Source organism: Hydra vulgaris, chromosome 08 (assembly GCF_038396675.1).
Source record: "Hydra vulgaris chromosome 08, alternate assembly HydraT2T_AEP".
Lineage (NCBI taxonomy): Eukaryota > Metazoa > Cnidaria > Hydrozoa > Anthoathecata > Hydridae > Hydra > Hydra vulgaris.
In genome coordinates, this window is record NC_088927.1 from 30115522 (window position 1) to 30187610 (window position 72089).

Consider the following 72089-nt stretch of genomic DNA (forward strand, 5'->3'; position numbering starts at 1 on the left):
GTGTTATTAGGATATTTAAACACACTAAATATTACTTTTTATTTTATTTCGCTGAGGTAAGTTGGCTTTGTGAGAAAAAAAGAATAATTGAAAGTTTTTGAAGTTCCAAGTTTATCTTTTAATTATTAGATCTTCATAATTGTTTATATTAATTATTATTTTTACTTATTATTTTTAATTATTATTTTTGTTTTGTTTTCTGTTTTTTTTTTTTTGTATTCATGAATTTCAAAGTTTTGTCATTAAATTTTAAAATTGTCTGGATTTTATTCTGCATTTTTTTTGTATACTTGTATTGTAACTTTATTAAATATTTTTATGAAGGATAAATTTTTTACTTAATTACATATTTTACTTGTAACTTATTTTCAAGTTATTATTAAGTTAATAAACAAGTTTATTATTGATTACAACAGTTTTATTATTGAAAGAACTCCAGGAATGTAAAAACTGATACTACTCTGAATAAAATGTATAAACAGCTACAAAAAAGTATTTTAGGAATTATAATTAGTATATTCAAATGGCTATTTGAATATGTTACATTATATAAGTAATAAACTAAAGTGTTCACAAATTTACTATTTTTACAGATTTAAATGTTTTATATTAACTATTGTTCATAAAAATGTTGGTGTATATCTTAAAAAACTGTGTTTCTCTCATTTACACTCATTAACATCTATTTCAGGGATTATTTTTTTCTGGATAACTCCGGAATTCTGGATATTTTATTCAACTTTTAGTTTTTCCGGGTATCCAAGACATTTTCCATACATATATGTTTAGGTGTATATTTTTGTAATATATTTGTTTTTTCACTCATCACTCATACAAAAATTAAGAAAAAAAATGAAAACAACTGAAAAGCAAAATCAAGTGGAAAATAGAGGAAAATATATTCTGGGTTTTTTCCGGATATTTTACCAAAGATATTTTCCAGATTTTTATAATATGACCTGGATGATCTAATCCATATATATGTTGCATGTTCAAAAGCAAAAACAATTTGTAGTTTGTTTTTCAAAGTTAATAAACATCTGATAAAAGGTATCAGATATACTTTGTATGAGGTTATAGTAATCTGATACAAGGTATCAGATTACTATAACCTCATGTTAGATGATATAAAAGTAAAAATAATAATTAATATAAACAATTATGAAGATCTAATAATTAAAAGATAAACTTGGAACTTCAAAAACTTTCAATTATTCTTTTTTTCTCACAAAGCCAACTTACCTCAGCGAAATAAAATAAAAAGTAATATTTAGTGTGTTTAAATATCCTAATAACACAGTAATGTAGAATAAATGTAAACTTACTTCATAAAATGATCTGAATGCATTTCTCGGTTAAACACGGACAACACTGATGTGTAGCCAGTCACACATTGCAAGTTAAGATACTTGAAAACGTTTTTTCATACTGTTATATATATATATATATATATATATATATATATATTTATATATATATATATATATATATATATTTATTTATACTTACTAATAAATATTATTTTTATTAATTATATTTTATCAACTATAAAATTAAAATTTTTTTTTTTTAAAGCCAAGTAACAAATAAATAAAAACTTGTATAACATTTACATTTTAACATTTAAGACAAAGTCTTAAAAATAGTTTATTTGTTTTTTAATCAAATAATAGAAAATATTTTTTAAAAATGACTGCCAGTTTTCCGAAAATTAGTCAAAAAGTCATATAAAAACATCAGACATAAAATCATACATTTCTTTTACTTTATTTATAAAAAAAATTCCGCAAATGGTCCTTAGTGTGTTAGATTTATATTTAATTAGAGATTTTAAAATTAATTCATTATTTTGGGTTTTAAGACTTTTTGAAAACCAAAAATGTCAATTTTTTACAAGAAAAAAAAAATCTCAGGATATATTTATTAACTTTCAAAATCTCTTGTTAAAAAGAAAGATTTAATGCAAGTATCAATTTCAAATGTAAAACTGTGTGTATAGAAGAGGTAACATAGTGGTTTATTGAACATCTTTTTGTAGACTTATTTATTAAAAATAAAGTGTTAAGTAACCAGAATATATGTATTTTTACACATCCCTTGTATTATTTTAATCATAATATTATTATGATTAAAATAATACGAGGAATATGTAAAAATACATTTACTGTTCCATGAACAAAAAATATAACTCATATTTCAACATATTAACACATTAAAACATTCAACTTTTGACTAATTAAGCCATGATTCTTGGTTACTTAACTGCATATTTTAGTGTAGACTGAACCAAACGTAAAAATACTACAGTCTAAACGACATTTAGTTTTAATAGTCGTGTGAACAATTCGCGCTGAAAGATTTTTGTCCAAAAATTAACGCCGTGATTTTGAGGTGTCATGTTGATATTTTATTCCGTTAAGATTTTACTGCACAGTTAATTTTTACCGTTAAAAATTTACTGCGCAGTAAAATTACTACGTTAAAAATTTTTTTTTTTTTTTTTAATTTTTTTTAAGGTGCCCCAAGAAGTCCTAACGGTCTTGTCACAGAGCACCGCGGAAGTGCATTTAAGTTCACGCCTCCTTCCTTACCGTGACGCGAAATATGTCCAAAGCTCGTTTCGAACCTGGATCTCCTGCTTGTAAAGCAAGCGCTCTAACCACTGCGCCACGGCCGCACTATTACTGCGGTTGTTATTTTTTTACTGTCGTCAGGTAAAGAAGTAATGTTAAAGTTTGTGGGAGGGCCGGGTAAAAATGTACATGTTTTATTTAATTAAGGGTATTTCAATTTATCTTCCTATGAAACTTTTATTATTTAATGCATACATTTAATGATAGTTTACTTGATATTTTACAATTTCAATTTTGCTTGTTTTTTCTATCTTAAAATCTTAGAAAGAATATTAAATAATGCAATTTTCAACCATTTATCTTTAAATGATATACTGCATCAAAATCGAAACGGATTTAAAAAAAAATAGTTCAACCAAACACGCTATACTACAAATTACCCGCAATATTTCAGAATCTTTTGAAAAATCGCAATATACGTTAGGCGTTTTCATTGATCTATCAAAAGCCTTTGATACGATTGACCACATAATTCTATTTAAAAAAATTAAGTTTTATAGTATTAAAGGAAATATTTTAATGATACTTAAAAGTTATTTAAGCAACCGTAAACAGTTTGTTTACAGTAATACAAATGTTCGTTCCAATTTACTAGATATAACATGTGGGGTCCCTCAGGGCTCTATACAAGGACCCCTCCTCTTTTTAATTTACATTAATGATCTCCCTGAAGCCTCGAATTTACTGATGGTTATGTTTGCTGATGATATTAATCTCTTTTTATCTCATAATAGCATAACGACATTATTTCAAAATATGAACTTTGAATTAACAAAAATTTCTAACTGATTAAAAAAAATAAGTTGTCATTCAAAATTGAAAAAACAAATTGGACACTTTTTCATCAAACTTCAAAAAGAAGTAATTGCATCCTGTCATACCTTTACTTTTTATTGACAGAGTTCAAATTAAAAGAGAAAAACTACTAACTTTTTAGGTATCTATATTGATGAAAACCTTAGTTGGAAATATCACATTGATTTATTGTCCAAAAAAATTGCTCGAAATATAGGAGTTATGTATAAAGCTAGAAATTTTTTAAATAAGCACAGTTTAACACAATTATATTTCTCTTTAATCCACTGCCATATAAATTATGCAAACATTGCCTGGGGTAATACCAACAAATCTAAACTGCAACCTCTTTATCGTCAGCAGAAGCATATTGCTCGTCTTATCAATTATAAAGATCGACTTGCTCATGCTAAACCACTTTTATTTCAAATGAAAATTCTTAATATTTATCAACTGAATATTTTTAATATACTTTTTTTTATGTATAAATGTAAAACTAAGGAATCTCCTGTTTCTTTTCACAACTTATATACCTTGAAAGAAACAAATAAATATAACTTAAGAAATGATAATCTAGTTCGGCAACCTTTTTCTCTAACTAATTTTGGAAAGTCTTGTAACGCATTTCGAGGAGCTTTTCTATGGAACAAAATAGTTTTGAAAAATTTTGATTTTTCCCATGAATGGAATTACATTTCATTCACAAAAACCTGAAAGAAATAATTTTATCTTTTGAAGACTTATCTTTATATTTTTAAAGTTTTATGAAAATACGAAACTTATTATATAATGTAATATACAATAATATCGGATTCATTATTTATGTGTTTGTGAAATAAGTACTATTTTATACAAACTTTGTATTTATATATAAGAATCAGTTATAATTTCTTTACAAATTTATTTATATATTCTTACGAAATTTATGTTTTTCGCATATCATTTCTTTGACATTTTTGTTTTATTCTTTAATTAATGTTATTTTAATGCAATTAATATTCGCGAGCGGTTCTCGATGATGAGACCTAAAGGTCTTCTGCGAGTCTCCGCGTTCTATTTATTATGTTTTTTATTTTTATACTTAGATATTTTATTATATTTGTTATTGTATAACGATTTTTTAACGGTTACTGTATAACAATTTTTTTTAATCTTAACTATCTTACTGTATAAATTTATATAATATTTAAAAAAAGAACAAAAAATTCTAAAAAAAAAAAAACTTTCCAGGCTAAATTTTGACTCACTTTTTTATGTAAAGTTATGCTTTTTTTTTTTAAAGTTATGCATTCTTAGCATTAGAAGATTTTACATTTAGGAACATATATCAAATAAGTTTACCAATAATTGAAGGACATAAATTATTGACGTATATATCTGACGAATGGGTCCAAATATACTTCCAATAGGACTGTAAATACTTTTAAAGTAACACAAAATACAATTGAAACCAACAACATTTTATTTCAGTACAAATTTTCTCACTTTAAAGTTTTTAGTGACAAAACAACATTAAAATGATTATTGTTTTTATTTTCTAAAAGAATAGTATGAGATGTTAGTTGGTTTAGTGGAAACTGTATATTTTAGCCGTGTTTTTGTCTTGTGAATAACAACACCACTATATCAATTCCATTAAGATTTGTAGTACCAAGAATCTCTACATCTGTAGCCTATATATCATCTGCGGCCATACCACTTTTGGTGAGATAACTTTCCACGTCAGCACCTAAATATCCTGATAAGAGACTGGAGCAAGGTTCTGTTGTCATGTGTTTCACAACCAGATCGCGAACACATATATGTTGACATTTAGAACCTAAAAGCAAAAACGAAATTGCTCGAAAAAAACAATTTCCATCAGTTTTGCATGCATGCATTTTCAAAAGTACATCATTTTCTTTTCCATCAATAAGATCTGGCGTAACAAGTATTTTGAGAGGAAGTTTATCCGCAACTTTCTGGCAAATATCTTTGGAGGGATGTTTTATTAGGTTGAGGTGGGGTTGAAATTCATCTTTATTACCACATTCTAAAGATAATTCATACATTTTTGAATTACTTTCCTTTTCAATAAACGGTTTAAGATGGTGTAGAGAATATTTTTTTTTTGCAATGTGTTATTCCCTTTACTGTTACTTAATAAACATGTAGAATTTGATAAAATATCAAGAATCTTATATGGACTCAGCTTCGAGAAAGTCATTTTTGCACCTTTTCTATCATCTCTTTTAAGATTTCTTAATTGTACTTTCTGACCAACACAATACTTTGCTGTTGCATGCTTTATGTCATAGATGTTGTTGCATGCTTTTTATCATAGTCAATTTTTTGTTTCTTTTGTAAACAAACAATATTGTTCATGGTTTTTTTCTTCAATTCTTCTTTTTATTTCTAAAGCTTTTTGTAAAACTTCTTTATCATATACAAGATTATATTCATCATCATTGAGTCTATCAATGATTTTACATCGATTAGAAGGCAGGGTTGTTGGTTATACATAAGCAAAAATCGCGAGTCTCCCATTAAATCATGCACTTTAACAAGTAGAACAAAAAAGATTCCATCTAAAACTGACACCCAATTTTGAATATTTTCATTTAAGATCTTAATGATTGCTGTCTTAATTGTTTGGTTCTGCCTCTCTACAAGGCCATTTACTTGTGGGTATTTAACCGAGATAACATGCTGCTGAGTACCTATCATGCCATGTAATGCAATCGATACAAAGTTTACAAACTCCAGACCTTGGTCATTGATTTGTACTTTAAAACAACCATGTCTGCATATAACCTTATACAGAAAGGATGCTACTGATACTGCTGTTATATTGCTTAGAGGTTCAGCTTCAGTCCATTTAGAAAATAATCAATAAGAACAATTACAAATTTGAATCCATTCGATTCAGGTAATTGAATTAAATCTACACCAACTTGCTTCAATACTTGTTGTTCCACTTTAACAGGTTTTAAAGCAGGAGAGACTTTAAGATTTCTGTTGGAGGTTTTCTGACATCGCTCACTTTGATTTGTATGCATTGCGATATCCCCCACTTTAAATGCCAAAAATCGCGAAGATATTTGCTTTCTAACAGTACTAATGCCAAGGCGACTGGCTAATGCAACAGCTTTCTCTAATGTTTCTCATGAACTTCTTTAACTATGTTTAGTTGCTCTTCTCGACCTATTACCACAATCACCTACGAGAAACAAAAGTTTGTTTGTAGACATTTAAATAAAAACAATAATTAGAACAAAAAAAATGTTTCAAATGTCTGTAATTGCAAAAATTTTACATTGCCTTTTAAAGCTTGCCTTTTTTCCTCTCTCGTTTACATCTTTAGGAGACTTTTTGTCATTCAAATATTTCCTGATATCCTAAAAGTTAATATTTTTGTACATTTTGAAAACGCCGAAAAAATAAACGCCAAAAACTGTTTATTAAAAAAGTAAAATAATAACGATAACAGTAAAATTCCAACGTTGAAATTTTACTGTGCAATAAAATTTTAACGGCAGTAAATTAAAAAACCTATAGCGGGCACCTTTTATGTTTCGAAATTTATTTAAAGTGCAAAATTCATGTGTAATTTCAGCTTATGGTTTTTAGACAACGAAAAGATTTTCCTTAGTTTTTGATTTCTTTACCTATACTCAGAACCATCCCGAAGAGATCTTGAAGGAGGTAAGGGTAGGGGTAGAGGGAGGGTTTGGGGGTGGATTTTGAATCTGCTTTGTGCCAACAAGCGACTAAAAAACCAACTAGTGACTAAAAAAAAAAAGGACCTCGTTTACTTCCATTTGCCAAACACACGGTTGGCAAATTTCTAAGAAATAAAGGATGCAGTTGTCTCATTATAAAGTTTAAAATTTGTTTAAAAATCACAAAACCCTCATGCTTTTTCAAGTGTTAATTATATTTTCAAATGTTAATTATATTATAAAATCAATGTTTTGACCGATATCTTGAACTACATTTATATTAAAAAGTTTTTTACAGGCTTTTTTTTTTACCCTACCAGAATTGCTATACATAAAATTGAGTGTGGTTGAAGGATATCATTTTTAAACATTGCTTGGAGTTCTCAGAAAATGGGTTTTAATAATTTTTATTTTTCCGACATCAGTTTTTTACAAAAGTAAAGTCAAAATAGTAAATGCCTATTTTTTCTATTACAAAAGTCTATTAATATGGTTTGATTACTTATTTTAAAATTATTTTTATTGACAACTTTGATTTATAAATATGTTTTAGAAGTTTTGTGTTTAAAGTTTTTGTTTTTAAAGTTTAAATAATATGTTATAAATATGTTTTTAAAATAAGACCGATAATTACAATACGTCACAGTTTTGAAAATTCTCAGAATTAGCCAATATCTACTATTTAAACTTTTATCGCGTATCGCTTTATTTACTTGATTGCATCACATGTTGACAAAGTTTCTTTACCCATCTCGTTTTTAAATAGTTTCTCAATATAAAAAAGTTTAAAGTTTAGTTACAGTGATAATATTTGTTTTAATTTCAGGGCTGCAAATTTTATTTTATAATAAATAACTTATACAACTATTATAATTGTAATGAAACAGTTATAAAAATTGTAGCAGCTAACAATTATTGAAAATAATTATTGGTTACTATTATTAAAAAAACGCAATTCTTTTTATAATTAAAAACTCTTCATACTAACAGTTTGAGATTCTGTGTAATAAAACTTTAAAGCTTTTTTTATGTTAAAACCTTAGACAAAAGGTTTTTACTTTTTTATATATCTTCATGTTTTTGTTTATTCCTAAAAATTTTACATTTCTCTCATTTATTGAGTAATTACTTTGTTGTATTTTAGATAATTTTAAAAACGTTGTCTTTTATTTAGTTTTGGAATATTGTTTTTTTCTAACAACCATTTTTTAATTTAAATCTTTTATGTATTGAAAAAATATTAAGTTTAACGATGTTCATTTCTTGTTTGTGTTTGTAGTGCCATTATCATGAATATTGTTAATAAAAAAGTTTTTTCTGACACTGAAGAAAGTCAATCTTTACTACCAAACTATATAAAGGTTCATGAAAAAAAAATTGGGTATGTATGTTTTTTCTTTTCATTTTTGTGTTTGAACACTTATCTTTAGATAAAACATGTATAATTTGTTTAGATCTAATATTGAATAAACCATTGTCAAGATATTAAATAAGGTATTTATCCAGGTATTATAAACAGTGATGAAAAGGCAAACCAAAAAGATTTAAAGATGTGTCTTTAAAATAACATTTAAAAACAATGAAAGCAGCTATTGATTTGATTGGAAATTATTAAAACTTAGTCAGAGAGCACTCAAAAGGTCTGTTGTTTTTCCTGAAGTCCTGAAGTTTTTTTTTTCAAATCTTTTATATCAAAACTTCAATAACCGACTTCTAAGTATCTCTGTTATCATTACTCCAATGCTAAAGTTGATCTCATAGAACCACTGGAAAATATACATTCTCCTTTACACTCATAACCATACCTGCTGCCAGGTGTCTAAACTTATGTATATTTTGCTTAAAGTTCCTCTAAAATTATATTTGAAACATGACATAAAGTTATATTTAAATCATAATTTTCTGAAATTCCAAAAAAATAATTATTTTCAAATAAGCTTTTTTTTTTTTTACAGTTTTGTAGCTTTAGAAAATCTAGATATTTTATTTTAGCTTTATTATTTATAATTAAATAAATATAAATTAATTCATAACTAGTTTATGTTTGTATTTATTTTTATTTTATAAAAATAATTGTCACTAAAATAATGATTTTTTGTGTCTCCTGCAAATAGTTTTAACATGCTAAAATCACAAAATGTTTAATTACAGAATATTTATCTTTCTGAAAAAAAAAAAATCACATTAAAAGAATCATATCCTACAAAATTTAGTTTAAATTTTAAAAAGATGATATTAAATTATGGATTTTTCATTCATAAAAATTTTTATATCTGAGTTTAATCGTATTTGGATTAAAGTTTACCAAGAATCTTGCTTTTTGTAAATTGTTGTTCAGTTTTTTTGACTTTCCTAATAATTCATTGAAGAAATTTGTTAATTTATTCAATTCCAGAACACAAAAAGCAGGATTCGACTGTTTTAAAGCAGGATTTGACTGTTGGACAAGCAACAATCGATTGAAGCGGCTGTCACAGTGTGCTTAAAAGCATGCTCACTGGCCGGTCCAATTACAGCAATAAATACTACTACTACTACTACTACTACTACTACTACTACTACTACTACTACTACTACTACTACTACTACTACTACTACTACTACTACTACTACTACTACTACTACTACTACTACTACTACTACTACTACTACTACTACTACTACTATTACTACTACTACAAATGGCTATACCAATTAAAAAATTTATAAATCTTTATCAATCAAATTAATAAATTACCAGATGTGTTTGGGTTCCATACTCAAGTCTCTTTTTTTTCAGAACAAACTGTCTGTTTTACAACAGAACATCCAGACATATGCACAGATCAAGTTTTAACTATATTTAGTATTTCTTTACTTTTTTAGGAAGTGTACATATTTTCTGCATGCTAAATATTTACCTACATCATATAAATTTTTTTTTAAATATTTTAAATTTTTTTTATAATTATGATATTTATAATTTTTTTAAAAACTTTAAAGATTTTTTTCTAAAGTTTTTTTAATTAAAAATTGCTATAATTAACTACAAAAATTAAATTTAGCTTTTGGATAACTGTACACACATGTTGAGTATTCAAGTTTTACTTTTTTAGGTAAGCTCTGTTACTTAAGTGATTTGTATCCAATTTAAGCATTTCTTCAAACAACAACAACAACAAGTATTTATCTGATTTTCTCACTTTTTAACTATTTCATTAGATAATATAATAGGCATTTTCTAATTCAGTGATTTATAACAGTAACAAAACCTAATTAAATAAACCTTATTTTATTAATAACAGTAGCAAAACCTAATTAAGTTTTGCAACATTCTATTATTATGCTACTTAAAGAAATTGCAAATGAAATGATAAAATGTAAGTCTTATCGAAAGTTATCGGAAATATTTTTAATGAAGCGTTGTAGAATAGCTTTTGTAAATTTTTTAATATTGTTTTATTTTACTATTTTTTTAAAATCAGTTTTTTAGAATCATTACAAGAAAGAAATTTTTCAGGAAAGAAAATTGTTGCTCAAAAATGTACAAAAGTTTATAATCTTTTTTTTCAAAAATGGATACCTCTTGATTTTAAACTAACCAGAGGAAGTTGATTTCCTGAAGAGTCAAAGATGTTAGTTCCGTGAAGGTTTTTTGGAAATTTAACCTAAAGCTTTATAATATATAAAAGTTTTTTGAGCATGAAGGAACATCCAATAAAAGGATGTTACTTAGCTGAAAGACAAGTCATACGAAATAGTAAATATGTTATAAAGAGTAAAGATGTTATTAATTGTAGCAAAGGCCTTGTCTACAATTTTCAGTACAGTTTTGAATTTTTTTAAATTATATCATTAAATTTTTGACAGTTTTGGACCTCTCCTTCCTTCCCTTATAATTAAGTCAAGCGCTTTACTGACCCCTCTCCTAAAATTATGCAAACTAATTTACCCATCCCCTTTTTAGTGAGATTTTAAATATGATAATATTTTAAATTTTGATAGCTGTTTTTAGTTAATAGTTTTTAGTCGATAGTTAATACATATTTTATAATTTTAATACACATTTTTAATTTTTATAATTTTATTTAATTTTTTGCAGTCCTATAGTTCCATTTAAATTTGCATAAATTAACAGTGACTAAACAAATAAGTAACCTCTGAGGAATTCTGATCCTCAATAAATATATAGTTTTAATATTACTATTTACAAACAGTTAGTGGAGTATTGTGGGTATCAAAATTTTTTACAAAAGTGGAGGTGTGGATTCAATTCATGTTTTATTTTTGTAACATTTTATGTTTTATTTTGAAGTTTATGTTTGAAGTGTATTACTTATTATTGTTATTTAATATCAATTATATTGCTTTTTATTTAATAATTTAATAATTATATTATTAAATTATTAGATAAATAAATATTAGTTTAATGATGATATAGCTGTAATACTTAGACAACCCTAAAGAGAAACAGATGCAACCTTTTAGCAATTGAATGGGTTGGACCTGCTCAAGGGCAGGTCCAGCAATATTTTCAGGGCAGTTCTAGACTATTTTCTAAAATAAAGAGGGCCTTATTAGAAATACTAGTCTAAGTATGAAAACAGTGTTCTATACTAGGATGAATAAGAAATTTATAGAGGTAGAGAATAGAATCAGGAGTAACAAAATGGCACAATTAAGAGAGATAACTTTAGCATTTGCAATGAATTATATTTATGGTTTCCATAAGAGGTGTAATGGTAATCCAAGAAGTAGTGAATGGTAATCCAAGATGACATGAAGTAGAGAAATTAGTAATAGTGTTGCCATTCATTAAAATGATAGTATCAATATTGCAATAACTATAAGAATTAAGCTGTTTTTGAGTTGAAATAACAAAAAAGAGATTTGTAGAGAATGGATTCCAGAATTAGGTAAAATGGTGAGCACAATGAAAAAAAAACAACCTTAGCACTAAACTAACTTTGTAATGGATTGTATATATGGTTTCTATATAAGGTCAGTAATTAATGATAATTTGCAACCGGTGGAAACTACAACTCGTTAGCTGGTTTTTGTTCAGTTTTCTTGAAACCGAAAATCTTTTTTTTTCCTAAAAAAAACCGGTCTTTAATTATACATTACTAAATAGATAAATAGTTTAAAGACTTCTTGACTTAACAAGCTAACAAGTATCTTGGAAAGCACAGACACCATGAAAATGTATATAGTTTTAATTAGCACTTTGATATTACATTTGGCTTTATTTATTTTAATTTTTTTTTTTACCAGTTCTTAATGGATTACATGCTGACAGAATCTTTCAACAATTTTTAAATTTTGAAATAATCAATGCAATCCAGAAAAGACAACCCAGCAAACATTGTTTTAGTGGATTTGCAGTGGACCTATATAGGAATTTTTTAGTGGTTTATTGGAGTTTTGATCATCATTTACTTAGTGGACCATTAGTGACAGTTGCTATAAATGGCAAGTCGATAACTTTCCAACATGTTAATAATGGTTAGATATCGCCTAGTCACTTTTGGCGTCTACAACTAATGGTCCACTAAGTAACCGATGAGCAAAACTTCAGTGGTTCGCTCAAAATGCCTATATAAGTCCACTGAAATTCCACAATAGAATGTTTGTTAGGAAGTAACACTAACTTGAAATTCTTTATCAACCTTTTGATATTTTCGTTTGTTGTTTCATTTTGTTTGTTGTTCAATTTTTCGTTATTATTTTTTAATTATTTTAATTTCAGACTTGTGCACCCCATGTTTGAAATAAAGTAGTATTACCAAATTTTGATTTTTCTTGTACTCTTCCTGTTTTTAAAACTAAATTAAAAAAATCCTCTTTATAGACAACATTCTAAAATTCTACTAAAAATATATGTAAAATATCTTTGTTACATCTTCAATATATCCATATATTTTTAATAAATACATTTACTTTTTAAGGTTCTGATCCCTATGATCTTCTTTTGGAAATCTACCTTTATATTGTTAGTACAAATTTTTAGAGTATTTACCGCTGAATTAAATATATTTTTAAAAGTCTTTTATGTATCACAACTAACTTTGTAAACTAGAAAAAAATTAAATTAATTAAACAATAAAAACAACTTTTTCGTCAGCAAATTTGTTTTTGTATTTTTGAATTTTATATCACTTTAAGTCTTATAAATTGTAGTTTATTTTTAGATTATTCTTTTGCAAACAGATCCCATGCATAGTTACAAACAGCATATTCATTTATGTATAGTATAAAAATTAAAAATAGGTTTTGAGTTGCCACAAAAAAAGAAGATTTGGAACAGAAAAAAAAAAGGCTTAAAAGTAAAAAAAGTCTAAGCTTCATTAGATTCTAACTAAATTAATAATGAATATAAAAAGATATGTAAGTTACTCTTCATTGATAAAATATTGAGCAGCCGTGGCGCAGTGGTTAGAGTTCTGGCTCAGAACCCAGAGGTGTGAGGTTTGAAGTTTTTCCAACCCAACAAGCGACATTAGTATGGAAGGAGGAGTGAACTTCCAGTTAAGTGCTCTCCTGCAGTGCTCTGTGATAAGACTGTTAGAAATTCTGGAAGCACCTAAATAACTACAAAAAAAAAATAAATATATAAAGTTAAAAAAAAAAAAATGTATAATAATTAATTTAATTATTTGCTATAATTAAAGGAACTAGGTTCCTGTGTAATGATTAGATATGTAACACATATCTAATCATGAGATATGTAACACATATCTAATCACAGTCCAGTGTTTTCTTATATTGTAGAAATAACACTGTTTCTTTCATTAAGTATTGGTAACACATTTGATACTCATCTACTGGAATAAAAGAATCTTCAATTATAGTCAAAGCAGAATCATTTGTCATTCTTACAAGAATGTACAGAACAGAAAGAAGGAACAGAAGAAGGAACAGAAAGCCATTTGCATCCAAAACATGATTAATTGCAGGACACTTTTTTTCATTTAAGTAATTCTTTGGTTGTTGGAAAATAAAATGCCTTTTGAAGCAAAAAAAATCCTAATTTTCTCATTCACTCCTTGAGTTGCAAAAAAAGCGTGTTTTTTGCCTTTGGTATTTTTTTGGGTCAAAAAATGTTTTTTTGGCGTTTTTTTGACGTTTTTTTGTTCTTTTTAGTGTTGTTTTACTTTTTTTTGGCATAAATTTTGGAAAAGTTTTCCTTTATTCTAGTATATTTTTAGTATATGACCGTTAAAAGCACCATTCCATGTATAAACATTAATTTAACATAAATTTTTAATAACAAAATTAAACTAGCTTTAAGTTAGTTATATATCTATACATTCTGTAAGGAAATGTTTATTTGCCATGTTGTACTAACAACTGTGATACTCTCATTATATGTAGAATCTATTTTTATCCTATAAGAAAGTTACCATTTTGATTTTAATTTTTAATTTACATTAGTAAATATATTAGTATATAATACTATGCAAATTTAATATCAGACTTCAAATGCTCAAAAATAATAAGCAATCTATCAAGATTATTTACTTACTTGAGCATTTGTATATTGTGTAGTAATTTAGTCTTACATTGTTATATTTGTCAAAAAAGTGTATATTGCTAGTAGGCCCTTATAAAAAAAAGCCCTATACTGAACTTAATTTCAAGTAAAATTTAAAATTTTTGAATTTTAATGATTTATGGAGTTTTCCAGACCACCTTCACCTGGTGATTCGTAATATATTTATAATTTATTTTTTTCTGCATTTTTTTTCTAATTACATGATTTATTTATCTAGACTATATATACAGTTGCGGGCAGTGAATTGTACACAGCAATAAATTTCTATTTTTTTATTTCTTTTAACCTGAATTTAAATAAGTTTTAATAATTTGTATTATTATATGAAATATATTGTAATATTTTCTCCTCTTCATTATGGATTAGTTATGAAATAAAAAATACAGAATATGTAACCATTGAATACAAAGACGAAGAGATAAAAAGTAACCAAAATTACTGCTGTGTACAATTCACTGCTCGCGACTGTATATCATATAGCACTATATCAAAACATTTCCAAAATTTTTTAACATGCTTTATTTTTTAAGTTCAATTTTTAGGCTGATCTCTAAAGTTAACTTTTATGAATAATCTTAGTTTAACTAAAGTTAAACTTAAATTATTCATAAAAGATCACCACAGGACATAAAAAAACTCAGTTCTGATTTTTTATCTTAAGGGAAGGGAAAGGGGGGAAGGAGTATTATTTATATATATATAATATGTATATATATATATATATATATATATATATATATATATATATATATATATATATATATATATATATATATATATATATATATATATATATGTGTATATAGATATATACATATATATATATACATATATATATATATATATATATATATATATATATATATATATATATATATATATATATCTATATATATATATATATATATATATATATATATATATATATATATATATGTATATATATATAGATCTATAGTTTGTTGTCTTTGGGAAGAGCGGAAGGAAAAAAGTGATTCTTACGCCAACACATACGTCACTTTTAATTACTTTTGACTTTTGTCCAACATTTGCGTGTTGGACGAAAGTAAAAACCATTAATTTAATTACAAATAAATTGTTTTTAAAAAAAACCACAAAAACGCAAATTTAATTGACCAGATGTTTTTAACAATACAAACAATGTTATTATTTTTATTTTTTTTAATAAAATGTTTTTATTTTTAATTTTTTTAATAAAATGTTTTTATTTTTATTTTTTTTTACTGTAAATCATGCGCGGAGTGTTGCTACATCAACTATCTTTTAGCCTAACTCGCAAGGGAGTGCTGCTACATCGACTGACAAATAGCCTGACTCGCAAGGAAGTGCTGCTACATCGACTGACAAATAGCCTGACCCGCAAGGGAGTGCTGCTACATCTACTATCTTTTAGCCTGACCTGCAAGGGAGTGTTGCTACATCGACTGAGGGTTTGGTTGGGGGCAGGCAGTCTATCAATTAATAAAAAAAAATAATTCCGGTCTTGCATTTTAATTTTTACTTTTTGTCAACAAAATATGGAAAAAACTTTCGGACAACATCTACGGGTTGTATATATATATATATATATATATATATATATATATATATATATATATATATATATATATATATATATATATATATATATATATATATATATATATATATTAGTGTGTCCCAAAAAAAAGAATTTTTTTATAAAAAATATTTTAAGGGGTCCCTCAAGACCCTCGAAAATTTAATGGTCCCTAATATTTTCAAAAAAAATTTTTTTTATAAATATGTCAACCTGGCACTCAAATGAAGCGAAATTATTTAAAAATTTCAAAAATAATAATGATTTCAAATATAGAATTGTTATTTTTGGTTTTATTACATGAAAAATTACTTTTTTTAACAAAAAACAAAAAAATGCATTTTTTATGTATTTTTATGACAATTTTGATAAATAAGTTTAAATTTTTCCAGATTAATTATTATTTTTATTAATTTTGCTTCATTTGAGTACGAGGTTAAAATACTTTTAAAAAACTTTTTATTTTGAAAATATTAGAGACCCATTAAATATTCAAGGGTCTTGAGGGACCCCTTAAAGTATTTTTTATTCAAAAAAATTTTAAATCTAGTGTTTTTGTATTAAATAGAACACATTAAGGGGGTATCTGAATATATTTTTCAAAAATGTTGTTTTTTAAAACACCTAATATATTTATATATATATATATATATATATATATATATATATATATATATATATATATATATATATATATATATATATATATATATATATATATATATATATATATATATAAATAAATAGTTTGTTGCATTTGGGAAGAGCAGAAGAAAAAAAATGATTCTTATGCCAACACATAAGTCACTTTTAATTACTTTTGACTTTCGTCCAACATTTGTGTGTTGTCAGGAAGTTAAAACCATTAATTTAATTACAAATTAATCGTTTTTAAAAAAAAACCACAAAAACGCAAATTTAATTGACCACAATGTTTTTAAAAACATTCTGAATGTTTTTAAAACATTCTGAATGTTTTTAAAACATTCTGAATGTTTTTAAAACATTCTGAATGTTTTTAAAACATTCTGAATGTTTTTAAAACATTCTGAATGTTTTTAAAACATTCTGAATGTTTTTAAAACATTCTGAATGTTTTTAAAACATTCTGAATGTTTTTAAAACATTCTGAATGTTTTTAAAACATTCTGAATGTTTTTAAAACATTCTGAATGTTTTTAACAATATAAACAATGTTTTTATTTTAATTTTTTTTAATAAAATGTTTTTTTTTTTAATTTTTTGAATAAAATATTTTTATTTTTGATTTTTTGAATAAAATATTTTTATTTTTATTTTTTTTACTGTAAATCATGTGTGGAGTGTTGCTACATTGACTATTTTATAGCCTGACTCGCAATGGAGTGCTGCTACATCTACTATTTTTTAGCCTGACCCGCAAGGGAGTGTTGCTACATCGACTGAGTGTTTGGTTAAGGCAGTCTATCAATTAATAAATAAAAAAATTCGGGTCTTTTAATTTTTACTTTTTGTCAACAAAATGTGGAAAAAAACTTTCTGACTACATATAAGAGTATATATATATATATATATATATATATATATATATATATATATATATATATATATATATACATATATATATATATATATATATATATATATATATATATATATATATATATATATATATATATATATATATGTATATATATATATATATATATATATATATATACATATATATATATATATATATATATATATATATATATATATATATATATATATATATATATATATATATATATATATATATATATATATATATATATAAAAAGCTTTAAACAAAGTTTGGCATGCTGTTCTTTATGAGCTTGTTTCAAATTGTGTATCTGGGAAAGTTTTTGAGATTATCAAATCATTTCTTTCTAATCGCTTTATTAAAGTTATCTTTATTTATAGGTCCTGTTTTGTTTCTTGATTAATGATCTTCCTAACAACCTTACATCTAAAGTAGCTCTTTTTGCTGATGACTCAACCTTTTACTCCTGTCTTGGCAAAAAGTCTTCTCTTTTTGATTGCTTAGAACAGACAGTTGATCTTGAATCTGATCTCACTTCTGTAACAGATTGGGGTTTACAAATTTTAACTTATAAATTTTAACGCCAACAAAACTCAGTTATTTACTGTAAACAACTACCACAATACTGTTGACATTCCTATATTAATAAATGGCAACCCTCTCACTGAGTCCTCTTTTTTACATCTTCTTGGATTATCGTTTACTACTGACCTTTCATGTAAATAAAATATACAATCGATTGTTAAATTAGCATCCCTTTATCATGATCATCATTTTCTTACCCCTCATTCCATTCTATACCTCTGCAAATCTCTTATTTGTCCCTGTATGGAATATTGTTGTCATATTTTGGCTGGTTCTTCTAATGATGTTTTTTTTCTTCTAGACAAGGTCCAAAAATGCATTGTAAACATAGTTGGAACAGCTCTATCTGCTAAGCTTGAGCCTCCCATTGCCGTAAAGTTGCATCTCTTTCTCTATTCTATGAATTCTATCATGGTTGCTGCTCAAAGGAGTTATCATCTCTAGTTCCATCAACAAAAGCTCATTCTCGCTTGACTTGCCATTCAGCTAAGTCTCACTCATTTACTGTATCTGTCCCTGCATGCTTTAAAAACTTTTATTTGTCTAGTTTTTTTATCCGCATTTTAACCCTTTGGAACACTCTTATCTTCTTGTTTTCTTGATTCATACAACCTACAACTCTCTAAGTCTGCTTTCAATCATTTTCTAGCTCTATTACTCTATTCTTTTTTTTCTTAGTAACTCTAAACTTAATAGTGGCTACTTGCAGTCTTGTTGGGAGTGAATCATGTAAATAAACAATGTTTATTGTGTCAATATATAACACTAAAACCAATAAAGATAAAATCATCGAAGATAAAATTATTTAAGAAGTATTTATACAGGACTGCTTCAACCCTGTTAACCTTTTAGCATACCAAAATAAAAATGATTTCAGAAAATTTCAGTATTGATTGTCCTATTTAAATCAAAAATTAATATAAGAACTAAGGTATTGCCATTAATGTTAAATTTAGTAGCTTAAATAATGAATTTTTGAATATTTTCCAAAAAAACCCAAAAAAACGGACCCCTGCATTTTTTTTTTCAAAAAAACAACCAGAAAAATCAAAAGAACAAGAACTCAAAAAAAGTGTCACATCTCTATTCACTCCCTGCAAAGTGTAATTAAATCTACAGATTCATCTGTGTTAAAGGTATCTTTTATTTCCATTTAGTTTTTTGAAAAGTGCATTTCCAACATCAGCAATAGTCTTATTATTTTGTGTATTAACTCTATATAAGAGGTAACCCATTAACTGGTTATCATTTAACTCTAAACATTCGTTTGCTACGAAGTTGTTTATATAGTTAACAAGTTTCTGTGTCCTTACATTTTTTTATCTTATCACACAGTTCTGTAAATGATTTTCTTTGTTTTGCAAAACAGTTTTTTTTTATGTTAGTCTCCTTTAAATAACATCTTTTTATGCTTGTGAAAATATAGATACATTCTCATTTTTCTTGAAATCTTTCAGGCGTTTATAAAGTTTCTAGGCTTTTTCACACACATTTTCAAACTCTTGTGAATTAGCTGGCAGTCCAATGTTTTTTAAAAAGTATTTCTTTAACGGCTGAATATGTTATTGAGTTGGGCTTTACAGCTTTGTCAGCTTCATGTGAAAAAACCTGTTCCAGTGATGTATTTTACATTTTTATTTTCTTTCATTACATTAATTTATTAGTTTACTTATGATGAAACACAAACAAAACAAAATCAAATAAATAAATAAAAATTAACATTTTTCACATTTGTAACTATAAATAAAATATTCATTTAAAAAAAGAAACAACTGTTTCACTGTTCAATAATTTAAGTCATGTAAATAAAAAAAGAAACTTGCCTCAGTTCCCTTCAGAATATTTAAAAGGAGAACTATTAAATATTTTTATAATATATGTTACAGTAGAGGCAAGTTAGCACTTTAGACAAAACCTGAGATTTAATCTGGTTTTTTGTTAAAAAAAACAACACAAATTTACAACAAAGTTACCCATTTTAAATTAATTTATTAAAAAGATATATTCCACATCAAATAAAAAAACAACTTTTCATAAGCTGTTTATTAATTCTCATTTTGTTAAAATCGTTTTAAATGAAAACCATCTGAATTTACTAAATATTTTAGATACATAAAAAATTTGAAAATTTACCAACTTCAAAATTACACATTGTAACTTAGAAGTTAGCGAGAAACAGTTTTTTTTCATTTATCCACAAATTTGTCTGGCTTTCTAAATAATTAATTTATATTTGCATTCTCAAAAAAAATTGTGTGTTATTAATCATTGGGCAAACACTCTTCTGTTAGAATTTAAATTTTGAAATTTGGATTCATCCATCCAAAGTACAGTTTTTTCTTCTAGTGTCCTATCTCTGTGAGTTTTAGACCAAACCTGTATGGTTTGGTCTAAAATCTGACAAAATTTGTTTTTCTCATGTTGTCTTGTTAATTTTGGGTTTTTAGTTCATCTCAGAGACTCAGGCTCAGAGATATCCTCAGAGACTGGTAGAGTACAGTGTCTTTTAACTGTTGAAACTGACACTTTACTTGGACAAATTTCATTTAATTTTGCTGAAATTTGGGGTTTTGGTGGGTAAGTATTGAACTGTTAAACACCGATTTTACTTTGAAATTACTTTTATAAATTGATTTTTAGCTACTGTTTTAATTTTGGGTCTTTAAGTACTATAAATTATTAAACACACTGTTATTAGGGGGATATCTTAACAGTCTGCTAGTCTAATAACCAGTTAATAATCAGTTGACTGAAAGATGCTTACTAATAACTTTGGAAACAGTTTTAATGATTTTATGTTTACACAGGTGCAGATGTATTTATAATAGTTTTATTGTACAGAATTAATATAGAAATATCATCATGAGAATGCAATTGCTATGGGTAGTAAACATTTAAATTTTGTTTGAGTTAAAACCAGACACTCCGAGTCAAAAAGCAGTTGCAGAAAAGAAACTACATTTAAGAACTATTTCCTGTTTTTAGCAATTAAAAGATGCAAAATAAAAAATTAAACTTTTTAATAATATAAACAATAATAAAATCATAAGTTAAATTCTTACAATTTTAAAAATGTCAAATAGAACCTTATAAAATTCAAACTACAAAGTTTCTAATTTTTTATAAATTTTTACATTATATATTTTCTTGTTGATACTTTATAAATGTCAAAATATTTAAAGAAGCTTTAGTTTCACTTAGAAAATTGGGATATTACTATGTTTTAACTGTGTTCATTTTTATTCTGTTGCTTTAATACTTGTCTGTAATTAAATTTAATATATAAATGAGAACATAAAAATGATATAATATAACATATAAATGATATAATGTAATTAAATCTTTTATTAAGTAATTATTACAGTAATTTTTTATAAAATGTTAATTTAAATATTTTTTGAATGTTGCATCATTTTGTAACGACATCGGTAAAATAAATTTTATAGGCGTTTGTACCTTTATAATTTAGGTGTCACCAAAATTGCAGGGATTGTTCAAATGTTTTTAAAGCATTTATTGGTTCAGCTATGATTGGTATGCCATTTGCTGTTAATCAAGCTGGAATAGCTGTGAGTTATTTTTTTTAATTTTCTTTTCTTTTTTTTTTTTTGCTTTTGTATTTTTTTTCTTCTAAGTAAAGGGGTTAGTAACTTTAGGAAGTTTATTGCTAAACTATTTAATATTTAATAATATGTAAATTATAATATAATAAAAAAATATTATTTAGGAAATTTGTATTATTAAATTAGTTGATTAACAAATTTGTTGGAAATAAATAAATAAATACAGAACAGTAAATAGAGAACAGTAAGCTTAGTATGAAAGTAGTTAAGTTAATAAAAAAGTAAAATGTTGTTATTTGTAACGTAACTAAATAACAGGACTTGCATAAAACTTAAATGAGTTTTTTTTTTAAAACTTTGTTTCCAACAAGGCTGCATGCATTCATTATTAGAGTTGGAAGTCACTGGAAGAGAAAAGATGAAGCTTATAGAGCGTTAACTTGCTCTATAAGCTTCATCTTTTCTGACAGATGACTTAAAAGTTAGCAAGTTATATAAACCAGAAAAGCAAGATGAAGCGAATTCCAAAGAACTAATGTTCGAGGAAAAAAAGTAGACAAATTAGAGTTTTTGAAGCACTTAAGAATAGTCATAGAAACAGGATGAGGCTTAATTGAATGACGAGTAACTTGAGAATGAACTTTAGTAGATGGCACAAAAGACACTAGCTCTTTAGAGCAGTGCCCATTATAGTATTTGTAGAAAAGAGAAAGAGAAGCAACATTTCGACAATGTGATAATGGTTTGAGGTTGGCTGCAAGAGCAGGTCCGACTATGTTTACAATGTGTTTTTGCACTTGTCTAAAAGGGAAAGGGCATCTTTAGAAGATCTGCCCCAGATATGGCAACAGGATTCCATAAAAGATGGATTTGAGATTTATAGAGATAAAGAATTGAATTCGGAGTAAGAAAGTGTTGAGCACGATAAAGAGATGCAACCTTAGCAGATGCTAATTTGCAATGGATTTGATATATGGTTTCTAAGAAAGATCGGAAGTAAGAGTTAATCCTAGAAGATGAAGGGTAGATGACTTATTGAGTACATCACTGTTCATTAATATAGGAAAATCTAAATTATTGCGATAACGATCGGCTGAAAAAATTGGGTTTTATCTGAATTAAAGTTCACCAGCCACTGTGAGCCCCATGCTGTAGCAAAGTAAGATCCTTTTCAAGCTCGAATGCCCCCTCCAAGCAATCAGAGAGTGTTGGCTTCTTATCATGATAAGAATAAATGGTAGTATCATCAGCAAACAATGCCACCTAAGATGTGAGAATATTTGGAAGATTGTTAATGTAAATTAAAAAGAGTTTTGGGCCAAGGATAGAACATTGAGGAACCCCTAATGTTACAGGATATGAAGAAGAGTACCGTCCATGGAGGACAACTTTTACACTATGATTGGTAAGGAAGGATTCGATAATCTTAAAGATGTTACCTAATACGCCATAAGAAGAAAGTTTATGGAGAAAACCAGCATGCCTAACTTTATCAAAAGCTATAGAAATGTCAAGGGCGATAGTCTTAACCTCACCACCTCTATCTAATGCAGTATAAAATCTATCAGTTTTTACTGTTAGCAAATCAGCTGTAGAACAAGAAGATTGAAATCCATATTAATGATCAGAAAGTTATTAGATTCAAGATGAGTGATTAAGAATTTGTTAATTAAGAATTCAAAAAACTTGCTTATGATAGGAAGAAGACTAATGGGATGGTAGTTTGACGAGTCAGATCACTCTTCAGAATTTTTGAAAATAGGGATAACAAATGCTGTTTTCCAGCAGGCCGGAAAACAAAACTCTGATGAGCACTTGTTAAATAGTTTAAGCACTTGTTAAAAAGTTTAAAGGACAGCTCCGGAGAACACTTCTGCAAGACTATAACAGGTATATTGTCTGGATCACAAGCTGTAGAAGAGTCTGAGCAGAAAATGACTTTAAATACAGAAGCTGGAGTGTTACGAATGTCAAGCAATGGATCAACCTCTTTGTTGCCTATATCAGGTAGAACGCAACTAGTGGAATTGAGAGATGATATTGACAAAAAGTTCTTAGCAAACAGTTCAGCTTTGTCTTTAGATGAGGTGAGAAAATGTTAGCCATTTAAGAGGTGTGGAGTAACAGATTTGCCCTTTTTATTGATACTGTTAAAGATTCTCCAGAAGACACAAGAGCCTAATTTTTGAGGTGAATTATGAGATTTTATGGCCTGAGAATAACAGACTTTAGCATTAGATAAAAACCTTTTTACAATGGTTTCTAGCAATAGTAAACAAATGTCTCTTTTCTGGAGAATTGTTTTACTGATAGATATGTAAGTAATGATTTTGATTGGAAATTGCAGCAGCACAATGTGAAGAAAACCATGGAGAAGAGTGAGGCTTGACTTGGAATTGTTGAGGTGGAATAAAAGATTCCATGCCAGCCTAAATCCAAGAAGTTATGTAAGAAGCCTATTTGTCAGTAGGAAGATGAAAGATTTCTTTTCAAGGGCCATCACAAAGAAAATCACGGAGAGAGTCCCAGACAGCTTTAAGGTAGTTGTAAGAGGTATGATGATAAGAGGATTCTGATGATGAAGGTGAATATGATAATAGTTTTAGAGAGATCAAACCATTATCAGAAGCGCCTAAGGGTGAATGTGGAGAAACTGAGCACTGATTAGGATCAGAAACAAGACATAAGTCAAGTAGAGAAGGTAAATGATTTGGGTTGTCTGGAAAGCAAGTTGGAAGTTGACTATTTGAGTTAGAGATTAAGAAAGGCAAAAGTTGTGAGCCTTAACACCTGCAGAGTCACTGATACTAGTTGTATCTCACTGAATTGTGTAAAGTCTACATGAATTGACAAGCTAAACATTTTTTCTGCAAATCAATCTGATTTTCCTTCTCAATGGTCTTGGTTGTTATGTAGTTATCTCAGGTTGTAAAAAAACTTTTAAATTTTTTAATAACATTTATAAAAAAAATGGTAATGTTCTTGAGACCAAAAGTAGCGGTTGTGGCGGCTCATTGGTCTCCAGAAAGTGAATACTGTTAAAAAGGCATTTTTTGAGAATAAACTGTTTAAAGTTCTGTGCAACCTTTAAAAAATGTCTTTAGTTGTCCCTAAGAGCTAAAGTTAATAACATTACCTATTTATGCAGGAAAATATCCTGTTTCCACTTATATTTATAATATGTTTAAACAAACAACATGATACTCCTATAGGACTGAAGTTGCAAAAAGGTTACTAATTTCAAAAGGATAACCAAGTCAAAACACATGTTGTGTTTAGATTTAAAAAAATGAATTAAAGTTTTAAGTAAATTTTTTTTAGTTTATTAGTTTTATTTTAAGTTTGAAAAAAATTATTTTACTTAATAAATGCATACAATAAAAAAAACACTTCATTTTAATAACATGAATTCATTTAAAAATAGCATATTTTATTATAATACGCACATTATGCAGACTCAATGGTTACTTTAACTGTGAACGATTCACATGAATTTTTTTGTTAGATACCATTAAAGACCTATCAACTTTAGTTGCGAATTCAAATAATAATTTTCAATTTTCTTTTTAAATCTTTTCTTTTTAGCAAAACTATTGAAAAAAATTTTCCTTTTATTATTATATTATATTTTATAGATTTTTTATTTACTTTTTTTTATATACGTTTTTTGATTACTTTTATTACTCTTAGAGGATACTTGGTATTATTAGGCATTAAAACAATTATTGTATTTTAAATACGTAATATATTCCATAATATTTTTAAAAAGTGAGATTTATTTTGCATAATATAACCTTAGAAAGTTAATTTCAATTAACTTATTTAGTGTATTTTTTATTACATATTTTATCTTTTTGAAGTTTTTGAATAACAAGGTTGTCACAATATCTATATATCTAATAGATATTGTGACAATCTTGTTATTCAAAATATTATTATCTATATATCTATCTATATGTATAAATATATATATATATATATATATATATATATATATATATATATATATATATATATATATATATATATATATATATATATTATATATATATATGTTTATAAACATTATGTTATATAAATATATATATATATATATATATATATATATATATATATATATATATATATATATATATGTTAATAAACATTATGTTATATATATATATATATATATCATGTTATATATATATATATATAAATACATATATATATTATATATATATATATATAACATGATATATATATATACATAACATAATATATATATATATATATATATATATATATATATATATATATATATACATATAACATAATATATATATATATATATAACATGATATATATATATATATATAACATAATGTTTATATACATATATATATATATATATATATATATATATATATATACATATATGTATATATATATATATATATATATATATATATATATATATATATATATATATATATATATATATATTATATATATATATATATATATATATATATATATGTATATAAACATTATGTTTATGTATTTCCTGCATCCTCACTTTTCTTTATTAAAAACCAAACTTTGTTTGAAATCAATCAAAAAGTAATTGGTTTTATTTATCATCTGAAAAAGGTCAGCTCTAATGACCCCTGACCGCTACTGAGTTCCATATGTCATTGAAACCCTCCCTTGCCAAAAGTATATCAGTCTGACTCCCAATAAAACAAGTGTTAGAGATTTTAGAAATAATAATGGTTTTATATAAAAATCAATTACTTATTCTTTAGATATAATTAGTTTGCTCACAGGGTTCCACATATCATTAAATTATTTTTCTACAAAAGTATATCAATCTGGATTTCAAAAGAATCAGAATTTTATTGAGATTTCAGTAAAGTTATTGGTTTTAAATAAAAATCAATTACTTATAATCTAGTTACAAAAAAACGTTTTTTTATTTGGCAAAAAAAATATTTCTTCACAAATAAACACTCTTTAATGCACTTTCAAATTAGAAACTAAGTACATAATTTTACACAAGATGTAGTAAGAGAATTGGCATGAAAATATGGTTAATCCTGTACCAAGTACATAAGCTAACTTAAGGAAAAAATGATCCTTCAGAAAATTTTTTTTTTTTGACTTTTTTTTAATTATTTATGATATTTTTCTTATGTTTTTTTTTAACTATGTGGTTTTAGTTTTTGTTAATCTTCTATGCAATTTTTACAGTATATACTATTTTACAGTACAGTACACATTTTTTAAAAATTAATAAATTGTTTAGAATGCATTTACATGATAATAATAAAATAAACAAACCAAAGTTAACCTTTCAAATGATTCGTTATTATAAAAAAATGTTTTATAAAAAAATATGTATAGATGGCTCAATATTGTCCATTTTTTTTAATGAAAGATTTTATGGTGTTTTTAACTAAAATTTGTGAATCATTAATAAAAAGTTTTTTTCTGCAAAAGACAAAAGGCTTTAAATACTAAAGTGATTTTAATTATAAAAACTTTAACAATTTTTTAAAATACATAAAGTTACATGAGTTTTAATCAAGTTAGTTAATCAAGTTATTTAAATAATCCTGAAGTGTAGTGAATTTTTTTTAACATTCTGATTATGTTTTTGGTGCTATACTGAATCCTTAACTGGATGTGATGTATATTATGGATGTAATAACTGTATGTAGGTACATAAAACAAAAACAAAAAAAATAGTCAAGTTATAACTGTTGTTACATACCTTTCTTAAACATTTAACTCCAAAACATGAGTCTTGAAAACTTTTTTCAATTTTATTACTTTTGTATAGTTTAAATTTTTTTTCAGTTTTTATCTAAATTCTAGATAATAATAAGCAATAGTTTTCATCTAAATTTAAGACAATTTGCAGACCAAAGTGTTTTAGTCTAGAACCAAATCACATTTTTTTGTTGTTAAGTTTTTTAAAATATTTTTTAAAGTTAGGCTAGAACAAAATTATTATTATAGATCGATAACTTTGATTTTGGAATGATAACTTTGAATTTAGATTGATAACTTTGAAGTTGGATTGATAACTTTGAAGTTGGATTGTTAACTTTGATGCTGGATTTTACACTGTTTTGGATTTGAGTTAAAAAATTTGTTTTATTTCTTTCCTTGACTTTAAATTAAAATTAAAATAGAGAATAAAATTTAAAATAGAAAATTATTTTAAATTTTGTTTCATTTTCAAAATTTTTAATAACTTATTTTTTAGTCTAAATTATAAAATATTTTTGTGAATGATAATTTTTCTTTTGAGAGGTTTGATTTTTTTATTTTATTTATATACAAATTTAGCACTATATTAAATTACTTTAAAAAAAATTCATATATGTGCATTTTTTTCAGCTAATTAAATATTTTTTGCATAAAATGTCAAATCAACTTACATCTAAAAAAAAGTGCCCTTTACTTTTTTTATCGACTTTATTAAATCAGAAACATATAAGAATAAAAGAAACAATTTAAAAAAATGTTACAAGCTTTACTAAGTTTTAAAAACAGATAGAAATTTTTTTTTGGTAATGGTACTGAAAAATCAGTATGAAATATTTTGAACCGGTCATAACTTACAAGGGAACTTTTTGTAATGTTAAACAAATGAAAATACAACAATAAAAGAAAAAGTTGTTAATATAGAGCCTTGCTCATATTCTACAAAAATTTAATTTCAAATTCAACTTAAATGTAAATTATGCATGTAGATAATGAAGTAAAATTTTTTTTTTACTTCTCAGAACAGTAGCGTCCTGATTTATAGATGTTCAACAAACAAAAAAGTTATTGGTTACTTTAGAAATGAGGTATTATAAAATTAAATAAAAATACAATAAATACTGAATATGTGATAAATACTAAATTAACTACAACTCATAAACTTTTTATTCTTCTTTATTTATATAATAGAGTTACTTTTACTACGATGAAAATACTTTTAGTAGATTTAAATACTATGATGAAAATTTTAATATTTAAGCCCTAAAAATTAGTTGGAAAAATTTGTAGACTGTATTGACATAAGAAAACTGTAATTGATGTTTTAGCTTTTTATATTATTTATATATTCTTACACAACTATTTTTATTTTACATTCTCATATATTTTATATTTAGCTCTCACTTATTGGTATTTTTGTGATTGCTGTAGCTACTGACCATTGCTGCAATTTAATTGTTCGATGCAAACAAATTGTTATTAAAAATAAGATTAAAGAGTTAAATCTGTTGTCTTCTCCATTGTCTTTTCAAGAAGAAGAAAAAATTCTTAATGATACAATTTCTTATGGGAGTATTGCTAAATCTTATCTTGGTGTGCCTGGAGTTTTAGCGGTCAATATTTCTGTTTTAACAACACAGTTTGGATTTTCAATTGGATATTTTATTTTCTTGGGCAATACTTTACGCTCCATATTAAAACGCTACATATCAACAAATAATTCTCTAAACAAAAGATTGGCTGATCCAAGAAATTATTCACTTCTACTAAGTGATTCAAGAAATGAAAAACTGGGAGCTGGTTTTGTTTTCCAGTCTATGCATTTTTATAAAAAAAGGTTTAGTTTATTAGATTTAAGCAGTGACTCGAAAGCTTCATTTGCAAGATTGCTAGTTATTCCTGTAGTTTTTTTAATATTAGTTTCATTTATCCGAAGTCTGAGAAAACTGGGACCAATTAGTTTGCTAGCTAATTTGTCACTAATCATTGCTTTTGTTGCAACTGCAAGTTATTTGTTGGGTTGTATGTTATTTTTATTTTTTACCTTATGAATATTTGATTTAAAAATTTAAAGTCTTATATGTATAATAAGCATACCTTATTATTGTGAAGTTGAAAATTTTTTATTTTTATTTTTTTAAATATGTTTTTTAATAAGTTATACTATTTTAAGAATTCAAAAATTTTAATGTACTACTGTTAACTTTAATACTAATTAAATTAAATTAAATTTATTAAATTTATTAAAATTGTTAAAATTGTTTTATAATTTACTTTTTAACTATTTTTTATTTACTTATTTACTTCATACAACTAGCATTAATTTCATGGTTATTGCATTCCTTATTGCGACCCTTAGGTTATTTACTAAAACATTTTGCTTTTAAAATAATCAGTTCTTTGTGTCAATTTAATTATTTCAAAATTTATTTTAATTATTTCAGCGCTTGATCACATCAGTTCAGACATTAAATACTTCAAACTGTCAACGTTTCCTATTTTTTTTGGTCAGTTAACAGGAGCATTTGAAGGGATCGGAGCTGTAAGCTTTTTTGTTGTATATGAGTTTTTGTTTTACTATCATTGCCATAGGTTTTTGTTTTCTCAAAAGTTAAACTTAGGATGAAAACAATACATGAAATTATGGACTTTAGTGTACATATAATATGTACTTTTTTGCTCTCCATTGACATCAATTTCACTGTTAGAAGAGCATTGTAAAATAAATACATATTTCAAGCTCTTGTTCCAGTGGCTTCTTAAATTTAAAATTCTTTGTTTAAAAAAGTGAAATTTTCCATAATTAATTTGACATAAAAAACGTAAAAACAGCTAGATGCAGTTAACGGATGTTAACTGCATCTAGCTACTGTCTTATAGAAGGTCTCATAGGCAAAGACATAGGGTAAGCAGAAAAGGTTATGTTAAACAGCATCAAATCCCTTCTTCATCTTTTAGGCTGGTGTAACCTATTACATTATTCTTGACTTTACTCTTGGATTTTCACTTGTGCTTCATTTGGCACTATTGATACAAATGCATTTCTTGATACAAATACATTTCTTGGTGCAAATGCAACTCTTGATACAAATACATCTCTTAATACAAATGCATCTCTTGACATAAATGCATCTCTTGATACAAATGCATCTCTTGATATAAATGCATCTCTTGATACAAATGCAACTCTTGATACAAATACATCACTTGATACAAATGTAACTCTTGATACAAATGCAACTCTTTCTCTTTGCTCTCTTTGCTTCAGGTTATTCTATGATCTCTACAACTTTGATCTTTTACTTCTTCTTTAGACTATTTCTATCATCACCCTTTTTATTACTACCTTAAAACTGCTCTTTTGTGATTTTTCTTATGACAGTCCTTGAACTGATGACTTCCATCTCTCTTTTGATTATTTTGCCTAAACAATAATATCTCAGAACATTATCTTTGATTCTAACAGGCATAGAAGCTCTAGTTAGTTTGAGTCAACTCTGATTATGCTTCATATACTTCATCTTTTTATGCAGCTACTATTTTAAATCATAAATTAAAATTACTAAACTCCTTATCAAACTCTTAAAAACTCCTTAAAAACTTTTGACAGATTTTCAGAAAGGTTATACCTTTTATTAGAAATAATTTTTCTAATATAAGAACTTTTTGTTGTTCTATTCACAGGGAAAGCCTTAGAAATTAATTTCGCAACAATTAGCTATTGTCTCTCCTTAAAATTTCAAATAATAACCCATTTATTACTATCAGGCAACCAAAAAAGTTTGTGCGGTTTATCCTAATTGCCTATTTCTAAGAAATATATTAAGAAAACTGGTTGTGGTGGGGGGATGATTTTGCATATAAAGTAAAGCTTGTTTTAAGGAGAATCAATCAGTGTGTTTCATAAGTTTTATTAATGTGTTTTAAATTTAAAAGTCTTAAGTGGAGTATGGCTGTGTCAGATGCAATAATTCGTGCCTGTTTACTTTATGAGTTTAAACTTAGAACCAAAGCTGCAGATCTTTGTCGTAAGATATGTGCTGCTTTTGGGGAAGGTACCATAGCAGAATGGACGGGTCAAAAGTGGTTTAAAAAATTTTCTTCTGGAAATGAAAACCTTGAAGATGAACCAAGATCTGGAAGACCATCCATTGTAAACTATGAGGGTATCAATCTGGCAATCGAGCAGGACTCCAGTCAAACATGTCAGGACCTTGCCTTAAGATTTAATGTGAGTGATGAAACTATTTGTTTACATTTGCACCAACTTGGAAAATGTTGGAAGTTGAGCAAATGGGAACCTTATAAGTTGAGTGAAACAAACAAGCTACAGCGCCTAACCATTTTATCTTCATTGCTTTCCCACCACAATTTAGTGCCATTTTTTGACCGGATGTTGATGTGCGACTAAAAATGGATTATGTACTGCAACAAAAAACGAACATATCATTGGCAAGCCAGTAACGATCCAGTACCGATGACTCCTAAACCAAGTATTCACCAACAAAAGGTTTTACTGTGTGTATGGTGGACTACAGCAGGTATCGTTCACTATGAGTTGCTACCAAGTGGACAAACCATTACTGCTGAGATATACTCAGCCCAATTGGACAGAGTTTCGGTTGCTCTTCACCAAAAACAAGCAGCTTTGGCAAACAGAAAAGGTGTTGTATTCCACCAGGACAACGCAAGACCGCACCCCGCAAAAATCATGTGGGAAACTCTAGCACGTTTACAATGGGAGATTCTGTCTCACCCTCCATATTCACCAGACCTTGCACCAAGCAACTATCACCTGTTTTTGGCCCTGGATAATCATATGAGTAATTTACAGTTTCGAAATAGAGAAGATCTCGAAAATGAGTTAATTCAATTTTTTAGCTACCAAACTCAAGACTTTTATAAAAATGGAATATACCAGCTTGTTTCACAATGGGAGAAAGTTATTCTTGCTGAAGGAGACTATTTTTCAGAATAAACTTTATTAAAACTGTTTTTAAGTGTATTTATTTATGGATCTGCAAAACCGCACGAATTTTTTTGGTTGCATGATACATTGTCTTTTATTTTTTCAATTTTAGTGATTGACTGGAACTGCCATCTTTATTGTGCTTACAAGTAAGATGCAACATGCTTTAACTTTAAATGGTTTAACATGAGGGTTGTAGTAGATACTTTATGTGTTACTTTGTGTGGACGCTTTGTGCAACAAACTTAATTTTTTTATCTTTTAAAATAATTTTATACCTCAACAAAATTTTGATTTGACATAATGAGGGTTAAAAATGATTAATAAGATAATATAATATTATAAACAGTAAGATCAGTCCTATGTATGAGATGAGATTAATAAGATAATATAATATTATAAATAGTAAGATCAGTCCTATGTATGAGATGATAACATCAGTCCTATGTATAAAAATACATGTAGCTGATCTTATTATCTCACTCCAGGATAAAAAAGAATTTGCAGAGAACTTTTCTTCTGGTTCATTCTTTAAATCTAATGACCATATTCTTCATGTCATTTTAAAAAAACAAGTTAATCTATTGATAGGCACCCAAATCACTCCTGCTACAGTCATTAAAATTATTTTTTACTTATATTCCTCTATAGCATGTGGTCTAGGCAACATTCCTGTCATAATCTTCCAAATGTTTTCCTGAACTCTTTTTTTTGCTATTTAAACTGTTTAACAAACCTTATTTTCCTACCTGCTGGAAAAGTCCATATGTGGTTCCAATTTTTGGAAACTCTTAAAATTTATATGGCCCCTCTAGTTCCCCAATCAGTCTTCTAATTATTAGCAAGTTCTTTAAGTCTTTAATTTACAAACTTATCTAGTCTTATATACAATTAACTTATCTAGTCTTATATATACAATTAACAGTTAATGATAATATGAATTTTATTCGTCTAGTTCTACTGGTGACTTATTAATTGAACAGAAAGGTTCTATTATGCATTAGACAGAAGCTGTGAATGTATGAATGTAAGTTCTCTTTTGACATTTCAAAAACTTTGGATAATGTCTAACATGCTGGTCTCCTTTATAAGCTCTCTTCATTTGGTGTATTTGGGAATGTTTTTTAAAATTTTTGAATCCTTTGTTTCTATACCCAATATTAAAGTTGATGGATAACACTCTCCTTCATTTTCTGTAATTTTTGGGGTACCACAAAGTTCAAATTTTGGTTCTGTATTGTTTCTCATTTATAGTGCTCTTCCTGACAATCTTACATTAATTGTGGGTCATACTCTGCTGATGACAACTATATACTCCTGTTTTGATAACAATTTATCACTTTTTGATTGATAAGAACAGAAAGCTGATCTTTTATGTGATATTTTGTGAATGTTTGAAACCCCCAGCAGCTAGTGAATTTCAACTAAAAAAAATTTAGTTGTTTACTATTAATAATTATTTTAATATTAATGATATTCCAAGATCAATGAACTAATTTATGTATTATAGATTATCTTTCATGAAACCATCTCATGAATCCATTGTATATCTCACCAATTTCACCAATATATATATATTGTATAGTTTGCTTTGGTGGACTTTATTTTGCTTGTCATACTCCTGATTCTATTTTCTTTCTCTAGGTTCTATATTCTCTATTAATCTTTTAAATGTATTGAGTTCAATCAAGCATGACAGTTGTTGTCATATTTGAACTGGTTCTTCTAATGATGTCTTCTCTCTCTTATACAAGGAATAAAAATGGCTTGAATGTTTATCCCATTGTTGTTGTTAGGTTGCATTTCTTTTGCTTTTTGAAAAATATTACCGAGGTTGCTGCTTAAGCAACCTATTATCTCTGTTTCTGTTAACCAAAACTTAATACTGTATGAGTTGCCATTCAGCAATGTTTTATTCTTATACTCTAATATTAAAAATAATTATAATAATAACAATAACAACAATAATAACCATATAATCCGATAGAAGCATTTTTTTTTAGGTTATACCAATTGAGGGAAGCATGGGATATAATCGCATTCGTTACCCAAAATTTTTACACTGTTCACTCTTTAGTGTTTCTGTAATACTGGCTTCTTTTGGAATTATTGGATATATATCATTTGGCGATAAAATTTGTCAAATTGCAACAGCTAACTTGAATGGATTGATGGCCACTATTCTTCAAATACTATTGTTTTTTGGTGTTTTATTAACATATCCTTTGCAAATTTATCCTTGCATTGAAATTATGGAAACATTACTAATTAAAGTATTCACCTTGTTATACTTTTTGTAATTTTAATTTTTTGCTACAAAAATTAGCATTTTATTATTCTGGTGGTGGTGGTGGTGGAGGGGGTAATCCCATAACCCCTTTGGATCCGTCACTGATATATATATATAAATAAATATATTTTTTAGTATCGCAAATGGCATCACCGAGTTTTTCGACAACAACTCTTTAGAGAGAATAAAATTAGCTATGAAAAAGAATTACGTTCAAAAGAATGTGTAGTATGTTTCAGATTTTTTTATTGATTATGCAATAATTGTAAATGAATAAATAAATAAGATTACTAAAAAAAAAAAACTCGACAATTGCTGTTTGTAAGACATAAACACATTAAAAATAAGAACGTTTTAAATTTATTAGGTTGAGAAAATTTATAAGGTTTGAGAATTTATTAGGTTGAGAAAATTTATTAGGTTTGAGAATTTATTAGGTTTGAGAATTTATTAGGTTGAGAAAATTTATTAGGTTTGAGAATTTATTAGGTTTGAGAATTTATTAGGTTTGAGAATTTATTAGGTTTGAGAATTTATTATGTTGAGAAAATTTATTAGGTTGAGGAAATTTATTAGGTTGAGAAAATTTATTAGGTTGAGAAGTACAAAGGTTCGATGTGAAAGTTGAGTGTCTAGTATTATTAGTTTTTTTTTTGTTGGTTTGTTTTGTTTAAAATTGCAGTTAAGATAAATGGTGTAAGGTGGTGGTTAAATGGTGATGTTGTAAAGATCAGAAAAAAGGAAAATTTTATCACAAAAATTACAATTTTTAGGTGATTTTTTGAAATTGGCTTTGAAGGTATATATTAAATATGCATAATTATAGCAAGTATATAAACTCTTTATTGAAAGATTAAGACTCATAGTTACATACTTATATCAATTTGTACGTATCAAGACTTTGTTACCTTAATACATTTATTATTAGACCATCACTTTAATGTCCAAATTCTAGCCATTATTTAACCTTAAACTGGCTATAAACTAGATTTAAATTCAGGCCAGCCATTATTGAGAAATGCAATTGATGTATCATTATTAGATAGTGCAACTACAATTTATCATGTATTTTAATTTATTTTAATAGTTTTTAATTTGATTTAATACATCCATTTTTTATTTTATTTGCGTTGTTTTTTCTGCTGTTACAGAATGACTGTTCTTCTTTTTTACAGATTCTGAATTTTTCTTCACTTCTGCAATTGCAGAAATCTAGAATCTCCAAAAAGAGATAAGTCATAAAGAATGTGGTAGTGGTGTAGTGGTAGAGCTCTTGCTTCATAAACAAGAAGTTTCAGGTTTGATCCCCTCCATGTTTCCGGGAGTACCACGCTCTACTTATTTCTTTGTGCAGTGGCCTTGTTCGTCAAGGTTTGTGTTTCGGAGTTAAAGAGTTAAAAGAGGGTTGTAGTAGCAATAAAGTAGCCTCCTTAACTATAGTGGTCTTCTTGGCCTTGGGGAGGTGAATAATAAAAAAAAAATTTTTTAATCAAGAAAGAAGAAATAAGTCAATAAGAGGTAAGTCAAGAAGAGGTAAGTCAAAAAGAGGTAAGTCAAAAGTCTTAGAAAGTTTAGAGTAGTTGAACAAAGTTTAGAGTAGTTTAATAAAGTTTAGAGTAGTTGAACAACTATAAAAATTAAAATATTGATGAGAACTGCTGCAAAGCATTTTGGATATCCAAGAGCAAAATTGCAGATTGAATGGCAAGATTCAAATAGGCGTTAAGGCTGATTGGAAGAGTTTGTTTACTTTAGATCTGGAGTACAAATCATTAGATTATGCTGACAACAGAAACAGGATATGAACTTGTTTTTGGCAAAATTTTAAGAATAGACTGGTAAACTGATTCTAAAAATGGAAAACTATCTTGCTAATATTTATTATTCCTTAATAATTTTCACAAGAATATGGCTTTTCTTTGACAACTTGAACTGTTGCAATTTGATATCAGTGTATAAAGTCTTTTAAACTAACCAAATATTTTTATGCTATTCAAAAGGTTATCAAGGACCTATAATCACACAACATCTGGTATATGGACAAGGTAGGGCTGCTGCTGCAAAAAAATTAACATGCTTGAAATACTTACACATGCGAACTAGTGGCAATAGGGAAATGATTACAGTAATCAGGTGTTTCAATATGACTGGTAAAGGTTTACCACCGTACACTATTTCCCAAAAAGGAAGACTGTAATGGCACTTTATGGATTCCAAATGCAGGTTTTTTTGTGGACTTTTGCTTAAGGTAAACTAAGTAAGATATTGCAAAGCTTTAGAGCAGAGAACAATAATAATAGAGTTTCGTACAGAAATGTTATGAAATGTATTTTGTAAAATAATTGCAATTATTTTAAATGAGTTTGAACTGATACAGTATTTAATAACAGTTCAGAAATAGAATTATATATATATATATATATATATATATGTATATATATATATATATATATATATATATATATATATATATAGAGAGAGAGAGAGAGAGAGAGAGAGAGAGAGAGAGAGAGAGAGAGAGAGAGAGTGAGAGAGAGAGAGAGAGAGAGAGACTGTTAATAATGTTAATCAATAGTAACCAGGACATGGTATTGCTTAATTAAATTGGATGTTAAGGCTGTACAAAAATCAAATACTCTGTTCCAGGTTTAAATGGCTACTTAGGGATCGTCCATAAAGTACGTACGCTAGGAGGGGAAGAGGGGGTCTGAAAATGGCGTATATGAGATGGGAGGGCAGTGGGTCAATTATAAAAGGAAGGAGACACTAAATTAAAAAATATCATAAAATGTTAGATAAATAGGTTAAAAACGTAGGTACTTTTAGAGAGGTGGAGGGTACTCAAAAAAGTGTATTACAAAATGCGGGGACTTTATGGACAACCCCTTACTTTGTATTTTTATTAAAAACACGTGTAGTTTAATTTTTTTGAATAACTGCTTTTTGAAATAAAAAAAATAATACACAAGTTGAATAAGAAACCCCTAAAAGTCAGTATAATCATTAAGTAAAATTTTATAGCCCATTATTAAAAATATTTTTAATGCGTACAACATTCTGGAAACTTTTATATTATTTATAAATGCATAAGTTTCTTTTGTAATCCTTTTTTTTAGTTGATATGGGAAGGAAATCTAATCCGCATAGCTTTAGTTTCAATGACAGCAATTATAGGACTTATATTTCGGGAACAGTTTGCTTACATTGCTGCCTTTAACGGAGCAGTTGGTAGTTCTTTGTTGGTTTATATTCTACCACCAATGATTCACCAATGATTCAATGTTAGAGTTGTTAAGGAAATTGTAGACTCAATTAAACATAAGCCTTTCTAAAATTTTATCAATATTTGAGAGCAGTGATATTGGTCTATAGTTAGATACTAATAACTTTGAATCTTTTTAAAAAATAGGAACAATTTTAGCAGTCTTTAAAATTTCAAGAAAGACTCCCTTAGAAAATAAAACACTGATAATATTTGACAAACTAATTGAAATTTCATTTCTGAGTAGTTTTAAGATATTTATTGGGATACTATTGAGACCAGATGATTTACGTGCCTCTAGAGATTCAATAATCTTTATCATTCCACAACTATCCGTAGGCATAGTAAAAAAGGAATTCGGTGAAGCGTTTAATAGGTAATCAGTAAAGTGAATATTCGATAAAGGAATGTTTGATTGGATGTCTAAGCATTGGAAAAATAGTTGTTAAAAGCATTACAAATGTCAATGGGATTAGTTAGAGTATTGTTGTTTTGGAGAATTATGGTTGGTGAAACTTGTGCAATAGACTTAAGGTTGATAATACTTTTCCATATTATCCATATAATTAATACTTTTCCATGCTGCTTTCATATTAAGTATATATTTTTTTTAAATAGTAACCATAGCAATTTTTTTTTACTGTCTTTAATTATTAGTTGAAGTGTATTACGGTACTTTTTGCATTATAAAATACAGTTTTGTTATCAGAATCCTTTGATTGTATATATTTTTTAAAAAGTTTATTTTTGTATTTAATAAAGAGTTTTAGATCATCAGAGATCCTTGGCATTTTTATGAAATTTATATCCATTTTAGTTAATTTTATAAAAGGAGCATTAATATCGAGCAATTTATTTATAGTGTTAATAGTTTTAAGAAACAAACTATTACATTCATTATCACATAACTCATTGGCAACCTTATCATTAAAATCTTTTTTAAAATCAGATAAAAATCATGTCTCATTAAATACTTTACAGTTTCTTTCATAAACAGCTGGTTTTTTGTTTAATGATACTTTTAAGATGTCATGAGCAATCAGAAGTTGAGGGAAGTGATCAGATATAGATGTTGTGAAATTACCTGCAGTAAAGTTATTTGATTTAAGGTTTCAAAATATGTTGTCAACTAATGCTTTAGATTTATTAATTATACAAGTAGGATGGACAATATGAGGCAAGAAATAGTTAGAGAATAGTAAATTTAAGAACTCTTATGTCGAATACTAGTCACTTTTAATTTAATCTATATTATAATCACCCAGTAAAAATACAGTTTTATTTTCTTTAAAAAGTTTATTTTATAAGTCATCTATTGTCATTAATGAATGTTTATATATACAACTAATAATGATATTTGATTTTTTAGGGTCTATTAATTTAACAAAAACAGATTCTAATTCTTTTGATTTGTAAACATCTTGAAGTTGACTTTTTATGAGGTAACCTTCTAAGATTCTTAGAAGGTTAATAAACATAGCCTATTTTGTTAAATTTTATAATTTAAAAAAACGGAAAGATAGTATCAACACCTTTCTTTATTTTGTAAAACGATACCATTTTTTAAAATGTTATGCAACAAGTTTTAAAAATATACCAATAAAATGATCCGCAACTACATTGGCCGAATATTGGCTCAACAGCGCTACGGCATTAGTGTAAGAACAGATTTTTATAGCATAATATTGAGCCGATACTACATTGGCCAAATTTTGGCATAACATAGTACGATATTTGCGAAAAATGGGTTTGGATAATTAAAATATTACGCCGAAAAAAAAACATTGGCCAAATGTTGACCTAATATAGTACGATACTTGCGAAAAACCGATTTGCAGAATTAAAACATTACGCCGGAAAAAAACATTGGCTAAATGTTGGCCCAACGGAATAAATCTGCCAATGTTAAAACTTACCTTAAGCCAATGTAAGTTTGCTCTCTGGGGTATAGCTTTAAGAAAAAAAATGTAAAGTAAAGATCAGCATTTATAATAAACTTAATAATAACTATCATACACTTAATAAACTGGCTTTAAAATAACGAGGTAAATTTTTAAAATTTAATGCTTTTATTTTGTACAAAAAGTGACACATAGTTTAGGGAACCTTCGAGAATCTATATTAAAAGCTTGAACAAGTAAATAACAACAACTAAAAAATATATATGTTTCTTTATAATCTTACAACAATATGATAGTAAGAATAATAATACAAGAAAACAAAGTTAATACAAATTATAGTAACAGGAATGATAAGTATGTCTACAATAATAAAAAAATTAAAATAGCAATAATAAATATTATAATTATAGTGGTAAGCATAAATTTATTTATAATAATAAGTTAAAAATTTATTAGGATGATGTCATTTTTTAATTTAGTATAAGTAATAATAAGCACAAAGACATAAAAACACATAGAACGTAAACACACTGATTAAACCATATAAAGTATACATTAAAAGTAAACGTGAAAAAATCATAATTTGCAGGTTATATGTACAAAATAAAAAAAAAACAGACAAAAAACTGATGATAATTGAATCGATGTATACAAAAACGTTTTAAGTCATAAAAACTATTTTTTCGGAGAACGAGAAAAAACTTGTTAAATCCAAAATTATTACTTTAATAAATTCAAAAAAAAATCTGGGTGCTTTTTGACATCTTTAAATATTAGATTTGTTAAAATATATATCAAAATTTGTGATATATATGTGTTATACATAGTTAAAGTTGTCTGACTTAAAACCTTTTTGTTTACATGTGTTAAGGATAATAAAAAGAAACTTGTATTTTATATATTTAATCATTTTTTGCACAAAAAACAATTAAAAGTCAAAGGTCAAACTATTACTCATAATAAATCACACAACGTATAAAGGACCGATCACAAAGGCTTTGTCAGAAACCTCACTGGATATCGTGTTCCTCTTCCCCGTCATTCGCCTCGTCGTTTGTGGGCAGCTCATGAGTTCATCATAAAAACCACTGAACTCATCCGGAACATTTTGCATTTGCTTCCTAATATCCTGCAGTTTCACTCTTTTTATCGGAACATTACCCAATGGGAAGCACACATTTTGCGGAATCTTGACGATGCGATCGACGACTTGAGACATCTTGTAAGTTTGAACCAACAGCCCATCAATGAGTGGCCTACACACAATTACACCAGGAAAAGTCCCATTAGTGAAGTGCATTAGAAAACTAATTCCAAAACTTATCTTATCCTTAGCCGGAACTTTCTTTACCCGTGTTTCTTCCGAAATGCAAAATTTTTTGTAGAATGTTGGCCACCACTTTTGAAAATCTACAATATCTTCTGTTGCAACTTCTTCAACAATAAACTTACCAGTAATGCGAGAAGTAATGTAAGTTCAGTTATCTGGTGAACAGTGTACTCCCTGTCATACTTTTTCAGTTTACCGCGAAGTCCCGGTCTCAAAGTAGGTACGAATGACCTCTAATCGGGTAGTACTGCTCAATTCGATCAAATTGGGCAGTATCTGTGAGAGCCAAAAAGACTCTGTTTAGTGTATAGTTTTTATTTTAGCCTCCACAGTTATCTGAGTAGACTTCAGTAAACTATGGAGGAGCAGACATTAGTTAATTTTATCCAAAAAAGAGCACACCTCATCAGGGCTTTATCTGGCTGTGTCTTCATGGTACACATAAACATGACCATCGTGAATAGAGAAGAGGTTAACAGATCTGAGGTAAAAGTTTTTCTGGACTGGTATCATCGGTAAAGGGTATTCTGCATGTATTCAAATGCGATCGCTAAGACATGCTGTTCATTTTATTTTGTTTCCGGGTTGCTTTCATTTTGGAGTTCGTTTTAAAACATTTTCAATCGACATTTATGCAGCATCAGTTCAGCAGCAGCATTTCTCTTTGCTGCATCACTAAGATGAGGGCTTTGTAATTTTAAATAAGCCTCCTCACAGGTGCAACAAGAGTTTATCTGGGGACGGCCAAATCTTAGCGTAAAGTTGTCCTTAAAGTAGCCTAGAAAAAATTTGTAGCTATATTTTGCTTCAGGATGTTTTTTTTTAAACATTGAGTACAAAATTTTGACGTTTAGTCTAGCATCTAGATAACTGATAGTTTTACCAGCATATTTGCTCTGTTTCACCGGATAACTTTCGATATGTTCTCTTATCAGAAGTCTTACATTACCCCTGATTGCATTCGTTACTAGTTTTTTCCCTCGAAGGTCCTTTGGTGATTTTCCTAATACCAACAGGGAGCGCAATCGTCGAATACGACTAATTTAAATACCATAAAGGCTTTTAAAGGCATCCACACATACCTTTTCTTTGGCATCCCCCACCAAAACCTCGCATGTAAATGAAAAGTCATGAGCTACTCTTCCTTCGGCACCTTCCTTTCTGGGTCGTTGAGTTTTCACCTTCATGCTTGTAGTCAACAATTGTAGAAACACATCTTGCTCGTTATCTGTCTCTAACGATCATATGCGTTCGAAGATCTCGTCGCTCTGGTTTTTTCGACGTTCAATACATTTCTTTGAGCATCTGAAAGCAAAATATCTCATTAGATTATGCTGAAATAAATGTTCGAGGTAGGCCTAAATACCATAGCCAAACTCTAAAAATTAATGTTTGAGTTATTCGGATATAACATTTGGCTACTGTTTAAGGTCAATTCACTAGCTTTATTGGAACGATGTAGAACGTGTTGGATTAGTTTTGTCATAGACGTTTTTATGAAAATATGTTGCATGATATGCTATGATAGGCCTAAAAAATTGTTAAAAGGCTAATTGAGTATCGAAATTGCAATACAAATCTCACCTGCAATCAGTTCCAACAGTAGTTGGAAACAGTTCTACCTTTGTAGTCAATGTACTCTTTACCTTTCACTCTAGCTTCTTTAACAACATTCCTTTTCCACATTGCCTCATTTTTAACCTTTCTTCCACTGCTAATACTAGGTTCTTCATCCATTTTAAGTCTTTTTCATTAAAACAACGAGATGAATAATAAAACAAGCCCAAATAACCTCAAACTCGTAACCAAAACAAAACATAAATTTAATTAAAAACATCTGACAGCTACCTCCAGAACACAGCTAATTTTCTCAGTGCTGCCCACAAAAACCTACTAAGTCACTGACCAAGAACCTTTTAGTTTACAGACAATATTTCAGCTCTCTATTCAACGTGTACAGAGAGGTCTGACTTGTGTTACTATACAATGGGGGAATTGTCTTCAAAGAACAAATTTTCATCAAAAAGTCAAATATTAAAAAAAAATGACTTAAAACGTTTTTGTATACATTGATTCAATTGTAGTAAAAATGATAAAAAAATTAGGAGAATATTTTCATTATAAGGATAATAATGTTTAAAAGTTAAAATAAAATATTTTTCAGAATTTTTAAATATTGATTGTTTAAGATAAAGAAAAGGTACTTTACAATGTAGTTTTTCAAATTCGAGTTCAAAAAACTACATCTTAAAGTACCTTTTTTTTGTCTGTGAATGTCGCTGTTTGTTCCAGGCTGATCAAAACTGGTTATTTCAACAAGACAATGCTCCATGCCATACAGCACATTCAATCACTGATTATTTCCTTAAAAGTAATATTTGACTCATGCCTTGGCCAGCACGATTACCAGACTTAAACCCGATTGAAAATTTATGGAGCTGGATGGATTATCAACTAACAAAAAAGCAAATAACTAGCCACAAAAAGTTCAAACAAGAACTGACCAAACGGTGACTTGAAATACCATTTTACCAATTAAGATGATTGAAAACTTAATTTGAACCAATGCTAAGGCGAATGCAAGCATGTATTAAAAACAACAGGGGTCATATCCCGTATTAATATGTTTCGATCAAAAGAAGTTGCAGATGCATGTAAACTTTATTGCACATTTTTCTAAGTAATCTTTTGATTACTTGAGTTTGTTATTTAATTTCAGAAAAGATTTTGTATTTTTTATATTTAAAGTTGTGTTTTTTTCTTAATTAATAATTGACCGATAAAAAAAAAAAAACCTGGACCCTGCCTCGTATTTTCTCTTTGTACCACTCTAAATTTACCTTGACTTTTGAAAAAACAAGTGCGTTTAAACTTTCTGTATATGGTGCACGCACACACAAACACACACACAGATATATACACTGCAGGCCAAAAGTTTCCGGACGCTTGATATTTTTATATAAAAAGCTAAAATCTATCACGTATCATTAAATTAATCAATAATATTAATTTATAATACTTAAACTTACTAATTTTAAGTGTTTATGTAAGTTTTAGGTCAGTAATTGGATATTACTGACCTCAAACTTACATAAATAAGTTTGTTTTTTTAATTGTTTATTTTAACTTGATATATAGCGTTACATTACTCTTAAGAGTTTGGTCTTGTTAAAGTTATTTAATTGTTGAAACATGAAGTAAATATTTATAATATAATGTTAGCCGACTAAAATGATTAAGAATATTTAGTTTTGTTTAGTTTTCATTTGGTATTAATGACGGTTGCATTAAAAAATTTTAAAATTTTTTAATGCAACTGAATTATAAAATTTTAAAAAAATCTTAAAATTTTATAATTTGACTACTTAATTAAAAATATGGGTAAAAAAACTTTCTTTAACGGTTGCAAAACGTTCTGAAATAATTACATTACATAAGGAAAGTTATTCAGTTCGTAAAATTTGCAAAAAATTAAAAGTTGTCAGAAGTACTGTACAAGATACCATCAAACGATGGAAAGAAACAGGCATTTTTTAAGACAAAAAAAGATCTGGTAGACCACGGAAGACAACAAAAGCAGAAGATAATAGTATAATATTGATGAGTAAAAAAAAAAGAAGACTTACGACCCCGGAAATAACTTCAGGCTTTAATAGGAGTCATTCAAAATCTATTTTATTAACTACTACGAAACGACGTCTTAGACAAGCAGGAATTTCTGGCCGTATAGCGGTCAGGAAACCGTTGCGACGGATTGGAAATAAAAAGAAAGGTTATAATGGGCTATGGACCACCAAAATTGAACAGGAGAAGACTGGGGAAAAGTACTATGGACCGAGGAGTCAAAATTTGAACTGTTTGGGCAAAGACGTAGAATTTACATCAGAAGAACAACAAAAGAAAAAATGATCCCACAGTGTTTAGTGCCAACAATCAAGCATGGTGGTGGGTCAGTTATGGTATGGGGATGTTTTTCTTCAGCTGGTGTAGGTGACCTAGTTAAAATTGAGGGTATTATGAAAAAAGAACAATATAAAACAATTCTATAAAACAATGCTATACCTTTTGGCTTAAGAACTATTGGTCGTGGTTTTGTTTTTATGAAGGACAATGATCCAAAATACACCTCAAAATTACGTAAGAACTATATAAAGGAGCAAGAGGGTAATGGTGTCCTCAAAAATTTTTTGACGAAAGACAGTTTCAAAATAATAGTGTTGTTTTTTTTTATTTCATTTTACTCCTTTTTTTTTTTCTTAAATAGTAACTATATGTATCTTTTATAAAATAAATATGATATTTGAATTTTTTTGAAATAGTTATGGGAGTTTTAATTAAAAAATTAAACAAAATCCAAGTGTCCGTAAACTTTTGGCCTGCAGTGCATACATATATATATATATATATATATATATATATATATATATATATATATATATATATATATATATATATATATATATATATATATATATATATATATTTACATACAGTATAGTATAGCATCAGCTCATAACTCGACTCAAAAGTCATCTTGCCTCCAGCCAAACACGACTATTTATAAGAAAATTTAAAATAAAGTTATATTAAACAATATCAAATGAAAGTTATTTAAAACCATATCAATTGGTTAAATTACCAGCAGGAGCTTTTCAAAAATGTTTTGCATCTAAAACCTAGGCATAAAATTAAAAAGTGTGGAATATAAATACTCGAATGATTAAAAGATTTTTATCTTCATCTTTTATCTTTGCTTTAAGTTTAGTTTCGTTCCTTTGAATTTCAAATAATAAAAGATCTTAAGAGTTGATCAAATAGTTTCGTAATGTAACATTAAAAAAAAATAATACTCTTACTAATTAAAAATATCAATTATTAATTTCTAGATTTTTCAATTGACAAGTTTTACTAAGTCTAAAAGTTTGTTTTATATATTTTCATATATTATACTTTACTTTTAAAATTATACTTACTTTATTATTCTTCAAAAACTATTGAAATGATGTCTAATAAAAACTACTGAACGTCCACCAGATGTATTGATGTTAGTTTAAATAATTGCACACTAATATACAAAAAAAACTATTTAAGTTAATGGACGCACACAAAGTGTTTTTTTCTACCATGTTGCGGTAAATACTATATTTTCATTAATGAAACAATGATTAAATGTCATATTTAAGTTTTTATGCTATTTATTATATCGTAAATATAGTTTTTTTATATGATGTTTTTCTTGATATTTTTATAAAAAAATTACTTAATATGTATTATATATTATATAGTATAATTTATTATATAATATTAAAGGTTTTGTTGTATAATAACTATAGTTTTTTATACGATATTTTTCTTGATATTTTCATAAATAAAAAAAAATCCATTGCACTCAAATGCTAATCAGATATAAGTAACAATCGCAACAATAAAGGATGTGCGGGTAATAAAAGAGTCTTCGATCTTTGATATTTTGTTACCAACGTTTTATTTTTTCAAACGTTTAAATGGTAGATATTTAAATTTAAGTAATTTTTTTTTAAAATTTCACCACATTACGCCAGTACAATCTCACAACATTACGCTGATGCAACTTTACAACGTTACGCTGGAGCAATTAACTGTAGGTCATAATTCATTCATCACATGGATGAATCGCTGAGATTTTATTATTTCTATTTCGAATATATTGAACTATCCTTAATTCAAGTACTTGATTTTTAAATGATTTAACAATAAAACAATTAATGATAACATAAGTAATTGTGGACAACTTCGCAAACATAGCACCTGCTGTCACCAACTGTGTTGGTATAGCAATTTTTAATATTGTTAAAGTACTATTAACAGCATAAGGTGTCCAGATTAAAAAAAAGGTTGCTGTTGATAAAAGACCAACTTTTAAATAATCTTTTTCTAAATATTTCGTGGCTTTGATTTTGACACACTTCGCGCGCCTTTCTTTTAGAAATAACTTTTTTGCTGGTATATAATGTTGTTGATATAACTATAGCCGGCAACACATTGCAAAATACTAAAATTGTTAAAAAATATGATACAGAGTCTGATTGTGTTAATTTCCAATCCAATAAACATTGCTTTTCATCAGGATCTAATTCATATTTAGACCAGCCAATCAATGGAAACGTTGCCCAGCTAAAACCGTACAAATAGCAGATTGCTATTAAAGCTGCCACATCTTCTTGCAGGTTTTGTAATAAAAAAAAAGATATTTTATAACAATTGTTCTAATAAAAGAAAGCACTGATATGTGTGTTATACTTGTGACAGCGCACCCAAAAACTGAAAAGCCGCTTGAAATACACAACGGAGTTCGTTTTTTAAAAGAATCATCAGATGTTAATATATCAGGGGTAAATCCAATGATTGATTCCAACATGTTTATAAGCGAAATGCTGGTGATAAACAAATGTGTTATTTCTTTCTTCTTCACTTTAAATAAAATAATATAACAGGCTATTGCGTTTAATATTACTGACGTAAAAAGTATTGAGAAAAAAAATAAGCTTAAAGCAGAGTTGTTACTCGTCATTATTAAGAAGTTAAGTGGAAGTAGATTTACCTAAAATCAAAGCAGTAATTTAAGTTAGTAAAATAAAAAAGATGAAAATAGAAAAGATAAAATAAAATAATTAGAAGAATATTTTTAATATTCTTCTAATTGGAGACCTTTGAAACTGAAACAAGAGTTACGTAAGATATCAGAAGGCTGGTTTAGAAAGAATATAGCCCTAAGAAGTACTTACGGTCTTATCACAGAGCACCGCGGATGAGCATTTAACTGGATGTTCGCGAATCCTTCCAATGTCAATTTTGCCACATTGAAAATGAACGCAAAACTTTTTTAATGATATTCCTAGCTTTCAATGATGTTTTGAAGCTTTTTTAACATCTTCTACCTGTAGTCGTTGTTTAGCATTTTATTGATAGTGATCGCTTTTTATTTTTCATATTATTTTTCTTCGCCCTATGAGAGGAAGGGGGGTGCAGTTGGGCTTATAAGAGTTTAGTAGCCCGTGAATAATGTATATATAAATATTTTTTAAATTATAACAAAGTTTTTTTTTTGTCTGTGATATACTTTAAGGGTTTTGACGGTTTGAACTCTCATTAGTTCAAACCGTCTTTTGAAGTAAATTTTTTTCACTTCTAAATATTCTGGTCTTATAAAAACAATGTAGAGGTAAATAACTAATAGAAAGAAAGACACCGCAATTTCTCATTGGTTAGTCTTCGCTTATCCTATGCTAACTTGCAAAGTTAATTCGTATTAAATTAAAAAAAAACTTTATAAAATATGGGAACGTAAAATGAATGAAATAAAAATAAATTTTTACTTCATTTCTTTAGTTTATATATTTCTTAAACATCTTAGATTTTAATTAATATTATTAACAATGATTTATCGATTTGATACACAAAATTAAAATATTTCATTTTAGTCTTTGAAAATTTTCTTTTTTCCAACAATTTCTTACTTGGATTGATTTCTTTTACAAATATGATTGCCTTAGATACTTATTCAGATCCTGGACCTGGAGTGCTACAGAAAAATTTAAATTAAGTAATCATTGACTTCACCTATCAAGTACAAAACTTGACATTGGGCTCATCACAGCAAAATGTCTTCCTCAATCAGAAATAAATAATTTTATTACAAGAGGTCATATTGACTTTTCTTTAAAATTGCCAAAAAGATGATAATAATCAAAAATTTCCAGAAGATATATTAAAGTTTAGAAACATTAATGCAGAACAGCGTACCCGACACTGTCTTATATGAAGCAAGCATAAAGCTTCTTTTTATTGTTTTCCTTGCCGGTTATTTTGGAACAGTGGTGCAATTGTTGGAAGTTATTTAAGAGGATTCCAGATCATGGAAAAAGTAATAGGCATAGATAATACCAAGTACTTTAAATTAACCTAGAATGGCGTGAAATAGAACAACGTCTTTCAATGCAAAACAGCATTGATAATTTTATTGAATCATCAACTAAAGTGTAATCGGAAAAATGGTACCAAATATTGAGAAAAATTATTGATGTTATTTTGTTCCTAAGAGAATATAGCCTTGCTTTTCAGGGATTTTCGCAACGCTTTGGTGAATCAAATAATGGAAATTTTTAGGTCTGATCGAGTTGCTTTCTAACTGGGACCCTATTCTATAGGAACATGTTCTAAAAGTAGCTGAGTCACAAAAAAATAGGCGAAAGACTGCAAGCATATTACCTCTCAAATGGTTCCCAAAATGAGTTTATTGATTTTATTAATTATTTTTATCTTATTAAGCAGCATGTTTAGGAAGAAAGACATTCTACAAAATAATACGCAGTAATTGTGGATTCTACAACAGATTCATCACATGTTAAGCGAACAACATTTGTTTTAATTTACCTAGTTTGCCATGAATCGCAATATGAAATCGTGGAGTAATTTTTGAAACTTGTGGATTGTAGTGACAAAAATTGTCCGAAAATTGCTTAAATGATTACAAATACGTTAGAAAGTAATGCTATTCCACTCAAATATTATATATTATATATAAATTTAAAATTAAATATAAAAATAAATTTTACTACAAATACGTTAGAAAGTAATGCTGTTCCGCTCAAATATTATATATTATATATAAATTTAAAATTAAATATAAAAATAAATTTTACTAGAAATACGTTAGAAAGTAATGCTATTCCACTCGCTGATTGTCGGAACTATGCAAACAATATTCCCCTTATTTAGGTCTTGTCCAAAAAGGTCGGAAATATTATCTAAGCGTATTGGTTGCTACCTTCATAGCATATTTGACAAAAGGTGGTCACATTGAATAAAGAGTGTTAAACCATTTATAATTAAAATTCCAGGAGTAAAGCTGACTTTGGAAGACTTGCTCCAGCTAAATCTTACACCAAAAACTAGAAAAGGGATTCGTGGATATTTCTTATGTCAGTACCTTTAACTGATACTTGCAACTAAGTCATTCAAGACGGTAACGCGACCTAAGATATGGAAGTTTCAAATATAAAAAGCTTACTTTCAAAATTAGTAGCTATTCGTAACAGTTGGAAAGCAATTCAGAATGAAGTTAAGCTTGTTGCATCTAACCTTGATATAGAAATAAAATTGTTGAAGAATGGTAGCAGAAAATAATTTCACAATAATAATAAGAGTAAAATGAGTGAGGCAGGCGAATCTCCCTTGGAATAACAATTCTGAAAGCAAATTATTCATGTAGTATTGGATAATGTTATTTGAAAAATTCCTACAGTTTGTTTTAGCACCGTTAAACAAATTTCTGAAACCTTTAGCTTTCTTTGAAACTAACAAAAAATGTCGGAGGTAGAGTATATACATGAAGCTGCTAATTTTACAGAAAAATATTCTAAAGATATAATTACTATGCAAACAGTATTAAAGTCTTAGATATTTTTAAAATATTAACTCTAAATAGCTTACTTTTTCAAATATTAACTCTAAGTAGCTTACTTTTTACCGCTTCTGAACAAAACAGCTTTGCTGGTGCCGTTGTTCCGTGAAAGTGATGATCACTCTTACGGAATTGCCCATATATAAATAAATTAATGCCGACTTTTTTGTATTTATAACAAATGCTGCTATTTTTTATAGCATCAACAATGTTCACCTTTTTGAACGAAAATACTAATTTGAGCATTTAAGCGGTCGTGTATAACTTTTTGCGCTCATTTTAAATAGGCACACATTTACTTTTTATTTAACAAAACTTAAATTCTTTTATTATATCAAAAGATAATTATTCTACTAAGTATTTAAAAGATATTGTTGTAACTCATTTAGCAAAAAAAAATAAAAAGTTCATTATCTATCAACTATGGGACGAGGTAAACATGGAACGGATGTCTTTCGAGGATAAGTACAGGCATTTCAAGATCTAGGGTTGAACAGTTCTGAAATAGCTCGAAGACTGAGTTGTTCTCGTAAAAAAGGTTATCAATGCTATTAATTTATTTAACGATACTGTTCATTAAGCAACAAAAAATGCAAGTCTTGCAAACGAAAGACAACCCCCAGAGAAGACGCAACCATTGTCCGTATTGCTAAGCTGAATCCTTTTGTTGGCGCACCAAAAATTAAAGAAGAAATTGCTCAAAATTTAAAAATCCATCTGTCTGTCAGCACTGTTAAAAGTCGCTTACGCGAAAATAAGCTATTTGGAAGGGTTGTCCGAAAAAACCATTGGTCTCAAAACGTAATCTCGTCAGCCGTTTGAAGTTTGCAAAACAGCAAATACACAAGGATTTAAGTTTTTGGCAAAATGTGCTTTGGACTGACGAGTATAAGTTTAATTGCTTTGGATCCGACGGAAAACAATATGTTCTTTGTCCCCAAAACCAAGAACTCAGCCCTCGGTATACTTTTAAGACCGTAAAACATGGTGGTGGCAATATGATAGTTTGGGGCAGTTTTTCATGGTGTGTGCCCGTTGCATAGAATTCAAGGGACAATTGATCAACACATGTACAAAAAAATACTAGAAAACGTCATGTTGCCATATGCCGAGGAAAATCTTCCTTTGGTTTGGAAATTCCAACAAGTAGATGACCCTAAGCACACCGCCAAAAGTGTTAAAATGTGGTTTAACGCTAAAGAGATTGATGTATTGGAGTGGCCCGCACAGTCACCAGACTTAAATCCGATAAAAAATTTGTGGGAGGAAGTTGACAGAAACATAAACCGGTCAACTGCAACAAATTTAGGCCAACTTTGGATTGAAACAAAGACTGCTTGGGACGCCATTACGCCTGAACGATTCTAAAAATTAATTTCGTTAATGGGCTGTCATTGTCAAGCAGTTATTGACTCAAAAGGATACCCCACTAAATATTAATTTACCTCTAATAACGTTTTCTAAACTATTTATACAAAAAACCTCCATGATTTTGGTGGCAAAAGGACGAAATAATAATTTTGTACAGGGTGTGCTATTTAAATTGCCCCCTTATTCTGTACTTCTAAATCATTTATATGATTGTACTTTTTTTTTAACTAAGTTACTTTATTTTTTTACTCAGTTATGTTATCTTCTAAAACTAATATTTTATTAGGCTAAAAAAGTTTAGATCTCAAAACTCAGATCTCTGGAAAATATATCATTACATATTGAACATCAATCTGTGCTATTTATTTTGTCTCCACTGTATATATAAATATACATGTATATATATATATATATATATATATATATATATATATATATATATATATATATATATATATATATATATATATATATATATATATATATATATATATATATATATATATATATATATATATATATATATATATATATATATATATACACACACACCACATATATATATATATATATATATATATATATATATATATATATATATATATATACACACACACACACACCGCACATATATATATATATATATATATATATATATATATATATATATATATATATATATATATATATATATATATATATATATATATATACATACACACAAATATATATATATATATTTGCATAACAAGCGGTAGAGGGAGCGGGGGTAGGGGACCGAAATGATAGTTGCACCAGCACATTTTAATCCTCTCCATGCCCCTGTATTAGCATATTAAAAATGGTGTTCATTTTAATCACTTCTTTTTTTTAAACTTTTTTGTTAAAGTTATTTTTGCTACAGGATTTTTAAACCACTCATTCACTTTAACTTCCACTCTTTCTAGTAGGTAAATACGGGTTAAAAAATCTGTTAAAAAATTTATTATAAATTACATATTTTTATTTTTTGACTATTTTTTCAAATAATTCTTTATTTTTTTTTTCTTTTCTGAGTTATTTAAGTGCTCCCGGAAGTCCATACGGTCTTATCGCAGAGCACCGCGGGAGAGCATTTAACAGAAAGTTTACGCCTCCTTTCGTACTAATGTTGCTTGTTGGGCTGGAGCTGGCGTCGAACCTCGGACCTCTGGGTTCTGAGCCAGAACTCTAAACACTGCACCACGGCTACTCGATGAGCATGGCTTTTATCTATGCGGTATAAATACCGTAGCCACAACTTATATTTATTTCATCCCATAAATTGAGTATGGCTATCATTTAATGACACATCTGGCCAACATCAAATTTTCTTTTTGGGTAATTATCTTATCTGCCTACCAGAACAGTAACATGAGTATTTATCATCGTAAAACGCATGCTTTTACATTATAAATACTTTTTCTTTATTATTTACGTTGCAACTTTATTAAAAAAAAAAGTCACTTACACATAATCTTAAGATACTGTTGATAAATATGATTACTAAGGTAAACTTTAATTTACTAAAGTTTACTAAGGTAAACTTTAATTTATGAAGGATTTGGAAAAATGTTTTCAGATTATGATAAATATTCTCTACGTTGACAATAATCTTTTTGTTTAAAAACATCCGTTATTTGAAGTATTTAAAGTAATAAAGCCATTTGAATTGTAAAGTTAATTTTTGTTTCACGGGTGAAGAACACCTGGTCCAACTACTGTCAGCATTTTGAGTAAATGAGTTTTTGAAAATGGTTAGAAAAATACAAAAAGATGCAGTTTTTAATTAGTTTTCAAAGGTTTTTTTTCATGCCATTTTACAGGAACGAGTTGTTTATAAAAATCTGGATTTAAAACAATCTCTAAAAACCAGAAGTGGGTTTCATGTAATCGATGATTTGTTACTAAAGAATTCTTTTGAAACCAGAAATTACTGGTACGCTGTTAACATTAAAACAATCTTTTATTGTGAAGTATAAATTCTTATGCAGAACTTATACTTTAAAATCACAGATTGTATAAATGTAATGTTAGTTCTGCGAACGCGGTAATATGTTTATATGGTATACAGGTCAATATGGTTACAGGTCAAATGAAATATTAAAACCCGAACTATTGAGCGGTACAAGTTCTAATTCAGCCACCACCAACTCAGCGCTTGAGTATTACTTTGGTAAGAAAAAATGTGGTCAATAACGAAGGCTATATTGGATTAGTCTTTGGACTAATTGTAAGTGTTCCTATGCGAAGTCAAAAAAAACGTTCGGATATAAGAGCATTGTATAACAAAATATAGCATGAAATTCAAATAAATAAAATTTAATAAAAAACAAAACCGTTGTAACTAAGCAAAAGCGTTGAAACTGACAACATGGCTAAAGTTGAGTTTAGTGTTTAATCCGATGAAATCTTTGGGCGTAATATCAATTGATATTACGCCCCTGCTTCTTCCTACAGATTAATCTGTAGGCAGAGGCTACAAACTGATATTACCCCCAAACCTAAAAATGAATATAAAATGCATGAAAATTTCATTTCTGCACAGTTAATAGTAAAATCACAATCTTAAATATATGAAGTAAATAAAACTACAACAGCACATCCCAAAATCGATTTTTGTTGATTATAAAAACAATACCTGTGCACAAGGGACGTTTTTTCACTAAAACTAATGTAAAGTCAGTATAGTCATGTAGGTCTAATCATTTTTTTTACCAAAACCAATTTTAATGGAAATATGACCGGTATGCCATCATAGGCGCCTTTCCCCTATATTATGAAATAATATATATTTCCAAAATTTAAACTAAATATTAGCAAATCTTGCATTCCATTTCGTAAGTTAATATTTCTGGAAATGAAAACTTAGAAAAATTAATTTTACGGTTGATGACATAGTTCCATATTTTTGAATATTTACTTTTAATCGGCTCTTAATATTTAAACATTTTGTTTAAAAACCTTTATTTACGTTTTTATCTAACTATTTTATTTTGTTTTTATTTAATGTTCTAGCGGTTCTTGGTGAATTGACCTAGCGGCCTTCTATGAGCCTCCGCTCAAATGTGTTTTTTATATTAACAAAAAAATATAAATAAAAATCTTACTTTTTAAATAAAATATATTTAAGTTTATAACTACTTATAATAAATATTTATACTGAAAATGAAATTAAAAAAAAATTAAAAATAAAATAAAATAAAAATGCAGTGATGAGTGAACTGGAATGCATATCAGCACAATATTGTTGTCCATATATATGTTTTTCTGCTTTGTGACTCACGTGAGTAAAAATCGTTTTTAACGCAAATGAATACCTTTATGAATCATTGCATGAATTGCTTTAGGTCTTTTGAAGCAACGACAAGGTTGTGTACACCAAACTTTTTTTTAAACTATGTTTAGTCGAGTTTTTTACAAGTTTTAACTTTGTTTTAAAAACATGACATGAGAAAGTGTTGCTTTTACAGCATTAATGCTGTTGCCAACCATGTAACTGATTTTCTTGTTTTGTTCACTATTTTCATTTGACGCTTAGCACAGCGTCTACAATTGTAAATTTTTTTTTTTTTATATGCGGCACTTTTTAATCATCAAATTGTCTTTGCAACAAAGCAAGTAAATTTTTTTTAAAGTATTTAAGTAAGTGAATTTACCGGCAACTTTAACGGAAAATTTTCCGGTAAATTTACCAGTAATTTTTGAAAAATTACCGCCTGGTAAATTTTGTAATTTTTTATTAAAAAGAAAGAAGATATTAATTGTTGAATTAAACATATAATATTCAAAATGTTATCAAATTTAGTATAGTTGTTAAAATATATAATTTGAGAAATCTACGTTTTTTTTAATCTACAGACAATTCTTTTATAAAACTTGAGATAAAGTTTATTTTATACACATGTAATGAGAAAAGTTTTAATGACATCAGAATATTGCGTATAAATCGTAAAATAATCACCTAAAACTAAAACCTATTCAAAGTTTGCAATATGAAAAAAGAAATCTAGAGATAAAATAGTCTCTATTAAAAATATTTGCTCATAAAGCAAATCGGGGTCAGTGGAGGATTAAAACTATTTAAAGCCCATGGTTATTTTAAAGCTGGAGACCTCTTACAATGTCATTAACAAAGATTTAATTCACAGAGTTTCTATTTTTTTCAAAAAATTTTTATTTTGAATCGGTGTCTGATTGCGAGAACCCCTATAAAAATAAAACCCTACCCTTAATTCAGTATTGATTGGGGCTTCTCCATTTTTAATTAATGCTCTTTAATGAGGGAAGTTCATTAATTTAGACATTTTCACCAAGAAATACGAAACAACGATTAAATTATGTTTCCTTATTTTGTATTCATTGGAATATGGAGAGACGTATTTTAAAAAGATGTATTGAAGTAAAGGTAGATTCAAAAATGGCTGGTTGGTTGAATACTCAATTCCGTACACCGTTTTCAATATCCAAGTTGATTTAGACAACGCCTTAGTGTTCGATGCAAGTAATCTTCGATAATTAGGTTAAAGTTTTGGAAATAACTCAATAAGTGCACATCCCCAAAATGGTTTTCTAAATTTTTCTTAAAAAAAACAAACTGTTTTTAAACGAAGATTTATCCTTTCAGGTTTAAAACTTAAAGGTTATTTACAAGAAAATTTACCGGGTATATTTTGTATCAAAATTTATCGGTAAGTTTACATTATTAACTTCTCGTGGTTCTAAAATCCCACATTACCGTCTGCAAGAAATTTCTAACTAGCAAGAGTTTTACTTATTTTAAGAATTAGTTTAAACTGGAATGGTTAGATTTTGTGTAAAATTTCTTCTTTTCAATAAATTGGGCTACGTGATGAAAGGCAGCATTTTATTGCGACAGTAAGAATATAGTTTATTTGAAAAAGTCTAATCTTTTTTTTTAAAATTCAGGATCCAAATTATTTCTAAAATACGATTCAAAAACATGAGAATACAGCAGATTGAAAGAAGCAGCTTTTTCAAAGGAATTCTTTTATGGGACCATTCCTCTTAAAAGCTAGGCATTCTTTAGTACCTAGCAAACGCATAAAAATGTTTCTCAACTGAGTGATTTATTAATACAAGCAGCTAATGAAGCCCAATGGGTGAAACTCAAACAATCAGGAAACTAAATGGCAAAGAAATAATATTATTTAAGGTTGTGACCTATCTTGAGGATATCTACATAAAAATTTAAAAATTAAATTGTTGATGTAATTACTGTAATACCGTTTTTTTTATTTAACGAAAAGATATTGCAGGCAGAGTTTCTGCACATTTCATGAGTTTTATTTTAGCACTTTGCATCGAATGTTTTACGTTTTTTTACAAACGCCTAAATTTTTTTCTGTGATAAACTGTTTTTAAACTAAAACCTAACTAAATACTTTTAATTTTTATGTCTAAACACGTAAACAAAAAAGTGATTGATTAGGAAAGCATAAAACGTGTAACAAAATAGGTTGGGGTTCCCTTATAGAATCCAATCCATAACGATTACCAATAGTTTGAAATTAATAAACTATATATAATAATTATATAACTATATAATAATTTTACGTAAAAAATATTATAATTCATTACCAATAAAAAAAATGCAAACAACTGGGGGTATGATGGAAAATAGCCTCGATGAACAACCTCCAAGAAAAGAACTTTAATTACGCATTCCCGTTAATATTTTCTAAACTTTTATTCTCAAATAATATTTTTTACTTGATACCAATTGCAAGTAAAACCTTTTAGCTTTGGTGAATTTTTTATATAAACTCATACAGTCAATAAATTTAAAAATACCGATTTGTTTTTACATAACATCACTCAAAGTTATTAACAGGTTTGAACCACCATCATCTAAAATCGAGTTTTCATCTTAACCAGCAGAATCTATTTCAGTACCACATCCTAACCACCCCCAGTAACTACATATTTTCAGCAATAACTTTTTTAATATACACCAACAACATCAACATTACCATATCTTGTATCGCAACAACTCCAATTCCAACTCTGAAGTTAATTTGTCTGCACCATGTGTCTGCAGCAAACCTTTAATATTGCAAACCATCAGCTTTTCAAAAAGAAGTTGCAAAATAATTGCGGTGGGTCCAACTGCTTGCAGCAAGTTTGCAATAAACACATTGCATCCAACAAGTTGATTCAAAAAATAAAAAAAAGTAAATAAATAAAGACGTACAATGATTTGAAAAAAAATGCCTTAATAAACCAGAAATACTCGAGAGATTAAAAGATGTTGATAGCACAAAAATAGCGGAACAAGCCTAAGAACGACTCGTTCGGTAGGGATAGAAGCAGCTAGATTTTTTTGAATAGTTTTTTTACTATTCTATAATAAATTTAGATTTTTTAACTATAATGATAACACGTCGTATATAAAAAACTTATTGTAACTTGTAACAAAATAAAAATTACTATAGTATTTATAGTTTTTTTCGTTCCAATATAAAATTCTAATTTGCGTTTTAATAATCTTTTTGGATTGTATTGTAAACTTAGAGAAATATGAGCAATCTAAAATAATTGTAGGTAAATAACTTTTTTTCAAATACAAGAAAGCTGAAAAAAAAGAGATATAAATTACAAACTAAATAATAATTACCTTGGACTATACAAGTATCATTCTTTCGAAGTATTGAGTTGCAACTTACACCGTTTGCTGTTGAAACTTGCCCCGGAGTTTAGTAAGTTGCAACATTTATTCTTTTAATTTTAGTTACAATATTGTGGGATAAATAAGTTTTACATTTTATCAATTAATGTTGAAATAATATGTTCCTAAAATCTAAAATCTAACAGGAAATATATATTTTTTAAAAATGTGATGCAACTAGTCCGGTCTTCCCTACTATTAAAAAAAAAATTAAAATTATTTCTCCTAAAAAAAAATTAATTAAAACTTATATCACTCTTGTAATTGAACTCTTTTTACTCTGTTGTTAGCCACTATCTTAATAGTCAAAAATTTTGAACCAAATGTTTCAAAACTACTGAAAGCATGTTTTTAAGCTTTGATCAACTCTTTTATTTCTTTTCTCGTAACAAAGATTCATCTTTTTCTTTTGCCTTTTTCTTTAGTTTCATATCTTTTAAACAATTATTAAAAAGTATAGATATGAGTAGTCACAAAAACATTGTCCCTCCTCCTCCCTAAAATCTGCCGTAATTTATAGACAATCTTAATTTACATTTAACATTGGTAAAAATTGATAAAAAAAAATTGTGTATTGACTTAATAACTTGTTAATTAAGGTGGTAAAAAAAACTAGAATATTTAATATTTATTGCTTGAAACTGAAATTAACACACACAGCAGTCATCATAAAAATAAATATTACAAAAAAAAAAATCTTCAAAAAATTAATTATTTTTTGATGAGTCAGCAAAAATTTTAAAAATAAGCTAAAAAGCAAAACATTTTAAACATTAAGAGATCTATAACTAGTATCAGTATGAAATTTGCTACAGTAAAAGAATATATAATTATCTAATGCCCAAAGCAAAATTTTAAAAATTGATCAACCGTCTCAAAATGGCGAAGATTCTTTTAATTTCAAATTTTTTAGATAAATAGTTCAATGCTCAGTAACTGATTTCTCATTAAGTACTTGAGTATATAGCTTTATTCTGCTTTAGGCACTAGTGCTCTATAAGTTAAACAAGTGTTGAAAATTTAAAGATGAAAGCTCAAATAGATTTTCCAAAATCTATGTTTTCGTTAACCTACAACAAGATTTCGGAAATCCAAGAAAACAATACATAAAAAAAAAAACCTCAAAAATTTATAAGTTGATATGATCCCTTTCCTTCTAGTTCTTTTTCTTTGTCCAAATATCCGTTTCTCTTTGCTCTAATCAGTTTTCTTCTTTCCATACTCTTTTTGGTTGATATTTTATTCATATTTTGAATTCGAAGTGTGTCTTTTTTGATTGAACCTATAATTTTTTATTTCTGTTCCAAAAGACAATTTAATTTTATCAAAAAGTCGTACAAGTCCAGATATACCATCATTAAAACTTATTATTGTAAGTGCTACTCCAATTTCTAAAGTGGTTTTTGAAACAAAAGTATCTTTCGGACATCTTTTCCACACAATTTGATTCAAAGCCTCATTTGGGTTTTGAGTGGATCCATCTAAACAGCGACTCAAAAGATCATCACTACGTAAATTCTTAAAAATTGGATAGCTTGCAGTTTTCACTGCAATTGGTAAATTAACAGATGGTTTACCTAAACAGTGCCACAATATTGCTGGTTCTCCTTTTTTCATCATATACAAAGCGATACTTTTGTTACCATTCCAACTTGAAAGAGAATTTTGGCGAATAGCCATGCCAAAGTAGTTCTGCATTTTATTAACAATATTATCAGTTAATCTTCCCTTCGCGCTAAGTCCTTTGCCACTTAATAAGGTTTTACCTTTCATGCTAACACGAAGTTTGCGGAGCCATGTGTCAAGTCTCTTTTGAACATGGTGAACACCGTCAAATTTTATAGGTTCCAAATCTTCACCATATGGATTTAATTCTTTAATTTTTTTAAAGTATACGGTATTGCCATCGCCAATGTAATGGGAGTACCGAATACTATATTTTTCAATAGTTGAAGAAAATATTTCCACCGCACCAGCAGATTCCATTGCTCTTGAACTTTGGGATTGGTTTAATTTACACTGATGCGTTTTGATCCATTTATTGTGTTCATTAGTTCCTTTTCGATTTTCCCAATTTAAACATCCTTTACAAAACTTTGAAAAAACCTTGTAAATAATTACCTTTTTGTTTTCTGTCGAAATAACAGTGACAATGCCATTCAGCGAACAATGGCCACGCTTTTGCCATGAACCATCCAAACTTATTCTACAATCAACAATGTCGGTTTCAATATTACCAGGTTTTAATGTACACCGTAACTCTTTGGCTGCATCACCCATATTAGCAATAGCACTTTCAATATATGTCATCATATAATGAATGGACTAGTGGTACAGGCATATTCATAGTAGTCGCAAAAGTTTTTAGTGCTTCATGTCTTTTACCCAGTTAACGAAATGCAATAACTGATCTAGCATTTACTTCGAATGATTTTTACCACGATTATCTTTACTTGGTAGTTGAATATGAGGAGAAGAAAAACAAATAATAATCCAGGTACAGTTCAAACATGTAAATTGAAACTTAATGTTAAACCCTCTTTTATCTTGATCTTGATGACAAACAATTACATCTCTGCTGCTGCATATGGGACATGCACTAACTTTACTAAGCAGCTCCTTGAATTTGTTAAAGTTAAAAAGAAAAAAAAAGTCATCAGGGTCAGTTTTTATATGTAAAAGTTTGCTTATTGATCCATTTAATTTTGAAGAACTAGTTGATGGATTAGGCATACTTTCTTTTTCTCCATTGGCTAAAAACAAAACTTGACAAGGTTCATTGTTTTTGTTAAATTCCGCTGAAAGAATACTATTATTTAAAGCTGTGTGTTGATTTTTTGAACTTCTTCTTTTTCTTGCGTTCCTAACGACATTCTTTTTATTTGCCATCAAAAATAAAAAATAAACAAAGCGTACTGAACAAAATTTTATAAAAGCACTGTTAAATTATATAACTAAGTTCATCGATATAACTATAACTTCTAGGGTGACTCCGCCAAACTGCTTTTTAAAAGCAGAAAACCCATACAGACCTGCATATCCCATGCAGATAGAAATTAAGTAATAAAGAAAAGAATAAATTTGACCGATTTTAATATTTTTTTGAGCACCGCAAAAATTTTTAAAACAAAATTTTTACCATACCCTAAAAAACCATGTTTTTTTAAATAAAAAAAAAAAATACAATGACAATGTATATTTTTGAAATCTATGATAAATTTTGAATACAAAACAGTAAAAAAAACAAATCCTAATTTTTCATGTTTTTTTACCAGCTTACCACCTTAACTTTTCAAAAACTATTGTAATGACGTTTAATAAAAACTATTGAGTATCTACCTAATGTTTTAATGTTAGTTTAAGTAATTATACACAAAAATTATACACACATGTTCATATATACCTACGTGATATTTTTAAACAACTAAACTAACGGTTCCGGTTTTGCCACTTTACGATAAGTACTAATTTTTCTACAACAAAACAGCAATCAAAACGTCTTATTAAAAATTTTATGCAATCTTTTTATTAGATAAATTATGGTTTCTCTGAAAAGATATGTTATTTCTTTGTTATTTTGAAAAAAAACTTAATAAATTCATTCGGCTCAAATGCTTATCCAATACATTAGACACGAAGAACTTGAAGAATTTGAACCTTGAAGCCTTTGTTGTAAAAATGTCAATCTTGAAGATTTTGAAATTTTTTAAACGTTTAAAAGGTTATAATTTAACTTTCACTACATTGTTTTAGGTATTTCTCCATACTTCACAACTCCATATCACGTGCAATCAGTTCATGGTTGAACCATGATAAGGATGAACCGCTGAAATTTTTTTTTTAATATTTCGAATATATTGAATGAACCTTAATTCAAGGACTTGGTTTTTAAACGATTTAACAATAAAACAATTAATGATAACATTAGTAATTGTGGACAACTTCGCAAACATAGCACCTGCTGTCACCAATTGCGTCGGTATAACGATCTTTAGTATTGTTAAAATACCAACAACAGCGTAAGGTGTCCAGATAAAGAAAAATGTTGCTGTTGATAGAAGACATACTTTTAAATAATCATTTTCTAAAATGTCAAGTGACACATGATGGTTTTGAAAATCTTCGCGCGCCTTTCTTTTAGAAATAATTTTTTTGCTGGTGTATAATGTTGTTGATATAACTATAGCCGGCAATATGTTGCAAAATATTAAAATTGTTAGAAAATATGATGCAGAGTCTGATTGCGTTAATTTCCAATCCAATGAACATCGCTTTTTATCAAGATCTAATTCATATTTAGACCAACCAATCAATGGGAATGTTGCCCAACTAAAACCGTACAAATAGCAGACTGCTACTAAAGTTGCCTTAACCCATATCTTCTTGCAGGTTTTGTAATAAAAAAAAGGATATTTTATGACAATTATTCTAATAAAAGAAAGCACTGTTATGTGAGTTATGCTTGTTACAGCGCAGCCAAATACTGCAAAGCCGCTTGAAATACACAACGGAGTTCGTTCTAATAAAAGTTTGTTAGAAGTCACAACTTGAGGAATAAATCCAACAATCGATTCCATCATGTTCGTAAGCGAAATGCTGGTAATAAACAAATGTGTTATTTCTTTTTTCTTCACTTTAAGCAAAATAACATAACAGGCTGTAGCGTTTAATATTACTGACGTGAAAAGTATTGCAAAAAGAAATAAGTTTAAAGCCATGTTTAAGAAACTAACTGGAAGCAAATCTAAAAACAAAGTGATAATTTAAATTAGTAATATAAAAAAGATAAAGATGAAACAAAAGACTAAGAAAAAAACGATGCATTCTTTTCAAAGAAATGCTTTCACATTTGTTAAATATTTACAGAAAAACTCATGAGAAAAACAAATCAATTGAATTTGCTTAAAAAATTTAACTTAATTATTTGAGAAACTCGATTTGATTTGTATTGCTTCTGGGTTTTGTTACTTAGTTAACTTATATATGTAAACATAAAAAATAGAAAAATAAACATAAAATAAAAAGTTTGCAGTAAAATAATTCTTATAAAATAAATGAAACAAATTTTCTTTTTTAAACTCAATTTAGAAAATATTATTTAATTTGTATATTATTGATAAATAAAGATATTTTAACTTTAAGCTACTTTCCAAAATGTCTGTCAAAAAAGCTATTGTTCTAAATTAATTTACGCATGTCAATATGGTTAGAGCGATTCAATCAAACAATAAGTATTCAAATATTCAATTACGTAATAACTTTGTGTGCTTTAAATATTGCGAATTTCAAATTTTTATTTATTTTAAGTTTTAATGTTCACATATATAAGTTAATCAAGTATCAAAACCCAGTAATCAATAAAAATCAATCAGTGGATAGAGCTATGGTTACCTCCTTACCCTTAGACGTAAAAATGATCAAGATTGGTATTTTTGCACTACTTTGTAAGCACATGGGAATTGCGTGAAATGTATGTATGAATGTATTTACAAAAATATACTTAAGAAATGCTTTTTTTCTTAGTTCTTATTTTTATTTATATTTATTTTATGTAAAAAAGTAATGCAAAATTTTAGTTTATCCAAAGTGTGTATGTAAATATATTTAAGTTAAATTTATTAATAATATTATTTACATATATTTATATATATATATATGTATATTTATATATATATATATATATATATATATATATATATATATATATATATATATATATATATATATATATATATATATATATATATATATATATATATTAGGGATGTGAATATTTGGTACCTCCAATTTCCAATTTAAAAAACAGATGAACTTTGATCAATTTGGAAATCGGAGGTCAACCACCATGACCCTTGACTACATACTGGCTCTCATATATCATTGAGTTTTCTCTTCCTCAAGAGTGTATTAACCTGGGTCTCAAAAGAACCAGAATTTCATAGAGATTTAAGAAAAAATAATGGTTTTAAAGAAAAAAAAGTTGTTTAAATTTTATTTACAAAAAACAACAATTTTTAACTAAAAATTGAAAAAGTCGTTTTTTATGACATTTTGTTTGCAATATTTTTTTTTTAATTTTTTAGTAGAAAAGATTATGAAATTTGAAATCACTATAAAATTCTGGTTTTATTGAGACCCAGTTTGATATAATTTTGAAGAAACAAAACTTCACTGATATATGGGAGTCAGTGTGTAATCAAGGGTCATGGTGTGTGACCTTTTTCAAAAATAAAATAAAACCAATGACTTTTCAGTTACTTTCAAACCAAAGTTCATCTGTTTTTTATATATGAAACTGGAGGTACTAAAAAGCCATATCCCTAATATATATATTAGGGATGTGTCTTTTAAACTTTATTTTAAATTTCGATGCGATTTAAAATCATTTAATAAGTTATGATCCTAATTAAGTAAAATTTAATTTATTTTTAAAACCTTAACTTCTCTTAATTAGAAGGTTAACGGGAGTGGTTTATGAATGTATATTTGATTATGCGCTCCAATCTCTGTGACGTTTTGCAAAAGTTAGCACATAAAAATAATGTTTCCCATACTTGACATGTTTACATGCTTGAGAATATTTTCCACTTTTGACAGAAAAAAATTATTTTGAATGAAAAGAAATGATTCAGCTGGTCAGACCAGGTTATCCTGCTACTGGATAAATGCAACCCTGTACAACCCGCTTCATGACCTGCTGCCTTGTAGGATAAGCTTTTTTAGGCAAAGGTTAGGAGAAACCAATTTCGACTTGAAACACCCCTGCTTTAGGGCTCTTGGTTGAGTTAAGGCTAGAGGTGGTGTCTTGATAAAAATACTCATCTTGGGCAGAAGATAGACGCATCCGGTTACTGTCTTGTAGATGGCCTCCAAGACAAAGACTTAAGGGTAAACAGATTCTATATGTTGACTAGCCTTGCACCTCTTCTTCATTTATTAAGCTGGCGTAGATGTATTTATAAGGCATTGTTTAATGTTTAGGATGTTGAATGCTGGATCTTCTTGACTCAATGCATGGTTTTTGCTTGCGTCTCTGTTTTTATGACTAGGCAACTCATACTACTAATTCCTAATGAGGGTACAGCTCTAAAACTCAGGTTTATGGTTCTGAGGCCACCTGGTAGTTAGGTTTCCCGAACTCTGGGATCACTCTCAGAAAGACTGATTCCATTAACAGCTGAAAAATATCAGAATACTAACAGTCAATACTAACAGGAACACCAACCATGTTGCGCATGGATGGTGTCCCTGTTCATATTCTTGGTGTGCATTGTCAAGGCCACATTTGAAGCCCATTGTTGCGGCTTAGGTTATATTAATAGTAATGAGGCAATTACTTGGATTATTGAATACTGTACTGAGTACTATCTGTGCTTTGAGTCAAGTTCTTTAACAAATTTAAAAATGACTAAAGTACCAAAAACTGTAAAACACAAAAAACCATAGTCATCACCAAGTTCTGTAAATCTATTATTCACTAATATTTGTGATCTTTGAAGTAGCTTTTATTCTGTTGAATCTTATTTATTGTAAAGTTTACTAGACCTACTTGCTCTTTTCGAGACTAATTAGAGTTCAGCTGACTCAAATTGTGATCTTAGTATTGATGGTTATCTTCTTTTAATTTTAAAGACTCCAGCATCCACATGCTTGGCCTGGGCATCTAGATTCGCAAGAATTCGCACATTTGTCATGAAACTAGGTTTGAGTCCATCAACTATTCTTTTATGTGCTTTCGTTTAACACCACTTCACTCTATTTTCATTCTCTTTGTTCTATACCGTTCTCCTTTACCTCAAGACTGCACTCTTTTTGATGTTATTTCTGATCAAATTGACCAAGCCCTTTCTCTTTATCTTTCAGCTAATATCGTTGTTGTTGGTGACTTTAACGCTTACCACACTGAACGGCTTGGCTCTAGTGTTAGTGACTCTGCATGTTACAAGGCATTCGACTTTTGCCTTTCTCAATCTCTAACACAAATAATTAACTTTCAAACTCGCTTTCCAGGCAATCCAAATCATTTATCTTCTCTACTCAACTTATGTCTTGTTTCTGATCCTAGTCAGTGCTCATTTTTTCCATGCTCACCTTCTGATCACAGCTTGATCTATCTAAAACTATTATCTCATTCTTCTTCACCATCAGAATACCCCTATCATTGTACCTTTTACAACTACCTAAAAGCTGGCTGAAACTCTTTCTAAGATTTTCTTCGTGATAGCCCTTGGGTAGAAATCTTTTGTCTTCCTGCTAAAAAATGTACTTCTTACGTAACTTCTTGGGTTCAGGCTGGCATGGAATCTTTTATTTCCGTTCTCGACGATTCCAAGTCAAGTCTCACTCTTCTTTATGGTTTTCTTCCCATTATGCTGCTGCAATTTCCAATCGTAACCATTACTTTCATATCAATCAGCAAAACAATTCTCCAGAAAACAGACGTCTGTTTACTCTCATGTTTGGTGTATATGTTTAGGCTCTCGTGACTTCTGGAGAATCTTTAACAGTATCTACAACAAGGGTAAATTTGTTATTCCACCTTTCTTGCACGGCTTAGATTTTGTTACCTCATTGGTAACACAATCTCATCCATTGCTTGATGTTCGTAGTACTTAGGCTTCTCTATCAACATACCTGTTACAGTTTTGCAGAAGTTTTCTCTGGAGCTGTCGTCTATACTTTCAAAACTGTTTAACAACTTCTTATTAGAGTCTTGTTTTTCAGCATGTTGGAATCCGGTATTTGTTATCCCTATTTTCAAAAATTCTGGAGAGTGATCTTACTTGTCTAACTACCGTCCTATTATTCTTCTTACTATTATAAGCAACGTTTTTTGAGTCTTTAATTAAGAGACACTTAATCTCTTATCTTGAATCTAATAACTTTTTTTCTGATCATCAATAAATATTTTGATCTTCTCGTTCTATTGCTGATTTGTTAATGGTAAAAATCGATAGGTTCTATCGTGCATCAGAAGGATATGAAAGGCTAAGATTATTGCTCTCAACGTCTTGATAAAGTTTGGCATGCTTGTCTTCTCCATAAGCTCTCTTCTTACGGTGTATCAGGAAACATTATTATGTTTATTGAATTCTTCCTTACCAACCGTAGTATAAAAGTTAATTGAATGACGAGTTATAAAAGTAATTGAATGAGAGGAAATAAAATGCACAACCACACGCAAAAAGAAACCTAAACATAATTTAGCCTTTCAAATTTTTGGATTTTCACTATAATATCATAAACATAAATCAACTTTTGCTATTGCAATTTGCTATTTGCTATTTGCTATTCCCAGTTGATTAGGGAGGCTTAAATATCATAGATGTTAAGGAAAAACTTCAATCTATGCAACTAAGTTGGATTTCAAAACATTTTTATAAAAATGAAAAAGGAGCGTGAAAAGATTCAGCTTTCTACATATTCAACAATTACAGAAACGCCAACCAGGGAAACCTTATATTTCTTACCACACACTCAACAGAATCGTTAAAAACTCTCCCTCCTTACTATCACCAAACTATAAAAAAATGGAGTTGCTTATACAGAAAAACAAATAACCACACAAATCTCACAATCGAAGAAATATTCAAGCAACCTATGTTCTATAACCCATACATACGCCACAAAAATAAAACTCTCAAGAATCCACAAACAACGACGTAATAAAGCTAGGTGATACCGCAAAAGTAATTATCCCTGGATTTCTGGTAAATTAACTAATCGGTATAAAATCACTCCTAACAAAAGTTATAAACTCCTTACCGCCTCAAGGGAAACAGCTCATAAATACTCAAAATCAAATGTACAATCCCAACAAGTCACTGACATCTATTCAACTAAAAAATTGACCTTGCCTTCGTATTATTGACCTCAATCCAAAAACTTTATACAACATCTCAAAGAACTAAAAAAACACAAATTTACCCGAAAAATATTTCAGGTGGCAAGATCATTATAAAAATAGCATGAAAAACACCACAGCAAAAGAATGGTCGCAATTATTCTGCTCAATCCACAAAAACAACACCAACAACAAAGCAGATAAAATAAGGTCTAAACTCATACACTTTGTTTTACCTACCAACTCAGTATTTGAAAAGAGAGGATACATAAAAATGATCTCTGCCCCCAAGGTAAGAATAAAAAAGAAGATCTACTTGACACATGATGTATAAATGCGAGAAAGTACAGCCACTAATAAAATATACATTTGCTCTTATCCGCGTCATCCACCTCTAAAAAATACATTTAAATTTTTTCTTTTTGCTTTATCACCTTCTGTAAATAGTTTTTATATTGGTAAAATAATAATTGATGAGCTTTTATATAAATTATATTGCAACAGCATGAGGTCATTCCACGTAAAGTTCATGTTTACGAGAGTGACGCTCTTAGTAGAATTCCAAAACAAAATCGAAAAGATTCTGTTACAAGAATTCGAAATTTCGAAGCTAACAAATAAAAAAGATTTTCTTCTTTTAGAAATTGCACAAATCTGGAGCAACGATAATAAAATTAATATAAAAATGAACAACAATCGTTTTTTAAACTGAGATGCCCAGATTATTTTTCGAATTTTTATTTTTTTATTTTGCTTTTTCGTTTTTTGATTCTTTTTTTCTTCTTCGTTTTTTTTTATTTAGCTTCTAGAGACTATGTCTATATTTTACCTAATAGTGGAACAGTAGACCAAATTGTAAATATAACTACTGCATTCATTATTAAAACTCTGCACAGCAAATGCCTGAGGAGAATAAACTTCAATATAACTTTTGCTATTGCAAAATTATCATGCACATTAAATTGCTTTAGCCAACTATGTGTAGTGTATGAGTTGCACATTTTGACACCTCGTGCAATATCTGTCCGCTTCCTATATGCAATCTTTTTAACTCGAATTCTTCGGACTTTCACTTTAACTTTTTTCGTTCTTCCAAAACTCACTTACTCTTGGCTAGCGAAGCGGGTGATGATGCTCTTTATTGAGCTAAAGTTGTCTTCGCTGGCCCGGGTATGTGGCCCATATATGGCAATTAGCCTTAAAAGTTCCTATCAAGTGAATTTGATATTGAACATAAATTACTCATTCTTACATCTGATGCAAGATCTGTCCACTTTCTTTATGCTATCTTTTAACTCAACTTCTTCTAACTTTCGCTCCATAATCCTTCTTTCTTTATAAAATCAATAAATCTTGGTCTGCAAAGCGGATTATGACGCTCTTTAGTGAGCTGAACACGTTTTCGCAGGCCTTAGTATGTGGCCTTTATGTGGCAATTAGCCGGAAGAGGATAAACCACAATACCAACTTTTGCTGTTATTTTTACATAAGTTATATAAAACTCCATACGTAACAAGAGTTCCTAATCTTGATATTGAGCATAAGTTGAACATTCTAACATTTAGTTCAACATCTATCCGCTGATTCTATGCCATCCTTCTAATTCAAATCCTTCTAACTCAACTTCTTCTCTCTAATATCCTTCGTTCTTTTAAAAATCACTTACTCTTGGTCTGCAAAGCGGGTTATAATGCTCTTTAGAGAGCTGAACTTATCTACTTATCTTCGTGGGTCATAGTGTGTGACCTCTATATGGCAAATATAGACCAGCCAGAGGAGGATAAACTACAATACTAACTTTTACTATTGCTTTTAATTTGATATAGAAAACTTTAAATTAAGTGTAAACACAATAATATAATGTCCAATAATGAAACACGTTAGCGAAATAAATAAATTATATAAATAATTTTATTCATATAAAGCTTTATAACAAATGAATGCAAATAAAAAGACTAATATAAATCAATTCAACTCCGTTGCTTGATAAAATTCCAAAAAGGGTTATAGCGGTCACTAACTTAATGACAAATTGATTCCAAAAACTTACGAATGACTATATGTTTCAGACAACTTTAAAGGACAAAACAGAAAAATGTTTTTTTCAATATAAACATATATATATATATATATATATATATATATATATATATATATATATATATATATATATATATATATATATGTATAGGAAAATGTTAGTTCCTGACCTTATTTAAAAACTTTTTTTATAAAAAATCTTTAATAAAAATAAAATAGACTTACGTACTTACATTGAAAATTAAAATTTTTCAAAATAATCAAAAGTTTAATAAGTTTTTTAAACATATATAAACGAATAAACTTTTTAAATAGTCTGGAACTATTGAGATTATATTGATGTTAAGGCGTCATTTTAAACAAACTAATCTTATTTTTGACTTTCATCGATAAGATAAGATAAGTTTAGTTGTTTCCAAAAGTAAAATATTTATATGTAGCAATATTATATTTAAATATTTATCATATTTATAGTTTTCCTCTCAAGGCATCCAATTTATAAATTAAGGAAGAGGTTTATTGGTATCATACACTGTCGATCGATTAAATGTTACTTAAGGAAATTAATGCCCATAACGAATACGAACGAAAAATCTACCATAACTTCAAAATGAAATATTAAGATGAAATTTTCTCCTCAATTTCTTACAAATATGAAACAAAATACTCGATTAGTAACTATTCTCGATTATTACATTCCGCTGAAACCATCTAAAAAATCTGACTTCTCAATTACTTGTTAGGAACCAGGTTTGTGGAATTTGGTTCTTACGAAAATATGAAAAACATAACATTGATTTATATATTAAAAAGATATGTGAAAAAAAAGCATTTAATGCACTCAAACACCATATACAACCCTTTCATTTTTTATATATGCACAAACACATAAGTATATATTTACACATACACACATATAACATATAAAAACCTAATATTTACACTTATCTTTATATGATCTACATGAGTGTCTATATAAATATATATATATATATATACATATATATATATATATATATATATATATATATATATATATATATATATATATATATATATATATATATATATATATATAACAAAAAAGCCCTAAAATTTTGGCCACAACTGAACCAAACGTAGTGGCAACAAGTTGATAAAAATTTTTTTGACTGCTGTTAAATAAAATTGTACTTATCGATAAATTTTAAATTTCATTAAAAAATCTCTTAGCGTTTAAAAATAATGAAAATATAAAATTTGTA

General features: G+C 27.9%; 2 protein-coding genes, 1 long non-coding RNA gene and 1 pseudogene across 7 annotated transcripts in view; 1 reads left to right on the forward strand and 3 right to left on the reverse strand.

The window, feature by feature from the left end:
- Nucleotides 1–77, reverse strand: part of LOC136083740 (uncharacterized) — a 1293-nt gene extending 1216 nt beyond the window's left edge. Inside the window, exon 1 of the long non-coding RNA XR_010640034.1 lies at nucleotides 1–77. This exon is cut by the window's left edge and continues 503 nt beyond it. This is a non-coding gene — a long non-coding RNA (uncharacterized LOC136083740).
- Nucleotides 78–8397: 8320 nt separating this feature from the next.
- On the forward strand, nucleotides 8398–44183 carry LOC136083741 (proton-coupled amino acid transporter 1-like). Of its 5 annotated transcripts, none has more exons than XM_065803388.1 (8): nucleotides 8398–8510; nucleotides 10225–10290; nucleotides 21843–21942; nucleotides 29088–29712; nucleotides 30135–30232; nucleotides 34663–34932; nucleotides 35085–35177; nucleotides 43735–44183. In XM_065803388.1, exons 3-8 carry the CDS (start codon nucleotides 21901–21903, stop codon nucleotides 43822–43824), a joined length of 1218 nt encoding a protein of 405 aa, XP_065659460.1. In that variant the 5' UTR covers nucleotides 8398–8510; nucleotides 10225–10290; nucleotides 21843–21900; the 3' UTR covers nucleotides 43825–44183. The 5 variants fall into 5 exon arrangements, with proteins under 5 accessions (XP_065659460.1, XP_065659459.1, XP_065659458.1 ...); XM_065803387.1 differs by lacking the exons at nucleotides 10225–10290; nucleotides 43735–44183 and adding exons at nucleotides 10174–10224; nucleotides 38066–38359; XM_065803386.1 differs by lacking the exon at nucleotides 43735–44183 and adding an exon at nucleotides 38066–38359.
- Nucleotides 44184–47074: 2891 nt separating this feature from the next.
- Nucleotides 47075–47992, reverse strand: LOC136083230 (opsin-3-like; annotated as a pseudogene).
- A 14301-nt stretch (nucleotides 47993–62293) lies between these two features.
- LOC101235298 (opsin-3) overlaps nucleotides 62294–72089 on the reverse strand; it is a 10552-nt gene continuing 756 nt past the window's right edge. Inside the window, exon 2 of the mRNA XM_065803389.1 lies at nucleotides 62294–63705. Within this exon, the coding sequence (XP_065659461.1) occupies nucleotides 62753–63705 (953 nt within the window). The 3' untranslated portion in view covers nucleotides 62294–62752. The remainder of the gene's footprint in view (nucleotides 63706–72089) is intronic.

What these genes read in the sequence shown, in the direction of transcription:
- LOC136083741 (XM_065803384.1), top strand. Translation starts at nt 8,419, where the DNA reads ATGAATATTGTTAATAAAAAAGTTTTTTCTGACACTGAAGAAAGTCAA. An exon ending in TTAATCAAGCTGGAATAGCT is followed by an intron (nt 21,943 to 29,087) that starts GTGAGTTATTTT and finishes TTTTATATTTAG; the next exon opens with CTCTCACTTATTGGTATTTT. An exon ending in TGGAAACATTACTAATTAAA is followed by an intron (nt 34,933 to 35,084) that starts GTATTCACCTTG and finishes TATATTTTTTAG; the next exon opens with TATCGCAAATGGCATCACCG.